General features: G+C 40.1%; 2 protein-coding genes across 9 annotated transcripts; one reads left to right on the forward strand and one right to left on the reverse strand.

The window, feature by feature from the left end:
* The first annotated feature begins 19,793 nt into the window (after window positions 1-19,793).
* Window positions 19,794-21,363, forward strand: LOC104613056 (NAD(P)-binding Rossmann-fold superfamily protein). Its single transcript, XM_010280745.3, has one exon. The coding sequence runs from the start codon at window positions 20,012-20,014 to the stop codon at window positions 21,047-21,049; it is 1,038 nt and encodes a 345-aa protein (XP_010279047.1). The 5' UTR covers window positions 19,794-20,011; the 3' UTR covers window positions 21,050-21,363.
* Window positions 21,364-22,579: 1,216 nt separating this feature from the next.
* Window positions 22,580-47,538, reverse strand: LOC104613057 (uncharacterized protein At3g49140-like). 8 transcript variants are annotated; one of them, XR_016077347.1, is made up of 14 exons: window positions 47,412-47,538; window positions 47,228-47,318; window positions 46,928-47,156; window positions 46,665-46,767; window positions 46,490-46,545; window positions 46,203-46,370; window positions 45,930-46,055; window positions 45,562-45,672; window positions 44,360-44,701; window positions 39,977-40,054; window positions 26,553-26,705; window positions 24,012-24,114; window positions 23,588-23,683; window positions 22,580-22,818 (listed from the first exon to the last, which is right to left on the reverse strand). XR_016077347.1 is itself a non-coding variant. In XM_088889707.1 (13 exons), exons 1-13 carry the CDS (start codon window positions 47,485-47,487, stop codon window positions 22,714-22,716), a joined length of 1,734 nt encoding a protein of 577 aa, XP_088745833.1. In that variant the 5' UTR covers window positions 47,488-47,538; the 3' UTR covers window positions 22,580-22,713. The 8 variants fall into 8 exon arrangements, 6 of the variants coding, with proteins under 6 accessions (XP_088745833.1, XP_088745834.1, XP_010279048.1 ...); XM_088889707.1 differs by lacking the exon at window positions 24,012-24,114; XR_016077348.1 differs by lacking the exons at window positions 39,977-40,054; window positions 45,562-45,672.
* Between the last annotated feature and the right edge of the window lie 24,551 nt (window positions 47,539-72,089).

Below are 72,089 nucleotides of genomic sequence, written 5' to 3' on the forward strand. Positions count from 1 at the left end.
CTCGGCCTAACCATTGGGCCTATAGCTTGGGCTTGAGCCCAATCCTCCTAAAAAGCCCGAAGCTCGGGCCTAGTAATAACTTTAGACTCTAGAGGCAATTTATCCTAACTAATAATTCTCCCGCTTTGATTGGTATTTACTATTTATTTGATAAATCTATTTTGGGTTTTTTATGTGTTTTTTTTTTTTGATAAATAGCCATGTTTGTATCACTTCAAAGTGGATTGAATGTATTTGAATAAACGACTTCTAAGGTAGTTAAACAAAATGTAATATTTACTTAATTATTTAATTAAAGATTATTATTTCTTTTAATTAGTAATGGTGATGATTATTTTCTTATGTTCTTATTAATAATCAGTATTTAATTATTGAGTATTATTTTTTTTTCGATAAGTGTAATTACTAAGTATTATTGTTCTAATAAATTTTATAATTATACTAAATTTTGATAATTTGCATAACTTTAATGCACACTTAGTTTTTGAACTGTAGGGCTCTTATTTAAGATTAAAATTCAAATTTGTTTGTGACTAAAATAACCACTTTGACCGTTTTTTAGGAGTGGACGAGCCCACTTCTAGATGCTATTTAATTAAATTTTAGGAAGCCACATGTTTGAAGGGAGGGGATTGTTACATAACTTTAATGCACAATCAATTTTCGAACCTTAGGGCTCTTAATTAAGATTAAAATTCAAATTTGTTTGTGAATGAAAATAACCACAGTTTTTTAGGAGTGGATGAACCCACTTCTAGGATGTTGTTTAATTAAATTTTAGGATGCCACATGTTTAAAGGGAGGGGATTGTTGCCTGACGACCTTCCTTTAATGCATAAATAATGGATTTGACCTTCATTTAACAAAAGATACAGAAATGTCCAAAATACCCATACAATTATTATTGAAGCTGATTTCTATGGTCAAAATAATACAAACTTTATGAGCAATAACAAAAGAAAAGAGAGTTTAAAATTGTAGGTTGATATGAAGGATAAATTTAGAAAATAAATCAATTTTAGAAAAGAGATGAGAAGACTTCGGGTAGAGATTGATATGAAGAAAAATTTTAGAAAAATAAGCATTTTGGTAACATAACTATATGGATATTGTGCCTCGGTTAGAGGACTCTAATAGGAAGGTCTATTTGCAACTTTATCAAAAGGTTTAGGAGATAATTGCAATTACCAAACTTTAGGAAAATTTTCAAAAATGGTTCAAAACTTTAGGGGGAGATTTTAACAATTTACCCTGTTACTTATTAATGGATAAGTTCATAAGTAGGGATGAGCATTATTTAGTTAAAATCGAAAAAAGTAAATAAAAAATTTCGGTTTCGATTTTTTTTTTTATTTCAGTTTTTTGGTTTTTAAAAATTTTGGTTTTGGTTTTGGTTTTAAGAATTAAAATTTCGGTTAACTGAAAAAATTGAATTAACCAAAATTCATTATATAATATATAATATATAACATATAATATATAATATGCTATATATTTATATTAATATATTATATTATATATAGTATATTATAATGAAGCTCAGTTTCATAATATATATTATACGTTATAATATACAATATCTTATATATGTTAATAAATTTCGATTTTAACTGAAATAACTGAAAATTTTGGTTTCGGTTATTTTAATTTTCTTATAATTTAATTTCAATTTAATTTTTAATTTTAATTTTTAAAACTTTAATTTATTCAATTTAATTTTTAACCGAATAAACCGAATACTCACCTCTATCATCAACCCACTGATAATATAAATATAATGCCGGTAGCTTTTGTTAAATCTCTGATTTGAAGGCAGGAGTGGGACCCTCTTTTAAATGTACTTACTGATCCTTTGGCATTGCTGGTGCGGGATACCTTACGTTGCGCATTGCCCGAAGGTGCCCCGAGTAGTGCTTCTGTCTGACTGGTGGTGGGTGAGGAAAATGGGGTTTTTGTCGGCTCCCGAGGTCCAACTGTAACCCATTAACAAAATCCAACTCATGTGAAAAGTTTCGAAGGTTCATTGGTCGTGTCAATTTTGGAATTTCACTGTTCTAATAGAGGTGGAGCCAAGCATCTTGCTGGCTGATGCGGTTACTAAGCGGAGGTTGGGCGTGGATGTATAGAGTTTGGGTATTAGTCCATTTGAATGTTTATAGCTTGTAAATCAGAAATCTGCATTGGGTAAATCCATACTTTTCCGAACATCAAATTACTCTTTATCACTTCCCCAATTCTCAAAATGATGTAAGCGCTTGTGGTCCGACCCAATAGGAGGCCACCACGCGTTAGGCCACGACATTCAGGGTGGAACCTATCAGCGTGTGGGTGCAGTAGTGCTCGATGGGCTCCCTGGGACCAATGGCACAAGGTCATGTGGTGGCCTCAAATGGCTGTCCTTCCCACGTACGGACTGCATCTGGACCGTCTGAGCTCACTTATCTCCAGGCGACTTCAAGTATAAATAGGAGGTGACTCCCTCAAGGTAAGGAATCGAAACTTAAGCTCTCTAGCTAGTACTTGAGATCTCCTATTTTTTCTTATGGCCTCGTTTGGGTGTTCACACCTCAGACCTCGTTCACTTTGCACCTCCTAGTACTAATTTGACCGTCAGAGTCTCTGCCTCGGGTTTCTACCTAGGGCCTCTAACGTTTTCCTCTTTACATGATTGACCTACTAGTCCTCGGCTCGGATACTTTGACCTTCTTGGACCTTAGGTACCTCGGACTTCGAACACCTTGGACACCTTGGATACCTTAGTGTCACTTTGGTTTAGAAGTGAATTGACAGTATTGTCCTTGACCATCCCGAGCATCAACACACACACACATACACACACATATATTTTGAGTGTTCACACCTCAAACCTCATCCACTTTGTACCTCCTAATACTAATTTGACCGTTGGAGTCTCTGCCTCGAATTTCTACCTAGGGCCTCTAACGTTCTCCTCTTTGCATGATCGACCTACTAGTCCTCGGCCCGAATACCTCAACCTCCTTGGACCTTAGGTACCTCGGACCTCGAACACCTTGGACACCTCGGATACTTTGGTGTCACTTTGGCTTAAAAGCGAATTGAGAGTATTGTCCTTGATGGCATTAAGAAATATTAGTTAACACTTGTCATTCCCTCTGATATTTGGTTCCTATTCGATGACATTTTGCAGCTGGCTGTTGATTCTATTACTGCTACCAGATGGAATTATGTTAGCGATGCTTAATTGTGTGACCCACCTTCTTAAGTGCTCGATGGGTGCTAGGTTGAATCCCCCGAGTTGGCTCAAGGATGTTTTAAGTCGTTTTGATTCTGATAAATTTTAAATCAAATGTATGAACTATCCTTCTCTTTTATCTTCTAATGCATATATAATTCTGATTATTACCAAAAAAAAGTTATTGTAAACTTTGATGGCATTAAGAAATTTTAGACAATAATAATTATAATAATAATATTGGAGATATGTTTAGATTTTTTTAACTTCTTTTATATTCTTTTATAATTTTATCTAATTTTAAAGTTTTATTATTTAGTTATGATATCATGATATGTCCCATTTGATATAATACAAAACATGGATTTCTTTATATGTATAAAAGTTTTACTCCATTTTTATCATCAATAAAAATATTTTTTTATATAATGTGATGAATGTGTATAATATCAAAGATGTCACTTAATTTTTCTATAATATTTTTTGCTTTTTATAACTTTTAGTATTTCCATTTATTTTAAATTGTTATTATTTAATTATAACGCCTTAGATTAACCTAGACTATTGAATTGCTAAATCATTCCTTGAATGGAAAACATTTTCTGTTTCAAAACAATTTTACTTTTTGTATTCCATTTCCTCCATCAATAAAAATAGAGATATGTCAAAATTTCTACTATTTTTTGTATTTCTATATTTTTTTAAATTTTATTATTCAATTATAATATCATGGGTTGGGCCATTTGACTTGGACAATTGATCCATTTGGTTTTAAATTTTGTATGTCATTACACAATTAATAAAAGTAATTCTTGTTTATCACATTTATGTTTTTTAATATGAATTAATATATAATGTAAGAGATGTATCTAGTTTTTTTTTATGTATTTTCTATAATTTTTGTATCTTTTTTTATTTTTTAAATATTATTTTACTATGACATCATGGGTTGATCCATTGATCTAAATGGTTTAACCATTGACCCACCACTGAAAAAAGAACCATTGACTCACCACTCAAAGAGGAAAGTAGTCTTATTTATGGATCGTATTTAAATATTGCATTCAATTTCCATCATTAATATTCTATTTATGTATTTTTATTTATTTCTAAATTTCTAGTATTTAATTATAGTGTTTTTTGTATTTCTATACTTTTAAATTTTACTCTTGACTTATAACATCATGGTTTGACCTATTTGGTTTTAAATTTTGTATTTCATTACATCACTAATAAAAGTAGTTCTTGTTTATCACAATTATCTTTTTTAATATGAATTAATATATAATGTTAGAGATGCGTCTAAATTTTTCTATGGGAAAATTCGTGATTAATAACATGTACTTTGGGCCTAGTGCCACTTTGGTCCCCGAACTTTAAAACGCAATAATTCAGTACCCGAACTTTCAAAATGTGTCAATCTAGTTCCGGTCATTAACCAATCCGTTAACTAGCCATTAGGTGATATTTGAAAAGACACAAATGCCCTTTGAGTGCCATCTAATTTTCTTTATCAACCATCCACATGTTGATAAAATATGAATAGTCTCAAATCCATGCCTCTTCTATTAAAAAAAGTTGGGGTTATGTCTCAATGGGCATTTTGGTGACCCCAACTTTCTTGAACATAAGAGGTTAGGATTTGGGACTATTCATTTGTGTCAATGTTTGGATGGTTAATAAAGAGAATTAGATGACACTTGAAGGGTATTTGTGTATTTTCAAATGGCACTTATTGATTGACTGGTTAACGGGCTGGTTAATGGAAAGTACTGGATTGGCACATTTTGAAAGTTCGAGTACTAAATTGTCGCGTTTTAAAGTTCGGGGATCAAAGTGGCACTAGACCCAAAGTATAGGGTACTAATATGGAATTTTTCTTTTTTTCTATTTTATGTAATTTCTGTATTTTTTTGTATTTTCTATTTAAGAAAACATTATTTTCCTATTACATCATTGGTTGATCCATTGATCTGAATAGTTGAACCATTGACCCACCAGTCAAGAAGGAAAATGGTCTCATTTATGGATCAATTTTTAAATATTATATTTCATTTTCATCATTAATAAAAATGCTTTTTATTTATCATACCTGTTTTTGTTAAATAATTTTCTAATTTTTATTCATGTATTTTTATCTATTTCTAAATTGCAGTCATTCACCCAAGTCATTCAGCAGTCATTGGATTGCAGTCATTCAGTAAGAACTGCAATCCAACGACTTGGATTAAGGGATGTGGGCACGATGAAAATCTGATTTTTCTTGCAAAAATTAGAAACCACGACTGATCACGATCAATCACCAGATAGAAAACGAACTAGGGTTTGGGTGGCAAGAGCAAAGGGAGAAAAACGAGAGCAGAAAGGTGATCTCTGGAGCAATTCGCCCTCCTCTATTTATAAGCCTTAAAGTTCAACTTCTCCTAATCCAAATCTTTATTTGGATCTAGATTCTCTAAGTGGATAAAAGTTATCCTCTTATCCATACCCATAATCACCCAAGTCAAATGACTGCTTTAAGCTATCCTGTGACACCCTGATCAATCCAATTAATCATGGGCCTTAGGCCCATTAAGCAAGTGGCTCCCGTCCCCCTTCAGTTGCTAGCCTATTTGGCTCTCTTTGTATGGCGTGGGACCCCAATAATGACCTCACATAAGCCCATATGGGTTCAACACAACTTTTGTGACAAAGTCTGGCCGAATTCACTACTAAGCATAGTGAACCCTTGAGTCCATCAGTATGGGCTTTTAATGTGCCAAACACTTACACTAAATGGTCATTGAGTTCAGCCATCCTATGAAGGCCCAAGAACAATGGACTTAAGTGAGATATAGCCTATCAGGTATAACAACCCTAAATGGTCTTACACTTAACCTCTCAGCCCTTAATGATCAAGCACTGCCCGACAAGGGAGGACCTCTCCCTTAGCTACAAGGAGTAGTGTTGCACTCTCTGCTCGAATGGATCTTGGGGATTAAAACCTTTTTGCAAAGCTTTTCTTAAAACATATATATATATATATATATATATATATATATATATATATATATATATATATATATTGCAAAACAAGTTTGAAAATGATTGGTTTCCATCAGAGAGAGTGCAATCCCGATCATTCACTTTGTCTGACAAAGGGGTTGATTCTGTCATTTTGATCACCCACTCGAGTGAATTCTCAGACTGCCCCAACATACCTAGGTTTTGACCCCCAAAGGATCTCACTGATTGGAATATCAAAGATAGCCCAATCCGGCACCTAGTGTAGTACCATAATCGAGTGTAGGGGTTAGGTGTAACTTTCTAGTTTTGCCCACCATTCTCCAAGGTTCAGGGCATAACTGGAAAATAGTCCGGGTTGAGTGCTTCAAACAAACACACACTAAATGTGCTTCGGGTCTAACCCTGGCAGCCGAGACAAGTTACCCCAACCGACTTGGCAGCACATTAGTGTCAGCCTTGGTAGGATAAATTTCCCCAAGTCTATCCAACGACTGAGAACATTCTAAACTAACACGAGTCTCATAAGTGTCCATTTTAAGGAAAATTACACAGAAACATACCAAATATAACACAAATCAATTATGTACTTTTATTCATTTACAATAAATGTATATGTACATCAATCTGATTTGGAGCTAAGGGCATACACTGTCTAACAGCTCCCACTTGCACTTAGGTCCAATCGGGTACAAGGCAGAGTCTCATACTTTCCATGTGTTTCTCAAACACTTTTTGTGTCAGTGGCTTAGTCAATGGGTCTACCACATTCTCCGCCGATGCTACCTTCTAAATCTAGGCGTCTCCTCTACCGACAATCTCCCGTAGTACATGGTACTTCCTCTCGATGTGCTTCGACTTCGGATGGACTCTTGGCTCCTTAGCCTGAGCAATGGCTCCAATGTTGTCGCACAACAATGGAATGGGTGATGTGCTGGATGGAACAACTCCTAATTTATGAATGAACTTCTTCATCCATACTGCTTCCTTGGCAGCTTCACTTGTGGCAATGTACTCGGCCTCGGTCGTGGAATCTTCTGTGGACCCTTGTTTGCTGCTTTTCTAGCTAATTGCATAGGACCCCATCGTGAAGATGTACCCAAATGTAGACTTTCTATGAACTGGGTCTGACTGGAAATCGGCATCGGTATACCCAAGGATCTGTAGTGAATTACCATCGAATACCAGACAAAACTCTTTTGTCCTTCGAAGGTATTTGAGTATGTTCTTTACAACAATCCAATTCTCCTGTCTTGAGTTTGATTGGTATCTACTTACTACACTCACGACGTGAGCAATGTCTGACCGAGTGCACAACATGGCATACATGATGCTCCCTACGGCTGAGGCATAGGGAACCTCTCTCATGCCCTCAATCTCCTCAGGAGTCTTGGGAAACATACCCTTGGAGAAAGTGACTCTGTGTCTAAAAGGGATAAATCCCTTATTGGAGCTCTCCATATTGTATCTGTTGACAATCTTGTCAATGTAAGTAGATTGGGATAATCCTATTATCATTTTCGATCTATCTCTATAGAGTTGAAGTCCCAAGATATAGGAGGATTCTCCAAGATCTTTCATGAAGAATTGTTGTGAAAGCCATATCTTCACCATAGTCAACATTCTTACATCATTCCCAATGAATAGAATGTCGTCCATATACAAAACTAGGAACGTAACCTTGTCTCCCACTGATTTCCTGTAAACATGGGGTTCATCCGAATTCTGGTCAAAGTCAAACTGTTTGACAGTAGAGTCGAATCGGATGTTCCAACTTCTTAAATCTTGTTTAAGTTCATAAATGGATCAATTAAGTTTACACACCATGTGTTTCTGACTAATAGCAAGAAAACCTTGCAGTTGCTGCATATAGATATCTTCAGTAAGATCTTCGTTCAGGAATGCGGTTTTGACATCCATTTGCCAAATCTCATAATCATAGTGTGCCGCTACATTTAGCAGGATCCGTATGGATTTAAGAATGTCCACTGGTGAAAAGGTTTCCTCATAATTGATTCCCTCTTTCTGAGTGTACCCCTTCGCTACAAGACAAGCTTTGTAGGTCTCAACCTTCCCACCGGGGCCCTTCTTCCTCTTGTAGATCCATTTGCAACAAATTGCTTTCACCTTAGGGGGCGGGTCTATGAGAGTCCAGACACCATTGGTTTCCATTGAGTCCATCTCAGCTCTCATGGCATCTACCCACTTCAAGGAATCTATGTCCAACATAGCTTCCATATAAGTCAGGGGATCTTCCTCACTGCTCATGGCTTCCATTAAGTAATTGTCTTGATTATACCCATAACTAACTAGAGGTCTAGAAACCCAGGTAGATCTTCTAAGTTGGGTATTGTTTGGAACCTGTGGGACATCTCCCACTACCCCTGAGCTCTCTTCATCAAGAACAATTTCCTGACGATGATTATGTAGGATGTAATCTTCTTCCAAGAAATAGGCATTTCGACTACAAAACACTTTTTGTTCTCTTGGGTCATAGAAAAGGTATCCTATAGAGCCTTTGGGGTAGCCTACAAATAAGCAACGACTGATTTTGGATTCCAATTTGTCAGCACTTGTTCTTTTAACATGTGCTAGACAACCCCAAATCTTCAAGTGTCTTACACTTGGTTTTTTACCGGTCCATAGCTCATACGAAGTCTTAGGAATAGATTTGGTTGGAACCTGGTTCAGCACGTATATTGCAGTAAACAATGTGTATCCCCAAAAGGATATAGGTAGTTCTGAGTGGACGAGAAGTGATCAGACCTTATCTAATAGAGTCAGGTTTCTCCTCTCCAACACACCGTTTAATTGTGGTGTAGCAGGAGAAGACAATTGTGATACAATACCATTGTCCTTTAGGTAGTCCCTGAATTCGTTAGAGAGATATTCGCCTCCTTGATCTAATCGAAGGGCCTTGATCTGTCTCCCCAACTGTTTCTCGACTTCTTGTCTGAATTCCTTGAACTTTTCAAAAGATTCAGACTTATGTCTCATTAGGTACACATAACCATACCGAGAGTAATTATCAGTGAAAGTTATGAATTAACAGTGTTGGTTGTGTGTCCTAACATTCATGGGACCACATACATCAGTATGTATCAGGTCAAGTGTGCCCGTAGATCTTTTAGGCTTACCCACAAATGGTCGTTTCGTCATCTTACCCTAAAGGCAAGGTTCACAAGTTGAAAGATCTTCTAGAGTTAGAAAATCCAAAGGACCATCCTTTACCAATCTTGTGATACGGTCTACATTAATATGGCCAAGTCGGTAATGCCACAAGCACGTGGGATTAACCGTATCACGTGTTCTTTTCTTGGGATAATTTCTGACATAGTTTTGGTTATATTTGTTTCCAGAGAAGGACAGAGGACATAGAGACCATTCTCAAGTTCTTCGTGAGTAAGGAATTTGTTATTCAATTTAATAGTAATCGTATCATAAATATAATAGAATAACAATCCTTGCACATTTTTGAAACAGAAACCAAATTTCTTCTCAAAGTAGGTACATATAGACAATCTTTAAGTCTCACAATTCATTCTCTGAAAACTAAGTCTACAGTTTTGAAACAGAAACCAAATTTCTTCTCAAAGTGGGTACATATAGACAATCTTTAAGTCTCACAATTCATTCTCTAAAAACTAAGTCTACAGTTCCTATAGCTGTAGCCATAACAGTTGCAAAAGTCCCCAAGTAAAGGATCACCTTGTCATCAATCAGCCTTATGCTTTCTTTGAACCCCTGCAATGTCTTACATGCATGGGTAGAAGCCCCAGAGTCAATACACCAGGATGAAGAAGTGACCAACATATTGGTCTCTACGATAAGAGATTCAAAATGACCTTCTTTGTTCTTAGTTTCCAAATATTGAGGATAGTTCCTCTTCTAGTGCCCGGTCTGTTTGCAAAAGTGACATGCATCCGATGCTTTGTCCTTCTTCTGCTTTTTCGGCTTGCTTGCTTTCTTCTGAGGCCTCTTCTTGTCCTTCCTCTTTTTCTTGCCCGATTTTTCACCTTCAACAAGCATGGCTATTGTCTTGTCATTCTTAATCAGCTCTTTGGCCCTCTGCCACATATTGCTGAGTTCTTGAAGGCTAACCTTTAGCTTGTTCATGTTGTAGTTTATGAATATATATATATATATATATATATATATATATATATGATTCTATCACTACGATCACCCACTCGAGTAATTCTCAGACTGCCTCAACATACCCAGGATTTGACCCCCAAAGGATCTCACTGATTGGCATATCAAAGACAGTCGAATCCGACACCCAGTGTAGTACCAAAATCGAGTCTAGGGGTTAAGCGTAAGTTTTCAGTTTTGCCCACCAATCTTTAAGGTCTAGGGCATAACTGGAAAATGGTCTGGGTTCAATGTTTCAAACAAACACACACTACATGTGTTTCGGGTCTAACCCTGGCAGGTAAGACAAGCTACCCTAACCTACTTGGCCGCACATTAGTGTTAGCCTTGGTAGGATAAACTTCCCCAAGTCTATCCAACGACTGAGAATATTCTAAACTAACACGAGTCTCATAAGTGTCCAGTTTAAGGGTAATTACATAGAAAAACACCAAATATAACATGAATCAATTATGTACTTTTATTCATTTACAATAAATGTATATGTACATCAATCTGATTGGAATTAAGGGCATACACTGTCTAACAGTTGTTACTAATCCAATCAAGTAATCAATTACCAAGTTAGCGCCAGCATGAAATTTCTATCTTAGTTTGAATTTACCAAGTTAGTGTCAATGCAAGACTTCTATTCTAGTTTAAAATTACAAAGTTAGTATTAGATCATGATTTCCAAATTTTTGTTCAATTTGGACTTTCTTTTTGAATAGTTTTAGTACGATTCTATTATGGAGTGTTTTCATAGATTATGAAACTTTCTTGTAGGAGCCATACGGGTATAAAGAGTAGCTAGGGGAACGCCTATGAGAGTTTTTTTATATTGATCTTCTTTTAATTATTCAGTGAAGAATTCTTCTTCTTGATAATTCAACTTCTGCTCTTTTCTTTGAAGCTTTTCTCTACATGGTTTGTTTCCATACTGTGTCGGACTCCTTATGAGATTTGGATTGGCAAGAAACCAAGTGTTAAATACTTGAAGATATGGGATTGTCCAACACACGTCAAAAAGACAAGTGCAGACAAATTAAAATCAAAGACCAGTTGTTGCCTATTTGTAGGCTACCCCAAGGACTCTGTTGGGTATCTCTTCTTTGACACACGGGAACAAAAGGTTTTTGTTAGTCGAAATTCCCACTTATTAGAGGAAAACTCATCCTAAATAATCATCATCAAGAAGTTGTTCTTGATGAGGAGAGCTCAAGAGTAGTGGGAGATAATTTACAAATTCCAGATAGCAACACCCAGCTTAGAAGATCTACCCGGGTTTCTAAACCTCTTGTACATTTTGGCTATGATCAAAAAAGTTACTTGATGGAAGCTATGGACAGTGAAGAAGATCCCATGACTTATACAAAAGCTATGTTAGATATAAACTCCCTGAAGTGGGTAGATGCCATGAAAGTCGAGATGGACTCAAGAAAATCCAACGGAGTCTAGACTCTTGTAAACCTACTCCCTAGGTTGAAAGCAATTGGTTGCAAATGGATCTACAAAAGGAAGAAGGGCCCTGATGAAAAGGTTGAGACCTATAAAGGTCGGCTTGTAGTGAAAGGTTACACTCAGAAGGAAGGAGTCGATTATGAGGAGACCTTCTTGCCTGTAGCCATGCTTAAATCCATTAGGATACTATTGGCTATAGCTACACACTACGATTATGAGATTTGGAAATTGATGTCAAAACCACGTTCCTGATTGGAGATATTACTAAAAACACTTATATGCTGCAGTTGGAAGGATTTGTTGCCAAGGGTCAGAAACACATGGTGTGTAAGCTGAATAAATGCATATGTGGATTAAAGTAAGCTTCCAGAAGCTGGAACATTTGGTTTGACTCAATAGTCAAACAATTTGATTTTGAGCAAAATCTGGATGAACCCTGTGTTTATAGAAAGATAGAGGGAGATAAGGTTATATTCTTGGTTCTATATGTAGAGGACATTCTGCTCATTGGGAATGATGCAAGAATGTTAACCACAGTGAAGGTATGACTTTCACAACAATTCTCCATAAAAGATCTTGGAGAAGCCTCTTACATCTTGGGACTTCGACTTTATAGAGATATATCGAAGAAGTTAATTAGATTGTCTCAATCTACTTATGTTGACAAGATCGTCAAGAGATTCAACATGTAGGATTCCAAGAAGGGATTCGTTCCTTTCAGATATGGAATCAATCTCTCCAAAGGAATGTCACCTAAGATCCTTGAGGAGATAGAGGACATGAGAAAATTTCACTAGGCCTCTGTCGTAGGGAGCATCATGTATGCTATGTTGTGCACTCGTCTTGACATTGCTCAGGCCATGAGTTTTGTAAGTAGATATCAATACAACTCAGGACAAGAGCACTAGTTGTCTTTGATGGTACTGCACTAGTTGTTGGACTAGGTTGTCTTTGATGTGCCAATCAGTGAGATCCATCAAGGGTCAACACTTGGGCATGTTGGGGTAGTTTGGGAATTCACAGGAGTGGGTGATCATAATGATAAGATCGGCCCCTTTGTCGAACAAAGTTTATATCAGGGTTTATACTCTCTTTGATGAAAACCTAAAATGTCGGTAGTGTTAGACAATGTATGCCCTTAACTCCAATCAGACTGATGTACTTATTGTCATTTATTGTAAATTAATAAAGTGCATAATCAATTCATGTTATTATGGTGTGTTTCTGTGTAATACCCTTAAACTGGACACTTATGAGACTCGTGTTAGTTTAGAATCTTCACAGCCGTTGGATAGATCTGGGGAGATTTATTCTACCAAGTCTGACACTAATGTGCCGCCAAGTTGGTTGGGGTGGTTTGTCTCAACTGCCAGGGTGAGACTTGAGGTACATGTAGTGTGGGTTTTCTTGAAACCCTAAACTAGACCAAATTCCAGTATTGCCCTGAACCTTGGAGATAGATGGGCAAAACTGGAATGTTACACATGACCCCTAGACTCGATTATGGTACTGCACTAGGTATCAGATTAGGCTGTCTTTGATATATCAATCAGTGAGATTCTTAGAGGGGGTCAAAACCTAGGTATATTGGGACAGTCCGAGAATTCACTTGAGTGGGTGATCATAGTGATAAGATCAATCCCTTTGTCGGACAAAATGAATGATCGGGGAATGCACTCTCTTTGATGGAAACCTAAACTGCTGGCAGTGGATTTCAAATGTGTTTGAAATTTGTTTTGCAAAATATATTTATATAGAGATATACATATATATTATGTTTTCAAATTGTTCGCAAAAGATTTTAATTTCCGGGATCCATGTGAGTAGAGAATGCAACACTATACCTTGCAGCTGAGGGAGAGGTCATCTCTTGTCGAGCAGTGTTTGATCATTAAGGGCTGAAAGGTTAAGTGTAAGACTATTTAGGGATAATAAACCTGATGGGATAATCTCACATAAGTCCATAGTTTCTAAGCCTTTATAAGGTGGCTAGACTCAGGGACCATCTAGTGTAGATGTTGGGCCCATTAAGAGCCCATATTGATGGGTTCAGGGGTTTATTCGGTCAGGCCTTGTAATAGAGGTTGGGCTGAAGCCATATGGCTTTTGTGGAAATCAATGCTAGGGTCCTACACCATACAAAGAGAACCAAATTAGCCAGTAGTTAAAGGAAGTGAGCCTGAAAGCTTAATGGGCCTTAAAATCCCACATCGAATTAGGTATTTAATTAGACTAAATAAGAAGGTGGCGAATTGGGTTTATAATCAGAGTAGGATTAGCTAATGGATAAGATACGTCGTATCCATTTAAGAATCCATATTCAAATATAGATTTAAATCAAAGGAATTCTTTCCTAATTAGATTAGGAAGCTGATCCAAAAGAAGATTATAAATAGGAGGGAAAATTCTCTTCAATAGACAACATTCTCTTTCTGCTTTTTCTCCCTCTGTTCTTGTCGCCACCTACCCTATTCGATCTCCATCTTGAACTGATCAAGATTTGATCTTGATATTATTTCTTGCTAAAAGAAATAATCTTGAAGCTGTGCTCACATCCTTGGCATTATTCTTGCTGAAGAATTGGGGTTCTTGTTGAAGAACCTCCCTGTTGATCCTGCCTCATCCTAAGCTGTGTCACCTTCAGTGGAGGAAAGATTTGGCACTCTCTTTGGGCGTGAACACCTACATTGGGAGGAGCATTTGCGTGGATTCCGTATCAGGTACCTCTCTCCCTAATCTTTGGTTCAGATCTGGTCCGGTTTATTTCAAGAAGGATCCTTGAAAAATGCAGTTTTTCTAAAACTGGGAATAGGATTCCCGGAAGGGAGAAAGAAATCTTTGAAATTTCGCCCAGCCTTCCTGCATGGTTCGGCCATCCATATGATGGATCTCCCTTCCCTTCAGGTAGTGGATTTCAAGTGTATTTGAAATCTATTTTTGCAAAGTGTATTTATATGTTATATACTACTATTTTATGAAAAAGGTTTGTAAAAGGTTTTAATCCCGGAATCCGTCTGAGCAGAGAGTGGGGCATTGCACCTTGCAGCTGGGGGAAAGGTCCTTCCCTGCCAGGTAGTGTTGTGATCATTATGGACCGATATGTTAAGTGTAAGAGATTTTTACAAGTCTGATTACCTGATGAGCTTTATCTCACTTAAGTACACTATCCTTGGGTCTTCATAGGGTGGCAGGATCCAATGATCATTTAAGTGTAACTATTGGGCCCAAACTGAGCCCATGCTGATTGGCTCAGGGGTTCACTACTCTAAATAGTGAATTCGGCCTAGCCTCTTACAGAGGTGGGGCTGGATCCTTATTCACATGAAAGAAACCTTTGTGGGGTCCCACACCATACAATATCAAGCCTAAAGTAGCCATACAACACCTAGTGTCGTGAGCCTTTGAAGAAAATGGGCCAAAGGCCCAATTTTAATAAGATTTAATTAAGTTGTTACATGAAAATTTAAGTTGTCATGTGAATAAAATTTAATTGTTAAAAGAGTCCAGATCCAATTCAGATTTGAATAATCTCCTAGTTAGATTAGAAGAGTGCTCCATTAAGAGATAAAAGAAGAAGAGGGCAAACTAGACTTGAACACTTCTCTTTCTTGTTCTCTCGTCTCCCAATAAACCCTAGACCGACATAGGATTTCAAGAACTAATTTTGATCAATTTTCTTCTTTGTAAGCAAGAAATACTCAGAAGAATCTAAGGCTCAATTTTCCTACTCGATCCAAATAAGTTGGATAGCAAATTTGCTGAAATCAAGTGTTGTTGAATCAATTCTTTGTACACTGCATCATCTTTAGTTAGAGGCCGGTTTTAGGACTGATATTGGGCGTGAACTACCACCTTGGAAGCTGTGATTTGTGGTCTCTATATCAGGTATAATCTCCCTTCTCTTTGGTTTCAAATCTGATCCGGTTTAGGGCTGTTCACGGGTCGGGTTGGGTCGGTTTACTGGGGTTTTCCCAACCGACCCGACCTGGTCGGGTTACCTGAGGTGGAAACCAAAACCGACCCACTGATAGGCAAAACTGACCTAGTCGGTTTGAGTCGGGCTGGGTCGGTTTCGGTTGGTTTCGGTTTTGCTCCTGTACAAAAAGGACAGAGAAGCCTAGAACTAGAAGGAAATTTATTTGAGAAAATGGGAGAGTTGGGAGAGCCAAGTTCAAAAATCAAATGATGTCTTGAGTTGAGGATTTGAGGGGGGCGGACCAAATTAGAGAATAGAAGAGAAGACAAAAGTTATCAATAAAATAGAAAGTCAAACTGCTTTATAGAAAGAAGGCTGAAATATTTATATTTCAAGAAACTTTCTAAATTCTAATCTAGGTAAAAAATGACACCTAATTCTAATTGTAATTGCCTAATGGGTTTTGCCTATTTGGTGTAAAAGACTATAGAAACTAGGATAAATACAATTTAGGTAAAAAATGACACCTAATTCTAATAGAAGACAAAAGTTATCAATAAAATAGAAAGTCAAACTATTTTATAGAAAGAATGCTGAAATATTTATATTTCAAGAAACTTTCTAAATTCTAATCTAGGTAAAAAAGGACACCTAATTCTAATTGTAATTGCCTAATGGGTTGCCTATTTGGTGTAAAAGACTATAGAAACTAGGATAGATACAATTTAGTTAAGTAGGAATTAGAAGACTAATTGGTTCGGTTCGGGTCGGTTTCGGTTTTCTTGTGTAAAAACTGAAACCGACCCAATATATCGGTTTATGAATTTGCCCAATCTGAAACCGACCGGTGCTGATGAAAACCTGGCCGGCTCGGGTTGGGTCGGTCCGGGTTGGTCGGTTTGGTCGGGTTGGGCTTTCTTATGAACAACCCTAGTCCGGTTCAATGTAAGAACAATCCTAAAATTTCATATTTCAAATTTTACTAGGAAATCTGTTCCCAAAAGGGTTGAAAATTTTTTGAATTTTAGCCAAAACATTTAGCATGGTTCGGCCATCCATCTAACAAATTCTAACTCTACTCCAATAGTTTTGAGGTACGATGAGCAAGTGCTGAGGTGCAATGAGCAAGTGGTAAGGTGTGATGAGCAAGTTTTGAGGTGTGGTGAGCAAGTTTTGAGGTGTAATGATCAAGCTTTGAAGTGCGATTTTGAACTTCTAGGTTGCAGTTGAGATGAAGGAAGGTGCAATTTAGATGAAAGGAGGTGCAATTTTGATGTTTTGGGCTACGGTGGAGCTGAAGGGGCGATTTTGATGTTCTAGGTTGCGACAAAGCTGAAGGAAAATGTGATTTTGAAGTTCTAGGCTTACGATGGGTGTCAGCACCCAATTTTTGCTCGGTCCCTTCTTTGACCCATCTCCTACATTCCAGATTCTCGATTGGACCACACCAATCTCTTTAAAACTTGCCAAAACTCTAAAAAACCAAATTTCAGCCTAAATGCTCATAAATCCACTACTAAATCTGGACGGTTCCCTCCTGATAGTCGTGATTATGCAACATCATCATACCTAATCCCTAATTAGACCCCATCACATGAAACCAAATCTTTAAACAAACAATCACCCCGAATGATATCATTGATGCAATTCACACCCACTTACATTTCCCCTTTGCCCATGAAACCATTGATGTAGTTCACATGGTGAATAAACTTGTTCTGCTTCACGAGCTTCACCATGGTTGAAAAGAAAGAGGGAACTTTGTCTATAAGGTAAAAGAAGGATAAATGATAATAAGGGTAAATTTGTCTAGAAAATATCATAAGGGTAATTTGGGGATTAAAAATTATGATAGTGAAAATAAAACATTTTTCAAATATAACTGATGGAACGCTAAGATAGGGGAGTCTTTGTCTAATGGCCAAAGTTTGGGGGGTCTTTGTCGCACAAAAAGTATAGGGAAGACTTTGTCACAAACCCCATAGTATGGGGTCTTTGTAATTTACTTTTTTGAGAAAATTTCTTAAACTATCCTTATTGTTTAGCTAATTGACAAATTATACCCTTACTGTTTAACTATTATTTTAAACCATCCTACCATTTCTAACAATTGACCAGCTCCACCTCTATCATTAACATCTATTAATATACCATCAAAACCCGTATACACGCGACACCAAGTAATATATTTTTTTAAAATCCAATTTTACCCTTCGTCCTTTTCCCTCTCCCTCCTATTCCTCCTTCACCCTCCTCTCCTTTCAGCAGCCACAAACCGAGCTCTTCACACCTTTTTCAGTAGTTGTCGCCAACAACACCGGGATGAAGACGAATCCATCCCTAAGAAATGAGGGTGAAGGAGGAATAGGAGGGAGAGGGTATAATCTCCAATATTTTAAAAAAGAGAAAAGAGAAGTATTTTAAAAATACACGTGGAAAATTTTAAAAAGGGATGATCTCCAATATTTTGGTTGAAGAAACAGGGAGGTAGAAAAGAGAAGTGTTGCTGCAGACGACGGAGAAGCAAAATATAGCACTGAGGGAAGCAATCTTGAGGAACTAACGACGAGAGGCGATGTGCTGAAAGGGGACAAAGCTGTAAAGAATGGTGAGGAAGATGGGGTAGCAGTATCCCTAGTAGCTGAGGAGGTACTTATTCAGGACTCCGATGTTGGAGAAGTACTAGAAAGCGATGATTAGGGCCGTGAAGAGATTAGGAGAATGTTGTTGTTTCGCACATTGCCTGTTGGTGTGGTAGGGATGTCGACCACTTGTCTCTGTCTCTCTTGACCACCTGCTCGCTGTGCCTGAAGCGAGACGATCGTCGTGCCGGAAACAACAGAGACGAAGTGATCGTCGTATCGAAAGCGAAGACCATTCAGAATTGTATTTGGGGCAATGAGAGCTCGACTGCGAGGTGGCAGATGGCTAGAGTATCTAACTCTGCACTACTCATTGAAGAGTTCAATAATTGGTTGCGTGAAGTGGAGCATCATGGGGTGGATGATGGTCCTGTTTACACCATTCCGCGCTATGGGGGGCGGATGTGAACTCAAAAGAAATAGGACCAAATACTTTTGTATACACGGCTACTATTGTGAAGCAGATGTTGCAAGAGAAGAAAATTGCCTCATAGAGATCACTCCCTCTCTGTCGACCACCTGCTCAACCTCTAGTCTTGGGTTGCTCATCAACCTCGTCATCCACGGCAGTGAACGCAGTGAGGAGCTGTGAGACTGATGATGTCGGTGAGGTTATTTCGGGAAATATTGAAGACCAGGAGAGAGGACTGGTTGAGCGGAGAGATGGTGCCACCTAAACAAGGAGGAACTGTTAGTACTGTTGTCTAGTGTCTACTATGATTCACCCATTCATCCTCTGCGTCATAACCATTCCTCTTGCCACCGCCAAGCAAGTAGGCAAGCAAAATCCAAATATGGAGTTCCTATTGCCACCATTATACACCTTTCGAGCCCCATAGTCTCCACATTTGAGGGATAGGCCCGCCATTATTAGAGAGATTCAAACGATGATTCTCCATAAAACCGAATAGAACCCTAAACCCCTTTCGATTCGATGATTGTTTCTTTGTCCCCTCAGCAGGTCTGGGGCGTATCATTGACTTGATCAATGGTAATAGCCTTAAGTTGGGGGAGGTTCAATATTTGGTCCTTGATGAAACAGACCATATGCTTGTTCTTGGATTTGAGGAAGATGTGGAAATAATATTAGAAGCTCTTGGATTTGAGCAAATGTGGAAATAATATTAGAAAAGCTTTCATCCGAGAGGTGGAGTTCATAGTCAGAGTGAGAGGAAGAAGACGGTGAATCCACAACAGAGATGATGGTTTAACAGGTGATTGAATTCTGGGTTAGCATGAAACTGAGAAGGAAGTGCCGACGTTTGAAGAAAGATGGACGGAATTTAATGAAAGGGTAAAACTGACTTTCTATCCTTTTTTATATTTTAAAAGCGATGACAATTATCAAAAATAATAGAGGTGATGTAAATTAACTGATAGTTTAAGAAATTTACCATTTTTTCGATAAAACTGAAATTTATTAAACAGAACAAGAAAACAGACCAAAAGAACTAGCCATACCAAACTTTGGAAGAATCTACCCACAGACCAGACTGAGGGGTGAGGCTTTGGATTCCCGAGTCTTGACGAAAATATCATCGTTGACGATCGAACGACGGCTTTTGGATTTTCTTGACCTACAAAAAAGTTTTCGACTCCGTGGTCTGTTGTGCTTTCCTCCGTTTGCAGACCGAAGTTTCAATGGCAGCTACGGTTAGAGAAGAAGAAAATCAAAAATTTGTTAAGAGATCAAAGAATAGCGGTGCAGGCCCAATCTTCCTTGACAATGGTGCTATGCGATCTCTGCTCTCTTATCAATCTCTCCTCCAACACTTGCAATATTCTTTCCCCTCGGTTTCCACAGCGATTCAATCACCTATTCGACAAAACTATTCTATCGATTCTTCGTCATCTCTGCTTTTGATGCCATCTTGGTCTCTCTCTCCTTTTTTGCCTTACATCGGTGTCAAGCTCGTAACTTCTTACCCCCAGAACTCGGCTCGAAACTTGCCCGGAATCCATGCGAGTTACCTCCTCTTTGATTCGACTACGGGCCAGCCTGTAGCTGTGATGGACGGAACCGAATTGACTCTTTGGAGAACTGCATGTGTTTCTGCTTTAGCTTCGAAATTCCTATCTAGAGAAGACTCGGAGGTTCTCGTGATGATCGGGGCGGGGTCATTAGCTCCTTACCTAGTAAAAGCTCATGCTTCAGTGAGGCCCAATTTGAAGAAAGTAATCATATGGAACAGAAGGGTAGAGAGAGCTAGTGATTTGGCTAAGAAATTGCAAGAAGAAGAAGATTTGAATGGTGTTTGTTTTGAGCATACAGAGTGTTTGAATGAGATTATTGGATTAGGCGATATCGTGAGCTGTGCGACGAGTTCTGAGAGTCCGATTGTGATGGGTGGGGCGTTAAAAGCCGGTGCCCATTTGGATTTGGTAGGTTCCTTTACGCCATCGATGAGGGAATGCGATGATGAGGCGATTAAGAGAGGGAGAGTGTTTGTTGACTGTGAGGCTGCATTGATCGAAGCTGGAGAGTTGGTGGGAGCTTTTCAGAGGGGAGTTCTTTCCCATGAAGAGATTGGTGGGAGCTTGGTGGATTTGATCAAAGGAGATAAGGTTGGAAGGAATAGCTCTGAGGAGATAACTCTGTTCAAATCTGTTGGTTCGGCAGTTGTAGATATACTGAGCGCCCAATTGGTATATGAGAGTTACTTGGATGCTAACCTCTGAGCCCGGCTTCTACTCTCATAGCTGCCATTTTTAATCTGTTCTATAAGTGGCTTATAACCCTGTTCTCACTTACTGTTTGTCCACACCGCCATTGCAGCAGTTTGATTACATTCAACTATATTTTTACTGCCTGCTTTGTATTGATGTACGAGAATAGACTACCTTAAAGGATTCTTGTTTTGTAATTTCTTTAGTCTTGTCTACTTGTTTTTCTTGGTTCTGCTATTATGGAGGTTACTCCTTTATCTAGGCTTCCTTATTATTTGAAGTATATTGTATTAAATAACTTGTTATGAAGGGAATTTCTTCTTCTATTTTGAGTTTTTAATCTCAATTTCTGAATCTATCTGGATTACAAGAACCGATCTACCTCCCAACTCCCTGATAAGATCCTTGGTTGGTTTCTTCCTTTTTCAACTCGATATCACACAAAGGAGTTGGCCTTCTAGTTCCCTGGGTGTCTCCAACTGCAGAAGAATCTTGCCTGATTTGATAGCATGGTTGCTGGAATTTCAGATAAAATCACTGATTATTCAGTCTACCACCAGGCGAAACTATATAAACCTCTATTGCTAGAGAATATATTTGATGATACGCGAGAAAGGAATACAATTTCACAGATGACTGAGGAATGTTATCGTGTTAAACCCTCAACTAGTTGGGACCGCTTGCAGGCGGCAGCTTTTGGCTTTGTGAGGTAGGTGCAATTAAAGCAGCTTAATCAAAGATTCAGGCCTCAATTGGGCTCCTAGTCATCGCACAAGGGCAGCATTTGTACAAGCACTGGCTCGACATTCCGGTGGCCTGGATTGATCATACCTATCAGAATTAGAGTCAGCATACGCCTTCCTTGTTAAAGGAAAAATGTGGGGGGGGGGGGGGGGGGGATATGGAAATTTGTTTAAATTGCAACCATATTGTGAATACACAACTCATAATTTGGCCATGGGAATGAAAGCTTCTCGAGTTGAAATGTAAAATAGATTGTTTTTCCATAATCCAAATGAAATGGTTGTCCTAATTTATCAGCTGCAATCAGTCCCTTGCACAGGAATTTTCTGGTTATTAGATATTTGACTTCTGATAGATGTATGTATTGATCTATACAGCAAACATTAATGAACCAACGTATTGATATATAATATTTGGGCCCTCCAGAATTCAACTAGGGGATATTTGACAACAATATACCATTAAGATAAAGAATACAAGATTTGATTCAAGGAGCGAAACCCAGTAAGAAAGAGGAGGTTGAGGAAGAAGGTGGTGGAAGCAGGCCTCCAATGCTGCCCGCTTCATTGCCCCCCTTACCTCCCCACACAAGTCAATGCTCAGTTCGTAACCTGTTTTCTAATATTGCCAACAATTTCACTGTTTTGTTTTCCTATTAACATTTATATTTGCATGAGACCACCATCTTCACTTAAAACAGCATCTGACTTTGATTAATCGCCTGGGATCTACTTGCCAAAAATTGGTGAAAGCAAAGAACAGAGCAAGAAGTAAAACCAAATAACGGTGCGAAAAATAGAAAGAAAAGGACACCCAAGGCCTACCATATATTTCACATAAAATACATAAGCTGCAGGTGTACAACAAACTGCTGACCTGACAGTTTTAATTATCAGTGGCAATAAAATACAATAACCGATACACAATTCCAGTTAGGATTCCTTCTTATGAACATGTTGCCGCTTTGGTAGTTTGTGGTGGATCCTTGGGAACAATAGGTCATGAAGTTGTCTCTCAGCACTATACTCCGAAGTTGCCTGCAAATATAATTCAAAGAAAAGTTTTAGAGAGGAAATTTCTCATGGGCACTGATTGCATTTTGAAATTCTGTCCCCATATATATTTCAGATATATAGGATTACGGTTCATAAGATTCTAGGAAACTTGAATAAAAAAGGATTCTAGGAAACCCTTGCTAGATAATAACAAAAGTCACGAAATGAACTTCAGATCCATGATGACAAATAAATAGGATTATGATGCAATCTATTGGTCATCATCATCATCATCATCCAAGCCTTATCCCAACTATGTGGGGTTGGCTATGATGCAATCTATTGGTCCTGACTCCTGACTTTATATTCCAGTCATGGATGTGGACATGGTTTCAGGTTGAACTATAGAGGCCCAGGTCATAAAGCACCTTGTATAAAGTTCAGAGAACTCAGATGAGTCTCGACCAACAAGTTAGAGGACTCTTCCAAGTTAGTTGCAAGGTTGGTTGTCATTAACATAAAGTGCAACTTGTATATATCCCATGTTAATGAACACCAGCAGCTTTAGCATTTGGCTAGAGGACTCTTTGATGATTTTATCAGCATATCAGGGACCTCAAGTGAGAAAAAAAAACATTTCAATTATATTTTGGATATTTCATGATTTTATCAGCATATCAGGGACCTCAAGTGAACAAAAAAAACTTCAATTATATTTTGGATATTTCATGATTTTAACAGCATATCAGGGACTTCAAGTGAAGAAAAACTTCAATTACATTTTAGATAAAAGTTGATTGCCAAAACATACCCTTGACTTAAACGCAAACCGCAATGTTTGGACTTGTGTTCCTGAGCAAACCCTCAAATCAAAACCAAGACTATCTACACCAACAAGCATTGCCTCCTGTATCAAGTTGTGGAAAAATTTAATATCTGAGCTATCTATTCAGAAATTTCATGCATCTAGATTCTACATAGTAACCCTGGGAAATTTTTTGAAGGCATAGATGCAATTTCCCCATGATACATGCTATTATATGACCCAAAGCCAAAGGTTGATATGTATACCATAATCATTATTTGTGGTTCAAAATATAATATTTTTTATGAGTGGTTCAAAATATAATATATTTACAGAAATTAATCTCATCCTGAAATATAAAAGGGCAGACCAGTGCATGGGGCTCCCACCAATGCGGGGTTTGGGGAGGGACAGATGTACGCAGCCTTACCCCTGCACATACAGAGAGGCTGTTTCCAAGATTTGAACCCTGGTCACCCAGGTTGCAAAGGAGCAACCGAACCGTTGCACCAAGGCCCACCCTCAATCTCGTCCTGAAATACACAAATGATAAAATCCTATTTTACACATTTCAGTCTGTCAATCCTCTGTAAAAAAAAAAAAAAGTGATGGATCCACATTAATCATTTGAACATCTTAACTGCCTCATAGAATCAATTGAACCATGCCTTGCAGCCAATATGTTGCTCATTATCGAAGTTCCCACAAAGCAGCTAAAAGTACAACATCATGGAGTTATGATTAGGAGCTTATACCTTGTTACAAGGACAAAAATCTCCAGTAACATAAGTTTGATACAAAAGAGATCTTGAAGAATGGGCGAATGGTCTTAATTGGGTCTGAACAGGTAAAACCAATCCTGACCACTTTATAGTCAGGACTTAGGCAGATCCAGAGCTATATAATAAGGTTTGATCGGCCAGGGCCTGTTGGGTTTTCCCAGATCTTTGTTAGACCTACATAGAGTTGCTTAAAGGCCAAAAAGATACTTTCAAGGGAGTATCATGTTATCAGTTGTTTTGATTTCTGGGGACATGCTACCCCCCATTCTGTGTAGCCCCATTTCCTGGTTTATAAAAAAAAAGGGAGTATTTCCCATATAGACAGAGAAATGAGAGAATAAATAAATTGGCAGATACTGGAGTTAGCTATAACTCTGAAACTTTTGTTTTATGTGGTATGGGTTTCAGTTCAGAATAAGATTCTTGTTATGCAACTTCTCAGTTCAGAAGGATATGGGATAAATTGGTAGACCTGTTAATGATTGGGTATGACTAGAGGTAAAACTGTAAAAGCACACAATTTACATGATTAAACTTTACAGTCTAATTTGCGGGCTGGAAGGGGGAGCTATCATGACTCATGAGTTAAATTGGAAGGCCCAAATCAAATGCCATATGGTTCTCTTGTGGTCCCAAAGGGACTCACCAAAACCATGTGGCCACTGCATGGACACCATTTGTACCCTTTCCTGCATGAGATAAGAATTTTCCACAGTTTCTGTTTTCAAAGGTTATATTTAACTTAACCTTAATAAAGTTATATTTAACTCCTTTTTTTATTTTTTTTTTAATTTAAGTTGTGATAAGATTTTGTGATCTTGTATATATTAAATATTTTGTCAAGTAATAGGGAACCTGCAATACTGGCATGTAGTGGATATTTTATCCCCCTAGTGCACTGTTGTAATTAACAACAAATTATTCTATTCAGATCTAAAATATATTTAACTAAGTAAAGGTTTCAGAAAGCATGAAGTACAGATACATGGGTTCTTTGGAAATAGCATCAAGTAGACTCAAATAGGGGGACAGAGCTCCCTGAATCCTATCATTCAGGCATTAATTAGGAAACTTGTTGCATGGCCCAGTTCCACTCTAAATTTCTGCTCAAGACCAACAATCTTAAAAAGATGTCCATGTTACATTCAGTTTCTAAATTGAATTGGTTGTGGGTGAACTTAAATAGCCCCATACTTAATTATTTTTAAAAATTCAAAAAAAAAACACAAAATTCTAAAGGGGTTAAAGAAGCAAGAGAGAGTAGGCTGAGGTGGACAACTGCATTTAGAGTATAGTATAGATAGCAATAACCCCCCAAACTTCTTACCAACCAAAAACTGCCCCATCCATCAACCCAGGAGTTTTCACACACACCCACGCTCAACTTGTGCTGCACTTCTTCACCTACCCTAGAAACAGGGAAATTGATATCCTAGAAAACTACCTTTAACTGGATAAGGACTACAAATGGGTTGGCAGATGTTTTGGCAAAGCAATGGGTTGACAGGCCTAGTTTATTTTGGACAAAGCTGTAATCTGATGTATTTTGGTGCTTCTATGCAACTTGGATGTGAAATTTGGGGATGACATTCTGGTCAGCAAGTTGTATTAACTACTTCTTTAATTAAATTTAATGTAATTTATTTTTGGCTGATCAAAGAAAAAAGAAAAAAGAACAGAGGTTGAACCCAAGCACTCCTCTATCTTCTTCCAATACTCTCTTTGTTATACTCCCTTAAATTACTCTTCCTAGCTTTTACATCTCCATACTGGACCTCTAATCCCATTTCATTGCAGTCACATTCTGATTCCTCCAATCTATAAAAAAAGGTTCCTCAGCTTGACCATCCCCATCCATAAATAGTCATTACTAAATACCTTATATTATAGATAATTGGGACTGTAATACTAAGTGGGTAAAGAATTTATAGACACTAGATAGAATTTCCTGGTTTTTGTTGAAATCCCCCTCCCCCTAGAGTCCAAGGTGATACAATTTAAAGCTCACCATGTATCAACACCCCAAAACAAATGAAATAGCTGAAAGATTGGTTTTAACATCCAAATAATGTAGTAACATCCGCCTCCAACTCCCAGGGGGCACAAGCAAATGGTACTTCTGCATAGATTCATTCCAATGATTTCTACATGATATATATAAACTTACTCCAAAGCATGAAAAGTGGTACCTCTACTTGAATATTCTTCCTTCTCCAGCAGAGAGATTTGAGGGCTTTTGTGACCTTTTCCCCACCAGCTTTCAGGCTAGAAATAATTTTGGTGGCATAATGAGCAATAGCATCTGGCTTAGCTTTCTGAAAATCTTTTACGTCCACTGCAGTCTATCGAGAAGTACAACAATAAAATCTTTAGATCATTTGAAGATTGCATCCATGACATAGAAAGGCATGCCTTTAAGTTACAAGTTTGTCCAGAACTAAAAAACATATATGATGAATTAAAAACAATAATGGAACATCTGGAATCATCATAGGTACAAAGGAAACAAAATAACTGTTCCAAAAAGTAGGAATTGCAACAACCAAGAACGAGATCTTTCCATAATAGGATAATATAGAAAGCAAAAGGTAGACTCTAAAATATCAGTTTACTGAATGATTGTTCTGAGCCAAAAGCACAATAATTCAGGGAAGTGACATAACAAAAACCTTTTCTTGGAGGCTAGCTAGAACTCAATACTGATGGAACTATAGTTCTTTGATCTGGGGGTAGGAGTAGGGCTGCACATGAATCGGATTCAGCAAAATCTGAATCCAATCTGATAATTGAAATTAGAATCCTAACGAACTCGGATTGGATTCGGATTTAATCTGACTCCACTTTAATTTTGTAAAATACAAAAAAAAATAAAAAGATAGTTATTTTGTATTAATAAATTAATGTAATTATTTAAATATAACATACTGAAATTATTATATATATAAATTCATATAAAATATAATTTATAAAAATATATTTTTTATAATTTTTGTAGAGAACACTGATGTGGTCCCCACTGTGTTCGTATGACAGTAATACTTAGTTATGTTAGTTACTTCAGTTTGTTAGTTAGCAGTTATTTCAGACTTATGTGATATGTCCCGAAAATTTGACACGCAGTTCACAGACTTACAGCAGCATTCACACACTCGAACATCAGCAAAAGAGACTAGTATTCATTCAGCAGAAAACATTAACAGTTGGTCGGTTCTTCGAGAGACCGCCGGCTCTCCCAAACACTCACAATATTCTTTACTCAAAGAAAAACATACCACCCCCTACCCCTATCCCCCAAAGCCCCTTCTTATACTCTTCTGATAGCATAACTGACTCCCTCTATAAATGCCCAGCTGGCCTAGTTATAAATGCCCAAAAACTCTTCTTTTTTCATAACAGACATAGCTATAAATGCCCCAAGACTCTCCTTATTCCCTCCAGCTATAATTGCCCTCATGTGATTAATTGTTCAATTATTTCCCCCCCTTAGCTGATTGTTGACCTTTCCTCTTCCTGGCATACGTAAGGTTAATTGGGGCCTATCATTATGTTATTAGTTTTTCTTTTATTTTGCCATGTAAGCAATAAGGCTAATTCATCCCTTTTACAGTTATTTGAATATGAATATAAATATAAGAGTGGGGCGGCTATTGCTAGTTACTCTTACTCTCTTTTTCTGAATTCTCTCTTCGAGTTCTTCTTCTCCTCTCCTCTTCTTCTCTTCTCTTCTTCTCTTCAATCTTTATTTGTTTTCTCATTAAAACTTAAAACAGATTGTAGTCTTGTTCAACTACTTGGTATTAGAGCACGATCTAGGGTTTTCATGTGAGTCTAATCCAGCCGACCACATGAGAATTATCTAGGGCTGGAAGTTTAGAAATATCATTCTTTTCAGCTGATTCTTGGAGGTTACTAGAAGTCTTTAGCAGCTGTCCAAAGATTGGAGAGTGTTCTTGGTAATCAGGAAGAATTAGAGAAGAATAAAGGGATCAAAATTAGTTTTTTGATCAAGATTGAAGGTGCTGATCAGAATTTTCTGCTTAAGTTAGAATCTCTTCTTGAAACCGGCAGCAGTAAGAGATAAGTTGGAATTCATCTTTTCATGAAGTAAGTTTTTTTCTTGAGATCGATATTAAAAAAAAAATCATCTTTTTTTATTCTGAGAGGTGCGGCTGGAAAATCTCTTCTTTTTCACCTGTTTTTTAAGAGGAAAACCTAAAATTCAGGTCTGTTATTGATTGTGGCAGCAGTAGTTGGACTTGCTTCTTTCAATCTGAGTTTTTTTTTGCTCTTTGGAAGATCCAGTAGAGCTGCTCATTGTTTCTGGGTAACTGCTGAATCTAAATCATCCTCCTAGGTCGGCTGTTATCAGTTTGGGTACAGTTTCTCCTATTACAATGATTAAAAAAAGTGTTTTTTAATTAACTCCTAACCAGGATGGAGTTTAAGAACCAAGGGGAAGGTGTTTTTGGGGCTGGTGGTTCAGGTAAAATGTTTGAGAACACCTTTCAGATTACAACTATTAAGTTTGATGGATCAAACTACTTAGAATAGGCCCAATCAGCCATGATGGCCATTGGGGGTAGGGGAAAACTGAACTATTTGTTAGGGGATGTGAAAGAACCAACTAAGGAGGACCCAACTTATGCCAAATGGGTTCAAGAGAACTATTTGGTGATGACATGGCTGTGCAACTCTATGCAGCCACATATCAGCCAAAACTATTTGTAGGCAAAAACAACCAAGGAAATAATGGGATGTCATAAAAGAGACTGATGAGAATAAAATTTGTCATATCTTTATCCCTCAATATTCAGTATTTTACACTTAATTGGTACCTAATTGGACTCATTACTCTTGTATTTTGATTCAGGGCAAGCAAGAAGGAGATTGGAAGAAAACAAGGCTAATCGGATGATTTTGCACAGTTTCGGCACCGATCCGTGATCTGGGGATAACTCTCAATTCCAGACTCCGATTTGGACAATTCAAGAAGCACTGGAAAGATAAGGAAAAAGCCCACAACTTTTATGTTTTGGGTTTTGGCAGAATCGGTCCGCATCGAAGACGAATTCGGGCCCAAAGTCAGAGTAATTTCGCAACAAAGCCCATTTCATAAGCTCAAGCCCATTTCGCAAAAGAGTCTTGAAGCAAGCCTGAATTGTTAAAGAAGCCCAGTTCGAATTCAAAATCCAAGAGTCCCATTATAATAGAAGTTGAATGTAATCTCAATAAAAGAGTTTTATCAGATTTAAATTCTCAAATTGTAATCCTAGAAAGATAAAAGATAAGAGTTAGATAGGATAAGTTCAAATTAGATTAGGACTTTCCAGTTTGAGGATAATCTCCTTAAGGGAGTTGGAGAGCAGCCCTCTCCCCAAACCTATATAAAGGGGGGCAGACCAGCACCCAAGGCATGAATTCCTCGAAGAGAGCTTCAGTCTTCAGAGAGGGAAATCAGCAACCAAGGAGGAAGAAGCAAGAGTTCGCCCCCCTTTCTCATCTAGAAGCTGCGTTTTCATCATGAAGTGTCTGTAAGTTTTTATTTCTGGATTAAGGGTTAGGGAAGCCTTGATTCTGTAATATTGTGAGATCTAATTGATTTTTATTTTAGTTCATTGTTTATGAGTATTCATATGTTTTTTGCTAATTAACTGTGAGGATTATTTTTGTTGATTAAGCAAGAAGGGCCCCTTGCTCATTCAATGGAAATAATCTATGGCCGATTGAACCTCCAGTTTCGTATATGATTGGTAGGTTCGATCATGGTGGCAACTAACATAAATTGATTGCAAAAAAGTTTCCGATCTATGTTAGGAAAATATATGATCTGGTTTAAATGATCCGAGCTTGTGAGATCGCTGACCAGAATTGGGTCTCTCCCCTCTTAATGCTATTAATAGGTTAAATCCTAAGAGCTTGTTTAGGACTGCCTATTAATAAGGGAAGCAATCAAAGAGCTTGTTTTGGTTGTCGAATAATAAGAGTAGAGGTTGACTGTTAGAGCTTGTTAATAGCTATAACCAATTTATTCATAAACATATGAATCTATCTTTGCATCAAGGATCAATGCTACGAATCAAAGCTAAACTTATCCCTTCGATCGGAAGTTTTCTCCCATCGATTTAATCTTTGGTTTCTGTTATTTTCTGCTATTTTCTCATTTTCCTTAGCTTTACAACCCCCCTTAATCCATCTACTTGGAAATAAATCCACCCAATCCCTGTGGAGAACGACCTTGCTCATCACTATCTGCAAATTATTAACCCAGAGCAAGAATATTTATCTTTGGTTGGGTTCGGCACCCACCAGAGACCTACTCCCAACCCCTTAATGTTGCTAGAGCTTATGAGCTGAAATGTAAGGTTAATAATCTTAAGCAAGGAGAGAAACAGGTCTCGGTTTACTTCTCAAACTTGAAATCCTTGTGGCATGAAATTGACCATCTGGAAACAATTGAGTGGGAAAGTCAAAAGGATGCATAGACTTATAGAAAGCAGGTTGAAACTAATAGGGTTTTTGAGTTCCTCGCTGGTCTGAATTTTGAATATGATATTGTGAAACAACAACTACTGACAAGAGACAGTGTGACCCTATCACAAGCCTATTCCTTAGTGCACAGTGAAGAGACTAGGAGAAAGGTTATATTGCAACATCAGCCCTTCGAATCAGCCTTGGCAGCAGTTAAACCTAAGTCTGTGGATGATAAGGAGAGGGATATGAGGAAGGAAGACAAGAGGGACCTAGTATGTGAACATTGCAAGAAACCTAAACATACTAAAGACACTTGTTGGAAGTTGCATCCTCATCTAGTTCCAACAAAACTCAGGAACAAAAAGGGTAATGCTAACATGGCTGTTAATACTGATTGTGCAACCTCATCGGGCACAAGAGGCACACCACTAGACACCCTAGCTGTTGTTCGGGCTGTTCTAACTCAGTTGGAAAGTGAAGTTGGTAATTCAGCTCCATCACCTCAGCCACCATCAGCTCCTCCCACCTCAGCCTTTGCTCATTCAGGTACTCGAGCCTCAGCTTATCATGCTTCAGCTCCAGGTAACACTGAACTTTGTTGGATAATAGACTCAGGAGCATCTGACCATATGGCTGGCTTGCCCTCACTGTTTACTACCTACCACTTAATCACTTATCTCCTGGCAGAGACAAAGTGTCCATTGTTGATGGTTCCCTTGTTCCCATTTCTGGCAAGGGAGACATCAAGTTGTCTAATGCCATTTCCTTGTCTTCAGTTTTGCATGTTCCTAAACTTAGTACTAATTTACTTTTAGTTAGTAGCATTACTAAAAACCAGAATTGTTCAGTGACTTTTTTCCTTGATCGATGTGTTTTTCAGGATTTGGAGACAAGGAAGTTGATTGGGACTGGCCGTGAGACGAATAGAACCTATCTGCTTGGAGGGAGCTCTCATTGGGAAGATAGTGAAGCTAGGTCTTGTGTTTCTTAGTTTGTTGGTCAGGCTATGCTTTGGCATAATCAGTTGGGTCATTTATCATTTCGGGCTTTGAAGAGTTTGTTTCCTAGTTTGTTTGAGTCTATCTAGATGTCTAGTTTGAGATGTGAAAGTTGTGAGCTTGCAAAGCATTGTAGAACAACTTATTCATTGAGTAATAAAAGAAGATATTCCTTTTGAAATTGTGCATACCGATGTCTAGGGACCTTATCATATCACTGCTATGGGGGCGGGGTATAGATATTTCTTGCTGTTTGTTGATGATTATACCCGTTTTTCTTGGGTTTACCTTATGCGTTCTCGAGATGAGGTTCCAGCATTGACCCGGATCTTTCATCAAATGATTTTAACCCAGTTTGGGGTCAAAATCAAAATTTTTAGATCCGATAATGCGAAAGAATACTTTGCGAAACCATTAGCCTCTTATTTCCTTGACCATGGAATTATCCATCAGAGTACTTGTCCTCATACACCACAGCAGAATAGGGTTGTTGAGAGAAAGAATAGACACATATTAGAGGTGACTAGAAGCATTATGTTTAACTCCAATGTGCCTATACGTTTCTAGGGGATGCTATTCTTACAGCAGTATATCTCATCAATCGGATTCCTTCACGGGTTCTTGATATGAAACCTCCATTTACCCTTTTATATCCTGATAAAGAGTTGTTTACCGTTCCCCTTAAAACCTTTGGTTGTACTTGCTTTGTTCAGATTCTTGGCCCTCATCATTCCAAATTTGATCCTAAGGCCTCAAAATGTATTTTCCTTAGTTACGCACAAACTCAAAAAGGATATTGCTGCTATGAACCTACTTCTAGGAGGAGATTTGTCTCTATGGATGTCACTTTCTATGAGGATGTACCCTATTATCCTAGAGTTTCTCCTTAGGGGGAGAGTAGTGAGGTTGGGATTAACTCATCAGAAGTTCATTTACCTGTCCCATTGAGTGAAGAGGGATGTAATGGGGAGGGTTGTCAGAGGTGTCAGGATTTGAGAGTCTATCACAGACGGTGGAGGCAGGTTGATTTTGGACATTAGCAATCCAGGCCAGCTCCAGTTCCTTCTGCGGATCCAGATCCAGGTACCACAGTTCCTTTATCAGATATTACAGATGAGATACCTTCCACTGTTGAGCCCTCACCTTCATTGGAAGACCTTGACCTCCCCATTGTTGTCCGTAAAGGCAAACGCCGTTGCACCACATCCATAGCGCACTGCATTTTCCAGTTCTTGTCCTATGATCATCTGTCCCCCTCTTACAAGTCCTTTCTTGCATCCATTGCTGATATTCCCATTCCCAGAATAGTGCAGGAAGCCTTGTCAATTCCTAAGTGGAAGGATGCAATGAAGGTAGAAATGGATGTCCTTATCAAAAACCATACCTGGGAGATAGTTGATTAGCCCAAAAAGAAGAAATCGGTTGGATGTAGATGGGTGTTTACTGTGAAACATAATGTTGATGGTTCCATTGAAAGGTATAAGGCCTAATTAGTTGCAAAGGGATTTACTCAAACATATGGTATTAACTACTTGAAGACTTTTGCACCAGTAGCAAAGATGACCACTATCAGAGTTTTATTATCTCTTGCAGCTAGTTACTCTTGGTCTTTGTTTCAGATGGATGTTAAAAATGCCTTCCTTAACGGAGACTTGCAGGAAGAGGTTTACATGTAGTTGCCTCCTGGATTTTATGGTGTAGAAACAGGAAAGAAGGTTTGCCGGCTGAACAAAGCCTTATATGGACTAAAGCAGTCCCCCAAAGCTTGGCTTGATAGATTCAGACAAGCCCTTAGTTCGGTTATGTGCAGGCCCAGTCAGACCACACCTTGTTTATTAAGAAAATGGATTCTTCCTTAACCTTGCTTGTTGTATATGTAGATGACAGGGAGTGATAACAGTGAGATTGAGTCTCTTAAGTGACTCCATCAAGAGTTTGAGGTAAAAGATCTGGGAGAGCTACGATACTTCTTGGGTATTGAGGTGCTAGGTCCAAGCATGGGATTTTTGTTTCTCAAAGAAAGTATGTTTTTGACTTGTTGGAAGAAACTGGAAAGTTGGGTGTTAAGCCTGCTAACACACCTATTGAACAGAACCACAAGATCAGTGTAGAGGGTGGAGAGCCTCTTGAAGATGAAGCTATGTTCCAATTGTTAGATGGAAAACTTCTCTATCTTTGTCTCACACGACCGGACATCATTTATGCAGTCAGTGTTGTTATTCAGTATATGCACTCTCTTAGAACTACTCACCTACTTGCAGTTGAAAGGATATTGGCATATTTGAAGAGGTGCCCTGGCAAAGGTGTTTTATTCAAGAATAATGATCACATGAAGATATAAGTTTACACAAATGCTGATTGGGCAAGGTGTGTTGATGATAGAAGATCTACCTCTAAATATTGTGCTTTTGTAGGAGGTAATCTTGTCTCCTGGAGGAGTAAGAAACAAAATGTTGTTTCTCGTTCAAGTGCTGAAACTGAATATAGGTCCATGGCTAATGGTGTGTTTGAAATTCTATGGTTGAGATCACTATTTGAGGAGTTGGGTATTGCTTATGAGAAGCCCTTAATGTTGTACGGTGATAATCAGGCTGCTATTAATATAGCCCATAATCCGGTATAGTACGATAGAACTAAGCATATTGAAGTGGACCGGCATTTTACCAGAGAAAGGGTTGCATCTCAAGAAGTATGTCTTCCGTATATCACCTCCGACATGCAGCTTGCAGATCTTCTCACCAATGTTGCTTCAAGGAAGAAGTTAGAGGCAGACCTATGCAAGTTGGGAATGACAAATATATATTCCCAACTTGAGGGGGAGTGTAGAGAACACTGATGTGGACTCCACTGATGTGGTCCCCACTATGTTCGTATGACAGTAATAGTTAGTTATGTTAGTTACTTCAGTTTGTTAGTTAGTAGTTATTTCAGACTTATGTTATTAGTTTTTCTTTTACTTTGCCATGTAAGCAATAAGGCTAATTCAGCCATTTTACAATTATTTGAATATGAATATAAATATAAGAGTGGGGCAACTATTGCTAGTTACTCTCTTTTTCTGAATTCTCTCTTCGAGTTCTTCTTCTCCTCTCCTCTTCTTCTCTTCTCTTCTTCTCTTCAATCTTTATTTGTTTTCTCATTAAAACTTAAAACAGATTGTAGTCTTGTTCGACTACTAAATATTGAATTTTATATATTAAAATCAATAATTATTATAATATAATTGGATTTGGATTTTAATCGGATTGGATGGAGTCAAATCCGAATCTGATCTGATTATTAATCAGATGCAGGTTGCAAAATTCCAAATCCAATCCAATTACATAAACTCATCATCTGAATCCAAGATAATCAGATCAGATGTCAAATTGAATTGTGGATTTTCGAGTATCATTGACAGGCCTAGTGAGGAGTGCAAAGGTGGAGCATGCCCTAATGAAAATCACAAATTCTTTTGGTATCTTAAGTTGATTTTTTGTTCTTTTAGTGTTCATTAAATTGATTTACTTTCCAAATAAAAATTGGTTCTTTTAGTGGTTTTACTTCCTATGTGTGTTCATTGAATTGATTTATTTAGGTTATAGTCTATATAAGAGTTTAATCTTACTTCATGATTTTGTTTGTAGAGCTTTAGCATTGTTGAAGCCCTTCCTATTCTTTTATTTTTTTCTAACTTTTAGGCTTTATTAAAGCAAATGGTGTCACAACATGAGAAAAAGAGAGAGGTCTTGTATAGAAGAAAGCAAAAAGAGAGAAATAAGAGGTTTTGAGGAAGAATTATGAACCAGCCTCTTCTCTTCCATTGACCTGAACTGTTATTCACTGTTTAGAAATTGTAAAGTTTCAAAAATGCCCCTCATGGGCATACATTTCAACATCCCCCCTCAAGATGGAGCATATATATATAATTATTTATATATAAAGCTCCAGCTTGTTACAAATATAATGCATTCTAGTACGGCACAAGCTCTTGGTAAGCAAATTTGCTAGCTGATCTTCTGACTTGACATAAGGAGTAACAATCTCACCATTTGTCACCTTTTGTCTAAAATCAACTTCTATATACTTGGTCTTCTCATGAAAAACTGGATTATAAGCAATATGAGTGGCAGCTTGATTATCACAAAACAACTTGATAGGTTCCCCTATAGGAATGCCTATCTCTTGGAGTAGATGTTTCAGCCACATCAACTCACAAGTGGTAATGGACCATTACTCTATACTCAGCCTCAACATTACTCCTAACAACTACACTTTGCCTTTTACTTTTCCAAGTAATGAGATTTCCACACAAGAAGGTAGTACCCTGTAGTAGACCTCCTATTCATTGAAGAACCAGCCCAGTCTGCATTGGAATATCCTTCTAAGGTTAGCTCTCCCCCTTTCTTGTATAGTAATCCCCGGCCTGGAACACCTTTCAGATATCTCGACACTCTTACAACACCTTCCTGGTGGGTGATTGCAAGATTCTACATGAATTGACTCACAACTCCAACACTAAAGGAAATATCAAGACGGATGATTATGAGAGAGATCAAATTTCCAACTAATCTTTTGTACCTTCCAGGATCATTGAATTGCCCACCCTAAATTTCTAGTGGGCAGCAAATAAGTGAACAAGAGAGCAATAACGAAAGATGGGGTGGTTAGTACAATCACACTTACCCTTACGTGCAATGGAAAGATCAAGTTGACGGAGGGTGATCAGCCACCGGTTCAGATGCTAGTGGAAGGTCGTAAGTTAAAGTCTGAGCTGGCATATAATCTGATACAACCTCCCAAGCACGTCTAATGTACACTGCGAATTGATGGTCAAATAAGCTCCTCAAGAGTGGGAAGAGGAGTAAACACATCACCAGGCAAACGGGAGAAGAATAGAGGGAGAGGCTTCCCATTCAGAAAAATAAGACTCTCAGAGAAGGTGACATCAGAAGCAACAAACAATTTACAGAGGATAGGATCATAACATTTGTACCCCTTTTGGGTGCAAGAGTAGCCAAGAACGACACAACGGATTGCTTCCGAAAACATGAGGGAGAGAAAAGGGGGATCCTGAAGAGAACATGATAGAAAAGGGAGAATCACCAGCAAAGACAGACGTGAGCATGCGATTGATCAAGAAGCATGAAGTGAAAACAGCATCACTCCAATAGGTTTTAGATACATACATTTGGAGCAACGATGCACGAGCCATCTCAATAATGTGTTGATACTTTCGTTCAGCTACACCATTTTGCTATGGAGTACGGGAATAGGAAGATTGATGTATAATATCATGAGTGTGAAAATAAGCTTGAAAGAAACTACGAAAATACTCTTCATTATCAGAATGAAACACTTTAATATAAACATAAAATTGATTGTGAATTTCAGCGTGAAAGAAAAGGAAATTAGAGAACAATTCTGAATGTTCTTTCATTAAATATATCCATGTCATTCATGAATGATCATCAATAAAGGTTACAAAATATCGAAATCCATTGTACGATGGCACACGACTAGGACCCCAAACATACAAGTGAACAAGATCAAAAGGTCATGGCTATTATCTTCCCAAGGAACAAAAGTAACTATATGATACTTGTTGAGTTGGCATGATTCACAATCTAATTGAGATACTGACACCAAACTAGGAACTAACTTCTTCAAAATACGAAGTGAAAGATGACCCAAATGGCAATGCCACTAGTGAGGAGGAGTAAGGGATGAATGAAGAGCTCTCAGTGGATCATCAACATCCAGGTAGTACAGTCCTCCAACTTCACAACCTCCACCAATCATCTTCCCCGTCGTAAGATCCTGAAAAACACAATAGAAAGGAAAGAAAGTGGTTGAACAGTTTAAATGACTTTGTGAGTTTACTTACAAATAAAAGACTAAAAGGAAACCTCGGATATAAAAGATGAAGTTGAGACTAATATCAGATCCAAGGGGAACACTACTAGTACCATTAATAAGAGAGGAAGCGCCATCAGTTAAGGTAACTGTTTGGGTAATGGAAGGAGACAAAGACTCGAAAAGATCTAAAGATCCAATCATATGATCTGAATCTCCAGAATCAATTACCCATGGTGAATGGCTAGAACTAGAAATTAAACAAGTTGTACCTGACTTAGCAAGAGTGGCAATGGACTTAGAAGACACGAAAGAAGCCTAATGAAATCTTTTCATATTCCTCGCAAGTGATGGAGACCAACTCATTACTCCTAACAACTCCTGTGGCAAGCAACTTACTAGTAGAGTCGTTAATTCCATAATCATCCTCAACTATATAGCATAATTGTCCCATGAAGATGGAGAACCATGCAAGTCATAACAAAAGGCAACAATGTGTCCCTCACAACCACAATGTGTGCACTCTCTAACTGTATCACGACCACCAATGTTTCTTCCACCACCTCTTCCCTATTTCCACCACAACCACCCCTAAAATTGTGGCTAGCACCTCTAACTACACTTCTTCCCCTAACCTCTCTACCACTATCACATCTAGTTGCTACTAAAGCTGACTTCTCTAAAGTAGTGGAATGATCATTATGGGGTTAACATATCCTCTGGATACAAGAACACACCTCAGATAGGGAAGGGAGATCATTACTTCCCAAGATTTGAGCCCTCACAAGTTCAAGCTCAGACCTCAGTCTTAACAAGAATTTTTCATCTAAATGCTCCCATTGAGCTTGTTGTACCTTCAGATCAAGGGAAAGAGGTTGGTAAACATTCAACTCATTCCATAGACCTTTTTAGGTAGCATAATATTCTTCGGCACTTTTATCACCCTGTTGAAGAAAGAAATAATCCTAGTAAAGTTGGTAAATCCTTGTTACATTGTCCTGTCCCAAAATACAACTGTTGGGCATGCTCCCAAATTTCCTTAGCGGTGTCCAAAAACATAAGATTAACACTAATATTATTTTCCATACTGTTCCATAAGGCAGACATAATCTGAGCATTTTCTTGCACCCATTCACTGTACTCTCCAAGCCCACTCTTGGGTTGATCTTCCTTAACATATTTCAAATTCCCTCTTGCAATTAAAGAAATTTCCACAGATTTAGCCCATGATACATAATTAGTACCATTGAGCTTAACAATAGTTAACTGGGTGTTCATAAGGTCTGATTGCACTACTACAACAGACTTGGAGTTACTATTGGAAGCAGTCATAAGTAGAACGAGACACCTACCAGCAAGGAAAAACAACATCATTTACCAACCACAAGACGAAACACTCACTACAGCTATTTCAAGCCCAACAAGATTACTACAGTACCTTGCTACAGTGATTTTCAGCCCTAGAATCCAACTAAAAGCTCACACAAATACTTGTAAGGTCCCAAAAAAGCTTCACACACCATAGACAATAAATTCCCACACCACAACACACTACAAACTGTCAAAAAATAGCTGCACTTAGTACACATACTTATACTCATATCTAGGGCTGCAGCAAGGAATGGCTTAGTACACCAGCACCAGCACCTTAAACTGGCCAGCTTAAGGAATTAAAGCCTCTTTTCCTAAGGGGCAACCAGTCCTTTTAGGTCCTTTTAACTCCTTGTCTCTAAGTGAGCGAGTTCTCAACTTCTAGGGCACAAAAACAAAGGTGTGAACAGTGACAGTAGAGTTTAGAGCTCTGATACCATGTACAGAAGAAAGCAAAAAGATATATCAAAAAGAAAGAGAAATCCTCCCCCCCCCATCGACCTGAATTGTAATTCACTATTTAGAAATTGTGAAGTTACAAAAATGCCCCTGTCAAGTGATTCTTAACAGGGGAAATACAAAGATATATCAAAAGACAAAAATACCCCTCATGGGCATATATTTCAACAAATGGAACAAGTCAGATTTAATAGTTCTTACTAATTCTAGTATAAATAACTAATGATAAGATATTCTCTAGTTCATTTAGCAATCAAAACTTAGAGCCATTTGTAGCTCAATACCAGCAGCATGAGCTGAAGGGATGGAAGATCCATCATATGGATGGCCGAACCCTGCAGGAAGGTTGGGCGAAATTTCAAAAATTTCTTTACTCCCATCCGGGAATCCTATTCCCAATTTAGAAAACTGCATTTTCAAGTTTCATTCTTGTAACCAAACCGGACCAAATCTTAAACCAAAATGAGGGAGGGACATACCTGATATGGAATCCACGTAAGAATGCTCCTCCCAACGTAGGTGTTCACGCCCAAAGAGAGTACCAAATCCTCCCTCCACTGAAGATGACACAGCTTAGGGTGAGGCAGGATCAACAGGTAGTTCTTCACCAAGAACTAGTGATTCTTCAGCAAGAATCGAATAGGACAGTGAGCACAGCTTCTAGATTGTTTCTTCTGGCAAGAAACAATATCAAGATCCAATCCAAGAACTGGAGATCGAACAGGGTGGGGCTGTTAGGCAGTTTTATGCCCTTAGCTCCAATTAGAATGATGTACATTATGAATTTATTGTAAATGAATAAAGTACATATTTGATTCATGTTCATGTGGTGTGTTTCTGTGTAATAACCTTAAACTGGACACTTATGAGACTTGTGTTAGTTTAGAATGTTCACAGCTGTTGGATAAGTCTGGGGAGATTTATCCTGCCAAGGCTGACACTAGTGTGCTGCCAAATGTTGGGGTGGCCTCTCTCAGCCGCCAGGGTGAGACCCAAGGCACATGCAGTGTAGGATTAATTGAATCTTTAAACTGGACCAGATTTCCAGTATTGCCCTGGACCTTGGAGATTGATGGGCAAAACTGGAAAGTTACACCTGACCCCTAGACTCGATTATGATACTGCACTAGGTGTCGGATTGGATTGTCTTTGATATGCCAATCAGTGAGATCCTTAGCGGGGGTCAAAACCTGGGTATGTTGGGACAGTCTAAGAATTCATCTGAGTGGGTGATCATAGTGAAAGGATCAGCCCCTTTGTCGGACAAAGGTAATGATCGGGGATGCACTCTCTCTGATGGAAACCAAGACTGCCAGTAGCCGATTTCAATCGTTGATATTTGTTTTGCAAAATATATTTTATATGAGATATAAAAGTATATATATTATGGTTTTCAAACGTTTGCAAAAGGTTTTAATTCCCGGGATCCATATGAGAAGAGAGTGCAGCACTGTTCCTTGCAGCCGAGGGAGAGGTCCTCTCTTGTCGGGCAGTGTTTGATCATTATGGGCTGAGAGGTTAAGTGTAAGACCATTGAGGGTAATACCTGATGGGCTAATCTTGCATCTGCCCACAGTCCCTGAGTGTTACAAGGTGGCTTGGCCCAGGGACCACTTAGGGTAAGTGTTGAGCCCATAGAGCCCATATGATGGGTTTCAGGGGGTGCACTGTCCATAACAGTGTATTCAGCCAGGCCTTGTAACAAAGGCTGGGCAGAACCCATGTGGTTGATGTGTAGATCAATGTTTGCGTCCCACGCCATACAAGGAAGCCCAACTGGGAAGCAGTTTGGAAGGCTAAGTGACCACATAACTTATTGGGCCTAAAGCCCATTTCGAACTGGGCTGATTTGATCAGTTAAATAAGGGGCAAATTCTGAGATTGGATTAGCAGATAGGATTGGGTCTTAACCCTATCTACTCAGAGAGTCCAGATCTAAATATGATTTAAATCTGGAAACCTCCTAAAGAGATTAGGAAAAGGCTGATCTAATCTGCAGATAAGATAAGGGCTTACCCTTATCACTTAAAGGGAATTCTGATCCAAATATGATTTGGATCAGCAACTCCTAATGGGATTAGGAGTTGATCCCTTTAAGGTTATAAAAGGAGGAGGGGGTGGCAGCCTTTTGACACACTTCACACCCTGTCTTCAGAGCTGAAATCACAGAAGAGAGAATTCAGCATTACTGCGCTAAGTCTCTCTTGCCGCCTCCTTCCTGCCGCCGCCATATCTGCCAATTCGATCTCCTGTTCTCAGTGGGAGTGATCAAGATAAGATCTTGATATCAGTTCTTTGTGGAAGGACTGATTGGAAGTAGTGCTCACGTGCCATCCAGCTGATTTTTGCAAAGGATCTGGTTCTTGTGAAGAACGCTGCTAATTCTGCTCCATCCTGCACTGCGTCATCTTCAGTGGGAGTAGCCTTTGGTTTCTTCCTTGGGCGTGAACACCTCCATTGGGAGATATTATTTCTCCGTATCAAGTATATATCCCTCTCCTACTGTTTTTGTTCAGATCTGGTTCGGTTCTTGGTTCAAGATTGATCCTTGAAAAATATGATTTTTCTAAAATAGGGAATACGATTCCCAGTAAGATGAAGAGAAATTTTTGAAATTCGCTCATTCTATTCTGCAAGATTCGGGCGTCCATACGATGGATATCTCATCCCTTCAGGGGCGGCAAGTGCAGGAAAAAATAAAGCAGAAGGCAAGAACAGTCTAACCGTGTTGTCTTCTCTCTGTATTCAGCGAATGTCTCTTTGGAGGTTCGCCTGCTCTCTTATTTACCTTAAAGAGAAAATTTCCTAATCACATTAGGAGTTTCCTAATCCAAATCTTTTATTTGGATCTGGACTCTTTAAGTGATAAGGATAAACTCTTATCTTATCTACAGATAAAGATTAGCCTTCCTAATCAAACTAGAAGTTCATTTGATCCAAATCTTTATTTGGATCTGAACTCTTTAAGTGGATAAGGATAATCTCTTATCTTATTTGTTGATCCAAATCCCAAATCTGCCCCTATTTAATTAATCTAATTAACCAAGTTCGAAATGGGTTTTTAGGCCCATTAAGCTTTCAGGCTCACTTCCACTTTAATGCTAGCTAACTTGGCTCTCTTTGTATGGTGTGGGTCCCTATCATTGATCTACACATCAGCCACATATGTTCAGCCTAGCCTCTGTTACAAGGCCTGGCCGAATTCACTGCTGAATATAGTGAACCCCTGAGTCCATCACTATGGGCTCTTAATGGGCCCAACATTTACACTAAATGGTTCTTGGATCCAACCATTTTATGAAGGCCCAAGGACTGCGGGCAAATGCAAGATTAGCCCATCAGGTATAACCCTCAATGGTCTTACACTTAATCTCTCAGCCCATAATGATCAAACACTGATCGACAAGAGAAGACCTCCCCCTCGGCTGCAAGGTGCAGTGTTGCACTACTCACATGGATCCCGGGAATTAAAACCTTTTGCAAACATTTGAATCCATAATATATATATATATATGTATATTTCTATATAAATATATTTTGCAAAACAAATTTCAATGGTTGAAATCAACTACCGGCAGTTTAGGTTTCCATCAGAGAGAGTGCATCCCCGATCATTCACTTTGTCCGACAAAGGAGCTGATCCTGTCACTATGATCACCCACTCAGATGAATTCTCGAACTGTCCCAACATACCCAGGTTTTGACCCCCTCTAAGGATCTCACTGATTGGCATATCAAAGACGGCCAAATCCGACACCTAGTGCAGCATCATAATCGAGTGTAGGGGTCATGTGTAACATTCCAGTTTTGCCCATCTATCTCCAAGGTCTAGGGTAATACTGGAATTTTGGTCTGGTTCAAGGTTTCAAGAAAATCCACACTGCATGTACCTCAGGTCTCACCCTAGCAGCTGAGACAAGCTACCCCAACCAACTTGGCGGTACATCAATGTCAGCCTTGGTAGGATAAATCTCCCCAGATCTATCCAACAGCTGTGAATATTCTAAACTAACACGAGTCTCATATGTGTCCACTTTAAGGGTATTACACAGAAACACACCATAATAACATGAATCAAATATGTACTTTATTCATTTACAATAAATGTCATAATGTACATCATGTTGATTGGAACTAAGAGCATAAACTGTCTAACATGAGCCAATAAAATAAGGGTTATTGCTTTTTTTATCAGTTATAGTGTATTGGATTTATAAATTGAAGAAAAAGAAGTTCCTGACTACTTTAAGGATCTTAAAATGGGGCCAAACAAGTAGAAATGTTATGAGAAACATAATGTTGTTAGCCTGTCATACTGAGAAGGATAAATTACTCTGCATACAAGTTCCCCCCCAATTCAATCTCTCTCAAAATAAGATTAATTTTTAATTAACCATAAGATGCTCTAATGAACAAACAAATCTATTTGAAGCTTATATGCTTAGGTTCTCTAGTGTGATGCCTAGTTGGAGTTATTTGCTTAAATTTGAAGCCTTATCCCCTATAAATGCTTTTTGTTATTTGAGCATGTCCTTTACCAAACTTTGTTTGTGATTCACTGAACCTACTCCGAGTGTAAGCCGACAGCACCTTCTTGAATTCATTTACACTCTGGTGGACTTTCCTATTTTTTAACCATTAAAATCCCTTGATTATCACTCTATTTCAATTCCAGTTGCTGAACTTTGGAATTCAGAAAATGGGGAACCTTAAATTGGAATATCCTATATTAGATATAGAATATGATGCCTATTTTCCATTTCACTGCCATGCATGTTTTACAGAAAGATAGCCTAATGTGAGAAGTAGTTGAAAGAAGCAATTGTCTACTTTCAAAAGCAACTAGAAAGCTTAGAACATGCCTGGTTTCCATGTGCTGAAATCATCTGAATCTTAACCATCTCTAATTTGTAAAATGAAACCCCAGTTCTTAAGCTTTCATCTATCTCCAATTGTTCTGCCCATATTGAATTACCTTCAGATGAGGCTAACTCATGCTGATGACCATAAACCATGCCAATATCTTCTAGTTTGTCTTCCACATATTCCCCCACCTGATTTTTTGAGTTACCATTACTGTATTCATGGTCTGGTATATGCTCTTGGATGACAGCCTCTTCAACAAAAACAGGCGTCAGAAGGCCTTGGATGGCAAGACCAACTGAAGGTTGTTCCATCCAATCAATAGGAAGGTCTGACGCAGCCTGAACAAACAGAAACAAATTAAAGGAAAGAGTAAGAACAATGGTAATAACATCATTTAATTCTTCAAATTGGTAAATGAAGCTTGACACTATACATGCAGTAATTGAAAGGAGAATATAATAAACTCACAATGGTGAGCAGGATTTTAATCTTAAGGGTAAAAGACTAAAGCATACCCACCCTGAGTTTTCAGAAATTGACTTCAATATACCCTGAGTTTTTCAAATAGACTTAAATATACCTTGAGGATTGGCCCCACAGGACTTAAACATACCCTTATTTGATAAAATGTTATATGCTTTTCTATAAACTTCTTATTCAAAAATTCCTATTTTACCCTCCATAAACAATAGACCTCTTTTGAAAGAATATACCTTGTTTCTTGCTCTGTTTCTACAACTGCAACAGAACTTGATACCCCTTTTTAGTTAAATTGATTCCTGTGATATAAGATAGCTGAGATGTGCAGGGTGCTGGGTTTGTATTTACTGTGATTTTGAAGATTTGGTTCATTAATCAGATCATATTAGGGACACTTGATTGATTTTATGGCTTTGCTTGTGGATCAGTCTTGGTTTGCTATCAAATTTTAGTATTATTTCAATGTTGTTTGGAATAATTGTTTCTGGGCATTGGGAGTTTTTATATATAGATATAGATCTGTAAGAAGTAAAAACATGAGATTGAAAAGGATCTTGCCTTGATGTTATAGTGGTTTCAGTCATGATAGAACTTCTGTTTTTTTTTTTTTTCTTTTTGAGGTTCAGGCGATTGTTTACATTTCACATCAGCAGCAAACAAATAGAGCTTGAGGATTGAACAACTTCAGAGTAAATTGCAACTAATGAAAACTACCAACCAATTCACGGATTTCATGCTGATGATCAAGGAATAGGAATGGTGACCAGAGTTTAAGCCATTCCATCCTTATGTAAGATAAAACAGGCCTATAGTAAAATCTGCACAAACACTTCAAATGAAAATGGATATGTGAGATTTTTTATTTCTTTCTGATTTTCATTGAAAATTTGAAGAATAATGAAGGATAAAAAAAGCCTTTTAGTTAATTCCATAAAATCTAACATCCATAAGATATATTTAAAGTCTATGTGAAAAACTCAGGGTATGTTTAAGTCAATTTAAGAAAACTGAAGGTATATTTAAGTCTTTTACCCTAATCTTAAAAATAAGGTGAGAGAATGAAACACCCTTATTGCAATCAGTTACCTCAGCCAGCTTTTTAGCAAAATACATTGGGTGAGAAGAACGCATTGTCTCTAATTTCGCCCAGTCACCAAGTGTCTCATCAGAATCCAACTCATCTTCCTCATCTTCAAGAATTGCAACCCAGTCCTATAAAATCAAAAAAGAAAAAGAAAGAGAGAAAAAAAGAGAAAGGAAGACTATGCTTACAAGGACTAGGTCAAATAGCAAAAACTATCCCATATATCCGAGAGGTGAAATGATGAAACAAAATCACATAATATAACCACACCACACCTTTTCATAATCACCATCCTCATCTTCATCCCTATCCTCATCGTCATTGTCATCAATATCATCACCATCTTCTTCAGTGATTTCTTCAATGCCAAAATCAATATCAGATGGTCCAGACAACTCCATCTCCCTGAGCATTTCTATGGTATCCAATCCTATGATTACTTGCTGCATTCCAAAGTTTATACCATACAGTGTAATAATCGTAGCAAGACATTTTGAGGAAAAAAAAAAGCCCACAGAAAATAGTAAAATATATGCCAACTAGCAAATCGAAATATTTATACCACATAGTTATTCTCCTGAAGAATGCCTTGTTCTTCATTCACCTTGAAATAAACATCTGGAACACGCCGAATCATTTAACACTTAAAAAAATGCAACCAAGAATATCTGTTCCAAAAGGCCAAAACGCACGATAATGAAGTATTTTCATTGATAAACATGATTTCTCCAACTCACCTCCGTGTTCATCAGTTACATAAGGCAATTGAGGCCAGAAAATGCTCTCGTGAACTTCATCGTTTATCAGCCCAGAAAAAATGAGCGCTGCTTTGCTGTTTACCTATACAACGAGGCACCGACGTGATAGAGTAAGAACCATATTATCCAATCAAATGTATGTTCAAGAATGAATTGATGAGTACAATGTACAATGTAGTAGAACTTTCTACGCAATTCCAAGTTTCTTCATTTCTTCCTAGATTGGATACAGAGAGATTTACCTCAATTATGGTTCTAGCAGTTTCAGCAGCTGTGAGAATCGCGTCTTCACCATTGTCCTGTGGTGTAGATTCGGCTATCTCCTCAAGTGGGTGGTAATACGGCTTCCGATTCCGGTACAGAGGATTGGACGTCGGGCCTGAGTGGTTTTCTGTAGCCCGAACTCTGGTTTTGAGGACATTGTTTCTTGTTGAAAAAGAACAACCATCAATGAGTCTTGGAACTCTGTTCCTGTAAATCAATTCCATAGCTTGTAAGTTCCAACTAAAGTATGGCTGCCGTAAACAGTTCTAGAAAACTACCAACGCAAATCGAGACTGCTGCCGTGGGACAGACGACCGGAAGAAATGTGGAGACCGATGGGGTCGTCCGTGCTCCACAAGGGGCGGTAATCTGTGAAAGTGATAAAGAGAGGTTAAAAAAAAAGGACTAGATATATACAGAAAAAACTATATGAGTTAAGCAATAAAAGCAATGAAGTCTCACTTGCTATACTGCCGGAGGAGCAAAATCTGCCGGCGGTTCGGAACCCAACCGCCAGAGCTGATTCGATCACCACCATTTCTCTTCGCGCTGTGTGACTGCTGGTCGCGCTATGAGGTACCAAGACTTTCCTTCCAAGGAAGTAGGCTGTTTTATCCAGTGTTTTTAAAAACCGAACCGGAGGTCAACCCGTTTTTTCCTCCGGGTCACGGGTCACCAGTTCGACCGTCCGGGTTGAACGGTTCAACCCGTGACATCATAATTAAAAATATGAAAAAAATGTATTATATATATACACATGAATAAAACATATATAAATATTCAAAAAATTATATAAAACTATAAATAGACAAAAAATGTCTGAAATCTCTCAAAATTTATAAAATAAAATGTCTAATATTTACAAACAATATATAAAACTAGTGGGGACCCGTGCGATGCACGGGAAAATCTAAAAGATTTAATAATTTTATTTACTATTAATTAATATTAAATTAATAATCAAAATTTATTGTTAATTAACTAAAAGTATTCAAAGTTATTGTTAATATCTAAAATTTTAATAATTGTATTTTCATTTAATGTTGATTTACAGAAAATAATTATTGTTAATTTAACATGAATAAATATTTTTTAATAAATTTAGTTTTATTAATAATTTTTAGTAATTTTAATAATTGTTATTACTTTTATCATTTTAAATGAAATTTTGATTAACTTTAAATAAATAAAAATAATTACAAAAGCTAACATTTTTATTAATTTCACTAACAATTAACAATTATATAGGAATGACAACGGGGTGGGTTCAAGGTGGGGCACCCCATCCCTATCCTTGCCCCATAGTCAAGACACTCTACCCCATCCTCGCTCCGTCCCTAATGTCAGGCAGGTTCAAGGCAAGGCAACCACTCCCCAATGTCGGGTGAGTTTAAGGGTAAGGCCCTTCTCATCAAGGATGGGGAATCCTCGAATTTCCCCACCCCATCCCCAACATTGGGCGGGTTCAAGTAGAGGTGTAAATTGGGTCATGCTAGGCCAGCATGGCATGACTCACATGCAGCCCGCACAAAGTGCGGGCCAAGTCATGCTGGCCTATGGGGCGTCTCGAGCCATGCCTCCCTCCCCTAAGATAATGTAGGGGTCGATTCGGCACGGCCCAAGGCCCGAGCCCACACGGGCCCATGCCATGCCATGGGTCGAGCTGGTCCATGGGCTGAGCCTTGGGCCAAGCCAGGCCACGGACCAAGCCAAGCTATGAGAGGTCCATTTAAAAAAAAATGAAAAAGATGTTTAAATTTTTATTTTATATGATTTTTGATGTATACAATTAGACCTATTCATGGGTCGGGTAGCCCGACAGCCCGGCCCAACCTAACCCATTATTTTTCAGGCCTGGACAAATTTTTAGGCCCGTGGGCTTAGAGCTCTGGTTTTCTTAAATAAGCCTGGCTCGAGCCCGAGTAGCCCGATACTATTACATATATAAAAAAGTACTTATGTTATATATAATAAATAAATAAATAAATATATGCTTCTAAAATTATTAATAAATATCAATTTACTAATTAGGAAATATAAATTAGTTTAATAAATTATTACTAAATTAATATAATATTAATTTATAAAAGTATACTAAAAATAAGACATTTTGTGAACAAGTCAGGCTTCGGGCTCAGGCTCAGGCTCGAGCTTCGGGCTCTATATAAGGGTTGGGCTTGGGCTCAAGGTCTAGGCCCGATGGTTGGGCTAGGCTCGAACTTGGGCTTGCACATTTTCTGTTGATAAAGAGGCACGTGTTAATTATAAAACTATGTTTTTTTACAAATTAAATTTTTTATTTAATTCTAATCTAGTATAAAAAATATATAACATTTCTATATAAATTAATATAAATTTTATTATTTAAATATTATAATAATTTTTACCATATATGCATATAGCTTCCCAGTTGAGTTTATTAGGGGTTGTTTAGCTTGGGCCCTATCCGCTAAAGCCATCATTGGACTCCAAAAGTTTGATACCCAATTAGACTTCAAATCTAATTATCCTTGATAATGTGTGGGCATGGTGCATATCTCAGCTAGACCAAACTCAAAAGAAAATAGTTGCTTGTGCTTGCAAATTTATAGATCTAATTGGGTTAGGTTAAGTTATAAACGATTTGTTACTTTTTATTACTAATTATTAAAATACTGTATTTATTTAAAATACAGTAATTTCTATAAATTATTATATTTTTAGAAATATTGCTAATTTCCTGGTTGAAACTAATTAAATGTAATTTTCTGGTAATTAAATATAACTTTTTGGTAATTAAATGTAATTTTCTACTATTTATAACTTAAATTATAATTACTATTAATTATAGTTTAAAAATAATTATTGTTAATTATATTACTATTAATAATTAAAATACATTATTTTTTTCATTATTATTCAATATTTTTTGCAATAAAATACAATTAATTAATTTTTTTAATTGTTTTTAGTATTTTAATTAAGCTTTAGGTTTTTCAGAATTTTTGGATTTTTAATTAATTTTTGGTGTTGTTTTCATTATTATTCAATAATTTTTGCATATGAGTATTTTTAAATAATTTTTAGTGTTTTCAGCATTTATTTTTCATATTAGTCACTACAAAATTAATTTGCATTTGCTTTCATTAAAAATAAATTAAATAACTAAATAAATACCATAGTCAATAAAAAATACTACTAATTTTAAGTATTTTTCAAGAATTTCTGGCTTGGGTATTTTTTAATAATAAACTATTTATTGTACTTTTTAATTATTTTTAGTAAGTACCCTTATTAATATAAAATATTGTTAAATTTCAATATTTTTAATTATTTTTAGTATTTTAATAATGTTTACGATGGAGGTAGATTTGGCCTGACCCCTTGGCTGTGCGACACGTGGAAGCAACCGGGTATGATCTGGCAGGAGCGTCAGCTCGGCACAGCGACATAGCCATATCCCAAGAAGGGGCCCGAGCTCACCAAAAGGAACCCACACCCCGGCACCTCGGGTCAGTCCGGGCCACACTCCTATCCGAACTCAAGACTTCACCTCGTGCACCACTCCGGCACATCGACTCCAGGTCGCGTGACTGAATAAACGTACCTGACAAAGAAGTCCGTACTCTGAGGCAGCGCGCCTGACTGATTAGGGATTTGACACATGACAACCGCACTCCAACAGCCACCTGCTACCGCCATCTCAGTTGTTGCAAAGACGGCCCTGACAGAGAAGACAGTGGCGGTTATGCCTGCCCCCCACAGAGGCGGTTACACCTGATCTGGCAGAGGCTTGGGAGTGAGTGCACCAGGCTGGTTATAAAAGGCCCTCTTCCCCCAGAGTAAAGGTAGGTGATATTTTTGCGCCTTTTGGTCTCAGAATCTCTCATCCTCCTTGCCCTCTCAAAAGTACTAACTTGAGCATCGGAGCATTCCCACCGGGTTCCTCCCCTGGGAATCTCTTGTTTCCTCCCTGTTTCAGGCATCTCCTGCTCCATCAGAGGCAAGGCTACCGACAGCTAGGACCGACCGAATCGTACATCATCATTTGGCGTCGTCTGTGGGAACGCTTCGAAAAGCCTCCTCCAACCTCTAGCTCTTTTCTAAAGAAAGAAAACTTAGCATTCATGGCTTCCTCCAGTAGCGATAGACGTAATACCGACCTGAATGCCGTCGGGGAACACCCTCAGCCCCCCACTGTCTGCATCAGGCAATTCACCATCCCCCTCTCGGTGGACGGAATCCCTAGCCTGAATGTGCCACGAACAGTGGCACCTGTGAATGTTCCCCTTCCCCCCTCTGTTGAGACAACCTTCGCTGAACCAACCATTGTCCCCCTGGCGACCAACCACAACCAACTTGATGATTTGATGCAATTCATGCGGGCCATGCAAGCCCAAATGCAGCAGCTTCAGCAACACCAACTCTACCAGCAGCAGGTACTACATCACGTCTCTTAGTACCACTACCAACAATAGTGAAGGGATGAGAGATCCATCCTAGAAAATTAAAAAAAAATTATTTACAGACCAAATGTAATAAATAAATCAAGAAACTGCAAATCTTGCAGGTTCCCTGCGCAAACCAAGATTTCGATCTCCTCTTGTACGAACAACCCATTAATCAAGAAAATCATAAAGAACAATTCTAAATAATAATCAGATTATTCGCCCATTAATTTTGGGAACAAATTTCCCAAAACCCATATCTGCGCAAATTGGGTAGAACACCTTCTGCCCAATTGTGTAGGTTCAGATCTGAAACAAACTGGTTCAAGATTTGAACCATGGCTCTGAAACCACTAAAGGGATGAGAGATCCATCCTATGGACGCCCAAAGATTGTGGAAAAAGGGGCGAATTTCAAAAATTTTTCTCTCCCTTCAACTGGAAATCGTATTCCCTATTTAGAAAATCATATTTTCAAGGATCAATCTTGAACCATAAACTGAACCAGATCTGAACCAAAAGGAGTGGGAGAGGATTATACCTGATACGGAGAAATACTATCTCCCAATGGAGGTGTTCACGCCCAAGAAAAGATCCAAAGACTACTCCCACTGAAGATGGCGCAGTGCAGGATGGAGCAGAATCAGCAACGTTCTTCAAAAGAACTTGACCCTTCACAAGAATCAACTGGACGGCTTGTGAGTACAGCTCCAACCAATCTTTTCCCAAAAGATTGAAATCAAGATCCAATCTTGATTGCTCCCAAGAATTGGAGATCGAACTGAAGGAATGGCAATGGCAGGAAGGTGGCGGCAGAAGAGAATTCTCAGTATGCAGGAAATCTCTCAATCTCTCTTTCTTTAAAGAGAAAAATGCTATTGATGTTGTAGTGTTTTCAAGGCTGCCGCCCCCTTCCCCTTTTATAATCTTAAAGGGATCAACTCCTAATCAGATTAGGAGTTGCTAATCCAAATCATATTTGGGTTAGAAGTCCCTTAGTGATAAGGGATAATCCTTATCTTATCTGCAGATCAGATCAGCTGTCTCCTAATCTAATTAGGAGGTTTCCAGATCTAAATCTTATTTAGGTCTTGGACTCTCTGAGTGGATAGGGTCTAAGCACAATCCTTTTACCTGACCCACTTCAGAATTCGCCCCCTTTAAATGACTGATCAAATCAGCCCAGTTCGAAATGGGCTTAAGGCCCATTTAAGGTTATGTACTCAAAAACCTTCCAAATTGCTGCCCAGTTGGGCTTCCTTGTATGGCGTGGGACCCAAGCATTGATCTACACATCAGCCACATGGGTTCAGCCCAGCCTTTGTTACAAGGCCTGGCCGAATGCACTGCTGAAGACAGTGTAACCCCTGAAACCCATCAAATGGGCTCTATGGGCCCAACACTTACACTAAGTGGTCCCTGGGCCAAGCCACCTTGTAACACCCAGGGACTGTGGGCAGATGCAAGATTAGCCCATCAGGTGTTATCCTCAATGGTATTACACTTAACCTCTCGGCCCATAATGATCATACACTGCTCGACAAGAGAGGACCTCTCCCTCGGCTGCAAGGAACAGTGTTGCACTCTCCACTTATATGGATCCCGGGAATTAAAACCTTTTGCAAACATTTTAGAAACCATAATATATATATACTTTTATATCCTATATAAAATATATTTGCAAAACAAATCTCAACGGTTGAAATCGGCTGCCGGTAGTCTTGGTTTCCATCAGTGAGAGTGCATCCCCGATCATTACCTTTGTTCGACAAAGGGGCTGATCCTGTCACTATGATCACCCACTCAGATGAATTCTCGAACTGTCCCAACATACCCAAGTTTTGACCCCCGCTAAGGATCTCACTGATTGGTACATCAAAGATAGCCCAATCCGATACCTAGTGCAGTATCATAATCGAGTCTAGGGGTCGGGTGTAACTTTTCAGTTTTGCCCATCAATCTCCAAGGTCCAGGGCAATACTGGAAATCTGGTCCAGTTCAAAGATTCAATTAATCCTACACTGTATGTGCCTAGGGTCTCACCCTGGCAGCTGAGACAGGCCACCCCAACTGACTTGGTGGCACCACAATGTCAGCCTTGTCAAGATAGGTCTCCCCAGACCGACCCACCGGCTGTGAACATTCTAAACTAACACGAGTTTCATTAAGTGTCCAGTTTAAGGGTATTACACAGAAACATACCAAGGGAACATGAATCAAATATGTATCTTTATTCATTTACAATAAACTCATAAAGTATATCATTCTGATTGAAGCTAAGGGCATACAAAACTGTCTAACAGCTCCCACTTGCACTTAGGTCCAATCAGGTACTAGCCGGAGTCTCATGCTTTCCACGTGTTTCTCAAACACTTTCTGTGATAGTGGCTTAGTCAATGGGTCTACCACATTCTCCGCTGATGCTACCTCTTTACACTATCCTCCCGTAGGTCCAGCGTTGTCATACAACAGTGGAATGGGTGATGTGCTGAATTCCAAATTCAGGAATGAACACCTTCATTCATAAGGCAGCCTCACTTACGGCAATGCTTTCGGCTTGGGTTGTGGACTATTAATTTGCTACTTAGGACCTCTGTTTGCTGACATTCAGGAAACAACACACGATCCTATCGTGAAAACATATCCAGATGTAGACTTTCTATCATCTGGGTCTGACTGGAAATCGGCATCTGTAAACCCCTAGATCTGTAGTGAGCTACTGTCGAACACCAGACAAAACTCTTTTGTCCTTCGAAGGTACTTAAGTATGTTTTTCACAGCAGTCCAATGCTCCTGCCCTGGGTTGGCCTGAAATCTGCTTACTACACTCACTGCCTGAGCAATGTCAGGACGAGTGCACAGCATGGCATACATGATGCTCCCTACGGCAGAGGCATAGGGAACGTCTTTCATGCCATCAATCTCCTCAGAAGTCTTGGGAGACATCTTCTAGGAGAGAGTGACTCCGTGCCTGAAAGGAACATTTCCTTTCTTGGAGTTTTCCATGCTATATCTTTTGACTATTTTGTCAATATAAGCAGATTGGGATAATCCAATTATCCGCTTCGATCTATCTTTATAGAGTCGAAGACCCAGTATATAGGAGGCTTCTCCAAGATCTTTCATGGAGAATTGCTGCGAAAGCCATACTTTCACTGTAGTTAACATTCTTACATCATTCCCAATGAGTAGAATGTCATCTACATATAGAACCAAGAAGGTAACCTTATCTCCACTGAACTTCCTGTAGACACAGGGTTCATCCGGATTCTACTCGAAGTCAAACGATTTGACAGCAGAGTCAAAACGGATGTTCCAACTTCTAAAAGCTTGCTTAAGTCCATAAATGGATCTATTAAGTTTACATACCATGTTTTCCTGACCTGCAGCAATGAAGCCTTGCGGCTGCTGCATATAGATATCTTCAGTAAGATCTCCATTCAGGAATGTAGTTTTGACATCCATCTGCCAAATCTCATAATCATGGTATGCTGCTACAACTAGCAGGATCCTAATGGATTTAAGCATGGCCACAGGCGAAAAGGTTTCCTCATAATCGATGCCTTCTTTCTGAGTGTACCCTTTCGCCACTAGACGAGCCTTGAAGGTCTCAATCCTGCCATCGGGGCCCTTCTTCCTCTTGTAAATCCATTTGCAACCGATTGCTTTTACCCCGGAGGGTGGATCTACTAGAGTCCAGACTCCATTGGCCTCCATTGAGTCCATCTCTGCTCTCATGGCCTCCACCCACTTCTGGGAATCTATGTCCAACATAGCTTCCACGTAAGTTACGGGATCCTCCTCACTAGTCAAGGTTTCCACCAGGTAACTATCCTGATCATAACCATAATGGACTGGTGGCCTGGATGCCCGAGTGGATCTTCTAAGTTGGTCACTACCTGGAACTTGTGGGACATCTCCCACTGCTCCTGAGTTCTCCTCATCAAGAACAACTTCTTGACAATGGGTGTCCAGGATATAGTCGGTTTCCAAGAATTGCGCATTTCGACTGCAGAACACTTTCTGCTCATTTGGGTCATAGAAAAGGTAACCTACAGAGCCTTTTGGGTAGCCTACAAATAGGCAACGGCTGGTCTTAGATTCCAACTTGTCTGCACTCGTTCTTTTAACGTGTGCTGGACAACCCCAAATCTTCAAGTGTCTGACACTTGGTTTCTTTCTGGTCCAAAGTTCATATGGAGTATTCGGAACCGATTTGGTTGGACCCCGATTTAGCACGTAAATCGCAGTCTCTAATGCGTAACCCCAAAAGGATGTGGGTAACTCTGAGTGTATGAGAAGCGACCGGACCATATCTAATAAGGTCCTATTCCTCCTCTCTGAAACACCGTTAAGTTGTGGTGTAGCAGGAGGAGCTAATTGTGACACTATCCCATTGACCTTTAAGTAGTCCCTGAATTCGTCACAGAGATATTCGCCACCTCGATCTGATCGAAGGGCTTTAATTTCTCTCCCTAACTGTTTCTCAACTTCTTATCTAAACTCTTTGAACTTTTCACAGGATTCAGACGTGTGTCTCATTAGGTACACGTAACCATATCGTGAAAAATCATCTGTGAAGGTGATGAAATACACGTGTTGATTTTGTGTCCTAACACTTAGGGGACCACATACATCAGTATGTATTAGGTCAAGTGTGCCCGTACATCTTTCAGGCTTACCGTTAAATGGCCGTTTTGTCATCTTGCCTTGTAGGCAAGGCTCACAGGTGGGAAGATCTTCTACAGTTAGAAAATCCAAAGGACCATCCTTTACCAACCTTGTGATTCGGTCAACACCGATGTGGCCAAGTCGGTAATGCCACAGACACGTGGGATTAACTGTATCACGGGCTCTCTTCTTGGGGATTTCAGCCGACGTAGTTTCGGTTATGTTAGTTTCTAGAGAAGGATGCAGAACATAGAGACCGTTCTCCAGTTCCCCGTATGCGATGAATCTGTTGTTTCTTTTAATAGTAATCGCATTACTAAAGAAGACAGAATAACCATCTGCACACAGTTTTGAGACAGAAATCAAATTTCTTCTTAAATTTTGTACATAAAGACAATCTTTCAGTACAATTATTCCTTCTCTAAAATATAATTCCACGGTTCCTATGGCCATGGCTGCAACAGTTGCAGTAGTCCCCAAGTAGAGTGTGACTTCTCCTTCACTCAGCCTTCTGCTTACCTTGAACCCCTGTAGTGAGTTACACGCATGAGTTGAAGCCCCGGAGTCAATACACCAGGATGCAGAAACTACCAACAAATTGGTTTCTATAACACAAGTTTCGAAGTTACCTTTCTTGGATTCCAGGTAGGCAGGACAATTCCTTTTCCAATGGTCGGTCTTCTTGTAGAAATGACAGGCATCCGATGCTTTGTCTTTCTTCTGCTTCTTGCTTTTAGTGGCTTTCTTCTGAGGCTTCTTTGCCTTCCTCTTTCTCTTGCCTGTCTTGCCAGCTTCAACAAGCATGGCTACAGGCTCATCCTTTTTAATCAGTACGAAGCATTGATAGCCGGGCTAGCCCTGGCCCTAGAGGTAAGAGCAAAACACATCGTCATCTATAGCGATTCCCAGCTCGTGGTCAATCAGGTTACAGGCGAATACGAAGCCCGCGAATTGACTATGATCGCCACTTAGCCAAAGTAAAGGAGGCTCTACTTGACTTCCAGTCACACTTCATCGGGCAAATCCCGAGGTCAGAGAATGTTGAGGCCAATGCATTGTCCCGGTTAGCCAACACCAGTGATAACACCATGAGGACCGTGTTACCTCGGCCTAGCATTCTTGGGGGGGCAGAGGAGGTAGCTCCTGTCGTCCAAGCAGAGTCAAGCTGGATCGATCCACTCGCGAGCTTCTTGCTACATGGGACCCTCCCCACAGACCGCAATGCCGCCAGGCAGCCAAATACGTCATAATAGACGGACGGTTGTATCGAAGATCCTACACGCTCCCCTACCTGCGCTACTTGCGACCTCCCAAAGCCGAGCTTGCACTCCACGACATTCATGAAGGCCTGTGCGGCGAACACCTGGGGGGCAGGGCCCCCGCTCAAAAAGCACTACGATAAGGGTACTATTGGCCAACAATGAAAGCATACGCCGTTGAGTTAGTCAGAAAATGCGATAAGTGCCAGAAGCATGCCAATATCCACCATCAGCCCGTCGCTGACCTCAAGTATCTCACCAGCATGGCCCTTTGCGCAATGGGGCATCGACCTACTTGGGCCATTCCCGCCAGCAACAGGTGGAAGGAAGTTCCTAGTAGTGGCGGTAGATTACTTCACAAAGTGGGTAGAAGCTGAACCTCTCGTGACAATCACAGCTCGAAACGTCCAGAACTTCTTCTGGAAGAACATAGTGTGCTGCTTCGGGTTACCTCGGGTATTGATTTCCGACAATGGCAAGCAGTTCGAGGATATCAAATTCCAAGAATGGTGCCAAGACATGGGGATCCGGCAGAACTTCACGTTGGTCACGCACCCGCAAGCAAACGGTCAGGCAGAAGTCACGAACAGAGCTATCCTCCGCAGACTAAAGGCCAGGCTAGACCGAGCTAAAGAACTATGGGCGGACGAGCTACCCAGCGTCCTATGGGCCTACCGAACTATAGAGAAGACCGCCACCAGAGAAACTCCCTTCAACCTCACCTACGGCACAGAGGCGGTCATCCCAGCCGAAATTGAAATCCCCTCATTACGACTGGAAGCGTACGGCAACAAGACCAATGACGATGAGCTACGTACTAACCTCGACCTACTCGACGAGGTGAGGGACCTCGCCTACATCAGGACCGCAACGTATTAGCAAAGGGTAGCTTGGTACTACAATGCTAGAGTCAAGAAGCGAAACTTCCGCGTCGGCGACCTGGTTCTCCACAAGGTCATGGTACCTGAGCCCGACGTTGGCAAACTCAACCGAACTGGGAAGGACCCTACCGAGTAAAGAGAGCACTCGGAGGAGCGTACGAGCTCGAAACCCTGGAGGGTAGACAAACACCTCGAGCAAGGAACATCGTCAACCTAAGGCGATATTACCTGTAAATTAATAAAACACCTCATGCTCGCTTGCTTCTTCTTAAGCATGAGGGTAGACAAACACCTCATGCTCGCTTGCTTCTTAAGCATGAGGAGGGTGGAGAAAATTTCTAAGTCTAAAGGAAGGACATATTCACAACAGAGGGAGATGGTCCCAACAACATTGCGGATGGAGTTTGGGTGGAGCTGACCAATGGTGACGCCGAAGTGATTCAAAACCTCGACGATTAAGGGATGAAAAGGAAGGCGCAGTTCGGCGATGAGCTGCTCCCGGAAAATCACGATCTCATCTGGACCGTGCTCCCAAGGGAAGTCACCCATAGGTAAGCTATAAGTGTACTTCCCAGGCAGGTTAAACTGACGAACAAGAGACCGAAGTCTCTCAGACGTCCGAACTTGTCTGGCATCTGAACTCGACGAGAAGTGGATTCCAGGCTGCCAGAGGTGACCCGGACTGAAGGCCCTACCTCCGACTCATCTAAAAGGCTGTCGAAAGAGGCAGCCCGACCCGAGGTCTCCGCCTCAGGCCCTCCTAAAAGACTATCTAAGCTACCCGAGCTATCTGAACTAGACATTGAAAGGAAAGGAAATTGAAAGAAGCTAAGGAGACTCACCAAGGAAAAGCTACCGAACTAGGAAAAGTGACGCGAGCTGAAGACCTTGGACGCGAGCTCAAGAAACAAGTGCTGAAGATTGGCAAAGGAAAAATGACTAGGACCCCCACTATTTATAGCCGCTATACCCGCGCATCAATGGTCAAGATCAAAGCCATCCAACGGCTCTCAGGAAAACCGGCTGCATGACCCCCGAGGTGAAATCAGTTTAGCACGAATTTTTGACGTCCGAAATCTAATGATCGTTTGATGTCCGAAATCTGATAATCGTTTGACATCCGCGCGTGAGCTGTACGTGACCTGGGTTGACCTTTGGTTGAGCCGAGCCGACCCTGGTCGAGTCAAGAGCATAGGCGGGTCAGACCGGAGGATCTCTGAGCTAGACGAAGCACGCCACGGGGCAAATCCACCCATCAGTCCGTGAACTCCCCACGCCGGGTCAAGACCCCGAGCACGGGGAGTGGGGGGCAATTGATGGAGGTAGATTTGGCCCGGCCCCTTGGCTGTGCGACATGTGGAAGCAACCGGGTATGACCTGGCAGGAGCGTTAGCTCGGCACAGTGACATAGCCATATCCCAAGAAGAGGCCCGAGCTCCCCAAGGAGAGGCCCTGAGCTCACCAAAAGGAACCTACGCTTCCCAGGAGGTAGAATTCGAGCTTTCCCTAGAAATCTCGAGCCTTACAAGGAACCCCGCAAAGGGTGAAGCCCAGACTGACCCACCTCGGGTCAGCCCGGGCCACACCCCGGCACCTCGGGTCAGTCCGGGCCACACTCCTATCTGAACTCAAGACTTCACCTCGTGCACCACTCCAACACCTCGGCTTCAGGTTGCGTGACTGAATAAACGTACCTGACAAAGAAGTTCGTACTCTAAGGCGGCACGCCTGACTGATCATGGATTTGATACATGACAACCGCACTCCAACGGCCACCTGCTACCGCCATCTTAGTTGTTGCAAAGACGGCCCTGACAGAGAAGACAGTGGCGGTTATGCCTACCCCCCACAGAGGCGGTTACACCTGATCTGGCAGAGGCTTGGGAGTGAGTGCACCAGGGTGGTTATAAAAGGCCCTCTTCCCCCAGAGTAAAGGTAGGTGATATTTTTGCGCCTTCTGGTCTCAGAATCTCTCATTCTCCTTGCCTTCTCAAAAGTACTAACTTGAGCATCGGAGCATTCCCACCGGGTTCCTCCCCCGTGAATCTCTTGTTTCCTCCCTGTTTCAGAAATCTCCTGCTCTGTCAGAGGCAAGGCTACCGGCAGCTAGGACCGACCGGATCGTGCATCATCAGTTTAGGTTTCTCAAAATTTTCTAGATTTTTAATTAATTGTTGGTATTTTGTAATTATTATTCACTAATTTTTGTATACGAGTCATTTTTACAATAAAATATTGTTCATAAAACAGGTTCTACATTTTAAATTTTCATTAATTTTTATCATTTTAATGAGTTCATTATGCACAATAAAGGTCTCAACTCATAAAAAATATTAATTAATTTAAAATACATTAATACAAAGTTATATAATAATATTATTAAAACTATCAATTCATATTTTATATTTAAATTTCTTATTTTTAATTAATTGTTGGTATTTTTTCATTATTATTCATTAAAATTTTCAATAAAATACTATTAATAAAATGGGTTCTGCATTTTAAACATTCATTAATTTTTATCATTTTTAATGAGTTCATTATGCACAATAAAGGTCTAAACTCATAAGTTATCTAATAATATTATTAAAACTATCAATTAATCTTTATATTTAAATTTCTTACTTTTATTAGCATTTATTAAGTTTGATTTTTAAGTGTAATTGAAACATACTTTTAATATTTACTAAGTTTTGTTAATATTTATTTTTAGTGGAAGTTTAGTGGAATTTTAAATTAATAATTCTTTGATTGTTTAACCTCAACCTATTTCTATTATTTGACTTATATTATTACTATTCTCTCTCTCTCTTAAATGTAATAATAGATAAGCAATGATTATTGTTTTATATTTTTAAAACAAAAGAAAATAAGAAAGAATGCCAAAAAATGGAAAAATAGATAAATAGTTTCTCTCAAAGGAGAGACATCCTGACATGGACTGTCCAGTTTTATTATTTATATATATATATATATATATATATATATATATATAGCTAAAAATAAATAAAATGCAAAATCATGGTCACAGTCAGAAGTCCTTGCCAACAAGGCGGAGCCGAGGTGAAGGATGAATCCGCACTCCAAGATCTGTGATCAAGAAAGATGTTAGAGGCCCAAGGAGTTGTCCCTGGGTAGGCACTCCGACGCTCAAGTCGGTAGAAAGTAGTGGGCGGTTGGGCCGAGCAGTTAGAGAATAGTGCTGGTCCGAGAAAAGTGACAATATGGGTTCTAGAAGTTGGAATCCCTTACCTTGAGCCGGAGATACCTTTTTATAGCCGAAGGTCTATGTCCTGATTGGATTAGGTTTCCGGGGTTTCTGGGATGAGGTTAACTGCCGAGGTCTTCAGGATGAGTCCTAATCCCCAGTGGAATTGTCCCCATCCATTCCAGTTCTTGGTCATGCTTATCCGCATGACGTGGAATCGACATGGCTAGGAGGATAAGGTGGGCACCACGGAAGTAGCACAGCACGGTCATGGCCGCAGAGTCAGTGTATGCTGCGGAGATGGACGAGCAGTGCCAACGTGGCCGAGGTGACTGGGCGGCCACGTGGCATCTAGAGCCAGCTTAACCATGACCTAAACACCAGTCCCTTAGTTTCAAAGTCAAGGAGTAAAGTGCTTGGCTGAAGTGTAGCATGGGAGAAAGCTTTAGTCCTTGGCTGAGGAACTCGAAGTTGAAGCCTGGTTGAGCATCTGGTCCCCTTGTCGAAATTTGGAATCCACGCACTGTGGGATGTAACTGAAGAGTTCTTCGATTATCGGCTGAGGAACTTTGGCTTCAGAATTCGGAATCCGAACACCACTCCCCTAGTTCCAAAGTTAAGGAGAGGAGTGATCGGCAAAGGTGTAGCACGGACTCCTCGGTCGCTGGCCGAGGCCTATGAAGCTGGTTCTTGTTGAGCATGTCGTGGTGGTCTATGGGATTGATTGGTCCGGTTTCCTTAGGGTGAACTGGCCGGGTCGATGTCTGCACCATCTCCGAAATGAGTCGTTAGAGGCATCGCTTCAATTCCCGAGGCCTTACGCGTGCGGTAGGTAGTTGCGATGATTGGTCTTCCCGAGCTTGTCAGAGCGGCATTTGATCTCCACCGTCGATCTTGCTTCGATCCACCCCTTTCGCTAGTCTTTAAATAGGGGGAAGAGCATTTCTCCTTTGCCATTTGCGAGGGAGATTTGCTTAGAGAGCTCGACGAGGGGTGGTGTGAAGTGCTCAGAGTCTGCTTTAGTTCCGCGGTTCTCAGTTCGATAAGATGTCTTCCTCGTCTTTCTGTTCTTCCTCTTCTTCCTCTTCTTCTATTTTTAGTTCTTCTTACTATGACTTTGAGCTGGGGTCCTTTATTGGGGCCGCGGACTTTGATGGGGTAGAGCCTAGGAGGGCCGCCGAGGCCAAGAAGGCTGAGGCTCTTCCGTCGAGTGTAGAGGTAGAGCTTCCTGCACAAGCTGGCCACTGATTTAGTACCACCCCCTGCTGTTTGACTCCCAGGGATATTGCTCGAATCCAAACTTTATACTGCATTCCCGTGGAGTATGAGTTGAGGTGTTCCCTGCCTAGTGAGAGGCCCATAGATTCTCGGCCTGGCGAGCTTTGTGTGTACGAGAGTAGTTTAGAGGCTAGGCTTAGGTTCCTTTTGCACAAGGGAATAGTCGAGGTATTCGATTGGTATCGGGTGCTGCCGGTGCAGTTGATGCCGAACTCTTTTAGGTTCTTTATCGGCCTCATGTCATATTGCTTCGTCCATGATCTCGAGCTTACCCTGGGGATGGTGAGCTATTTCCTTTAGTTGAAGCATCACCAGCAGGGTTACTTCTATTTCTTGGCCAGGCAACACATTAAGGTGTTGGTTGAGGCCCCGTTCTCGGTGAAGAACTAGAAGGGGGAATTTTTCTTTGTGTGTTGTCCTGGGGGCTTGGCCCTCCTTACCATGCTCCAGGCGCCATGGACTAAGGTGCCGCAGCCCAAGTTGAACAGAATGACCGAGGAGGAGAGAGTGGCCATAAGCGTGATCGAGGAGGTGATGCAGTACACCTCTTTCTTGATGTTGATCCGCACTAGGCTAATGCGCGGGGAAGCCGGTCTATCTTGTTGCTTTAGTTCATTTGTTGATCCCCCTTTGCGAGTCAAGAAGAGATTGTCCGCAGAATGATTGCCGGGCAAATGAAGCGCAACCGAGGTGGTTGTAGGGGAGCCCAATCCCATTCCGAGGCAAACCCGCCGAGGTTCTCCGAGAGGGTGTCCTGGCAGCAGAAGAGGGCTAGGCAATGGGGTGATGACGAGGATGTTGTGGTTGTTGACCCAAAGGAGGGCTACCATTCCATAGTTTCGCCCTCTCCGCGGGTGGATATGCCTGGGTGCAGCAACCTAACCTTCCATATGCTGAGGTGGACCGTCCGCCCTAAGGACGGGCCCAAGATAGAGGGCGTTACCAAGCAACTTCTTCACGGAATCATGACCATGGCCATTCAACAGGAGCCCGTGGGGACTACGAGTGGTACCTGGAGTGCTCGCTCATTCGCCAAGCTGCTTCGGTGAACGCATCTATTCTTGGGTTCCTATTTGGTCGAAGTTGGTCATACTGATGTCGTCTTTCTGCAGAATGCTTGTTCAGTGATTGCCATGGTTGATCATCTCTGGCAATTGCGGCAACTCTAAGACAAGGAGCACACTGAGCTCATGGCTTGAGGGCTCGGCTGGCTGAATTTGAGGTAGCGGGTGAGCGGACTACCGCGATAGAGGCTGAGATTGCCGAGCTAAAGCGCAAAATTGATGACCAATCTAACACCATTTCTAGCCTCAAGAGGCGTATCACTGATCAGAAAGCAGAGCGAGAGCAGTTGAAGGAGGCATATCATCATGCGATGGACGATTTTGCCACAAGCTCCTTCAAGGCTGGATTTGACCATTTCAGGAGCAGCGTGTTGCGCCATTATCCTAACTTTTCCAAGGTTGCACAGACCTGGGGCCCCTATGACACAATTTCCCTGCCTACCGAGGATGATCCTGCTGCGTACGTGCCTGTAGAGAACGTTGGGGTTGAAGAGAATGAAGAGGCCGTGGATCCTACTATCGAGGACTGAGTCGTCGCTTGCTGATGTTGGTCTATGCTTCTACCTTGATTTTGTTGTGCTGTTGTTGGCACTTTTAGTCTTCTTCCCTCTTTTTTTGAACGGCTCGGTATGTCGAGCTTACAATGATGTACGAACCTTAAGATATTTAATGGAAATGTTTATCTTTTTTTTTTGTTCTGAGCTTGTGTACTACCCTTTTTTCTCCTTTTTTTTTTGCTAAGTTGTAGGCCTCAGTCTTACCATAGCCGAGGTCAGAGGTGGCCGAGATCTTTGGTCTTCGGCTTACAAGGTTGGAGTGGGTTCCGAGCTCTCATATCTCGGGGAGCTCAGTTACCAGTCTCGGGAGCTTTTTGGCTCTTTAAGAGCTGGCCATTCTTCGGCTAGCTCTGGTTTGACTACGCGTTAGTGTGGTGTACAGAGTTCGACGACCACTCTCAGGGCTTGGAAGGCGGGAGCATTCTTCTCCGCTTCGGGCTCTGGCCGTCGATAGCCGAGTCACTTTACATGGTCGGCTATGCGCTGCCGATCTTTGCGTCATGGGCTTCGGCCATTGTGCGGTCAACCGAGTTAGTGTGCGTTGCGTGGTGCGTGTTGTGAAGTGTGTTGTGTGTGTGGTGTGCATTGTGTGGTGTGTGGTGTGGAGTGCGCGTGTATGCTGAGCAATCATCTTGTAGATGAAAAATGTCTTTTATTAATATTGAATCATTAATAATACATTCGGAGGTTCCCGGTATTCTAACTCCTCTATACGGGCCTGCCGTCGAAGTCTTCCAGCCTGTAGGTACTGGGGCCAAGGACTTTAGTGACTCTATATGGTAAGTTGGGCCCGAGCTTGCCTGCTCCTGGGGCGGGCACTATGACTTTGCGAAGGACAAGATCGCTGGTTTTGAACTCCCATTTTCGAACTTTGGAACTGTAGTACTTGGCCATCCTCTATTGTTGTGTTGCCATCCTGACATGTGCTCGGTCCTGCGCTTCTTCCACCAGGTCTAACTCTGTGCAGAGGTCTTCATAGTTCTACTCCTCGTCATAGAACTTGGTCCGAAGAGTCAACAAGCCTATCTCCACGAGTACCAAGGCTTCGGCCTCATAGGTTAGGCTGAAGAGTGTTTCTTCGGTAGTTGTCCGCGGAGTAGTCTTGAATTCCTAGAGAATGCTCGATTGCTCCTCAGCCCACCTTCCCTTGGCCTGGTCAAGTCTGGTTTTTAGGCCGTGCAATAGGATTCGGTTGGTCACTTCTGTTTTCCCATTGCTATAAGGTTGGTGCACAACGGTAGTTCAATGGTTGATCTTCAGGTCGGTGCAGAAGGCTTTGAACTTTCGGTCAGTGAACTATGTTCCATTGTCTATGATAAGAACCCATGGAATACCAAACTGACAAGCAATGCTTTGCCAAAAAAATTTATGGGTGTTATGTACGGTAATGCGTGCCAGGGCTTCATCTTCCACCCACTTAGTGAAGTAGTCCACTGCCACCAAAAGAAATTTCTTCTGTGCGACCATGGTGGGGAAAGGACCGAGGATGTCCATACCCCACTACGCGAATGGCCACGGGTTGGTGATCGGCTTTAGAGGAATTGCTGGTTGGTGGTGAAAATTGGAGTGCTGCTGACAGCTATCGCACTTCTGGACGAGCTAGGTTGCGTCCTACTTCATGGTTGGCCAAAAATATCCCTGCCGGAGTGCCTTGTGAGACAGGGTTCGAGCACCTGGGTGGTCTCCATAGATGCCTTCATATATCTCCCGGAGGACATAGTCGGCTTTGGAAGGGGGAGACACTTCAGATAGGGGAGATTATGTGAGCAGCGGTAGAGCTGTCCCTAGATAAGGTAGTACCGGGCTGATCTGTGCTAAAGCTTCTTAGCCTCTGCACGGTCTTCTGGGAGCGTGCCATCCTGGAAATACTGCACGATGGGATCCATCCAGGATGGACCTTGTTGGACAGGGAGGATGAGGAGGGCCATTGGTGCGATGCTCGGCTGGGCTAAGCTGTTAATCTGCATTGTTGAGTCGACTAACTTCGATAGTGCATCAACTCGAATGTTTTGGGCACAGGGAATCTATTGGATGTTGAACTGCTCGAGTCACTGAATGAGCTCTTGCACCTTCTGTAAGTAGCTCACCATGGTGGGGGTCCATGTCTGGAACTAGCTGTGGATCTGGTTGATCACTAGCTGGAAATTGCTGAAGGCTTCGATTCGTCGAGCTCTCAGCCCTCCTAATCTTCCATTTTCAAGGATCTGGACTCTCTTCAACCTTCATGTTTTTTGTTTACCCATTTACCCTTAAGGTTTAACAATTAAGAACAAGAGTCCAAGACCTATTGACAGGTAGCTTTTGGCTCTGTTTCGGATTTTTGGTTATTTGAAATTACAAACTTATTTGTTTACCCCTTCTCTTATGTTACTTAGTTCTATTTATCTTTTGACTTATACTATGTTGTTTTGCTCTTTTATATGGAAGGGTTCTATGTAATGTTGGTTCTTGTTTAATATTGTTGGTTGATAATAAACTTTGAAGAACATTTTTTATATACTTAATATTGAACCAATGACTTAAGTATTGGTATCAAATATTGTGTTGGAAAACTTGGATATGGATACAGATATAGATACACATGGATAATGACAAAAAATATGGAAATGCTTGGATACATTAGGAAAATGCATACAAATTTCATAAATACATTAATAACACTAAATTAAAGGTCAAGTATCCATAAATAATGCATATATATATTGATGATGTACATGGAAAAATATATTACAATTAATATAGCGGGATGCATAAATATCAAACGAAGCATATGAACCTATTATATTTATCCTAATTATTATATCAATTATTTTCTATTTTTTTATTTTTACTTTTTAACATTAACAAAAAGGTTAATCAAATATTAAATTCTCAAATATAAATTAAATTATCATTTAACAATTTATAAAAAATATATAATTTTTACTCAAAATAGATCAAATCTATTAAATTTTCTAAGATATATTATGCAACATAATTTTTAATTATTAAAATTTGAACTTCTATAAATTTTTTGAAACTAAAAATCATTTTTCCATATAAATGTAAATTAGTGTCTTTGATAGATCCAATTTAATATTATATTCTTGAATATTTTATTTGTATAAATTTGTTGGGATTAAAATCATCTTTCAATGTAAATTTGGATTTTATAGATTATTTATTCTATTTATTTATAAAATGATAATTATAAATATTATTTCTTTTAATTTTTAGTTAGAATTGTTAATCATAAACATGTATTGTTTGTTTAGATGAACACAAAAAAAAATTATTTTATTTCATTTAATCACACAAAAGGCAAGATGGCTTAGTGGCTTAAAGTAGTGTTAAGAGTTTCAACGCTATCATTAATTCATTTCCGTTCAAATCACACTTTAAGTGTTAATAAACCTGTTTTAGTAGAAAATGCTAATTAACTTTTCAAATCGGGTGGGACGGGTTTAACAGGTTTGGGACGAGATGACTTTGGAAAATTGAGAGGAAAAATTAGACGAATTTGAGATCAAAGGTACATAGGCAACTTTGGAAATGGATAGGGCAATTTGCACAAATACCCTACCCATTGATCAACTTTCCTAAGCTTTTTCTTTTAACCCCAAGCTTTTAATACCCTACCCATTGATCAAAGCCCCAGAAACCCCTGACACTCTATACCGCATGCTCCATGCGAAGGCCTTGGCAACCCCAGGCACAACTCAAAGCCCCGAAAACCTCGGGCACTCTATGTCGCATGCTCCATGCGAAAGCCCTGGCAACCGCAGGCATAGACAAAGCCCTGGAGACCCCAGGCACAAGCAAAGCCCTGGCAACCCCAGGCATAGATAAAGCCCTAGCAACCCTAGGCATAGACAAAGCCCTGGTAACCCCAGGCACAAACAAAGCCTTATCAAACCCTAGGCACAGTCAAAGCCCTGGCAACCCCAGGCACAGATAAAGCCCTGGAAACTCTAGGCACAGACAAAGCCCAAGCAAACCCCGGCACCGCCAAAGCCCTGGTAATCCCAGGTACAACCATACCTCCATGTAACCATTGGGAAGCTTCGTTGATAACAGGTATGACTCCTATCCAATTTATAAATATAGATACTCTGTCTAACTGTGATGAACAAAGGGAAGACAAACTTCACCTGCCCCTACATTGACAATAAAACTCCACTAAAGAACATCACTTCGCTTCCCCAAACATGGTTGCGATGAAACTCTAACCTATGCTACTTATTTATACTATGACTAAACCCAAACTGTATTGCCCATAAAGGGCCTCGCCTTCTTAAGGCACAACAACCATCGATCCTTGCGTGTGTAGAAAAACTGCATTCCCCTACAAAGTAAATCAAACTTCCCTTTCTATGAAAACATTAATTTATTATTTACATAATGTTATTTGGGATAACTCCTTCGCATCCGATACTATCTCAGAGCGACGAAATAACACTGTTTGATTTATCTAATGGTTTGTGATAAAGTTTACTGTTCGTGTGTTAATACTTGATTGCAATAAAGTCCAACAGGCACTCGACTCTTAAAATACTCGAATTCTATTATTGATGTTACCTAAACACCTGCAAAGTCACTTCCAATGTCAGTGGACACTTGCAACTTTCTTTTCAATGACGTTTAACACTTGCGCTGAGCCTCCGAACCAAGGGGCACACACGATTTCCTTTTCTATAGTAGTTCGCAGTTAAAGGCTAATTACACTCGCAATGGTGCTCGATTGCGATTAACTCCAAAATACTTATGAAAAGTACTTATTTGTGACGGGGTGCACAAAATGACCATCTTTACATGATTTGATTATGATTCGACATTTACGCTGATACAAGTTGCAATAAAAATTCACATGTGACTTCCAAGCCACATTACCTACAACTTTGATTCAAGCACTTTCTTACAAGTTAATATGTGATAAAGTTTTATTGCAAGATCAAAAATTTTGGGTGAGTGACAAAGTTCTCGAGGAAGTCATTATGACGGTTCTCTCTTCTAGAAGCTCTAATACAATGAGAAAGATTTCCTCTATGTTTAAACTTGCTATGTATCAGAAACCGAACATAATACGCTAAGGCCAATAGTCCACTGACACCATGATAAAAGCATTTGCGCAAAATCACTTAGAAACTGGCACATTTATGATGCAATGGTACGTATTTATGACAAAGAATTTGCATCCTTCTACAAAAAGTATCAAATACCCTTCCCTATGTGCATATTAAAATTGTTTACATCTATAGGATGTACAGCTCACCCAGACCCTCAAAGAACACTCAGACACCAAGAGTAACACCACAGAAGCACTTACGAGCAGCTTGCAATCAACTCCCACGCTGCGATGAACTTGTGGTACACCTCCACCTTTGCGATGAACCCGCAACACATTAAGCAAAACCGCGATAAACCCATGGTCCACCAAGTCCAATCAATGCTTGAACCTAAATAAACCTTAGAAAGACCCATCCAAGAGAACCAAGCACACATGAGCGTGGGATGAAGCCACATCTGCTATGACGTGCGATGAACTCACAACTTGCGAGCCCAATCTGTATGACAAGTTAGAAAGGATAGTAGGTCGAGCCCACTGTGAGGCCCGTGTGTGCCTGGACATACGTGAACCCATAACAACAAGGGACTTTGCGAACCACCACGTGGAATTGACAAGGTACCGACCGCCAAATAGTGACGTCACTGTTGCTGCATAGGATTATTTATGATGCACAAAAAGGTATTTATGATGCACCCTAGTAGTGCATCCAATAATTGACAACGAATTCCCTTTCCCAATACAGAGTGAATATCCTCATCTCCTACCTTTTAAGATCTTGGGACCTCTTCCATAAATAGAGATCCTCCTCACATTACAACTCATCTAATCCTAAGCATTTACCATCCAGTACTCCTGAGTTTGCCCTAACTCTCCTATCGTGTAACCCATACCTAAAAGCCTCGTTCTTCCTTTCTTACGGGTCTTCATTTGTCTTTCAAAGAGACCGCTCCCCAACCAAGCCTTGCTCCACCTATAGTAGAATCTGTGGTTCATCTTTGATCACAGAGAATGGCCTCAAGGAGAATCAACCTCACCACCATCCCTAAGGAGCAGAACACCAACCTCGGAGTTGAAAACCAGCCCAAAATGCAAACGCCCATCTAAGCGGATATTGAGATCTTGTCAAACAAGGTCTATGGATTTTAGGCGCTCTTCGAAGAATGGTTCAGAAAACTCGAAGAGAGCCAGGAGGAGACAAGGAGTGCTCTCCAGATCCTACTCAACTGTTCGGCCCTAGCCGAATAGACCCCTGCCGCTACTATTCTCAGTGTCCCGAATTCCATCCCCAACCCCAGTCGCCATGCCTCTAATCCTACACCCACCATTCCAAAATAGCCCAACAGAGCCAACCTGACTCCAACTCAAATAGGTCAGCAGACCGCCCACCAATTTCACACCTTCCCTCTAAGCCGGGATGAGCTAAGGGAATATGTTCAGGGGCTGGTAGTCAAAAGCCACAACCGGGTCTAGGATCGGCCGTCTTGCAGAAGCCCTACTTCGATTGCATCCTATACAATCCCTACCCTGTCAGTACACCCCTCCCCAGCAATGACCTCAGTACGATGGACAGATAGGTAGAATGCAGGAGCACATCAGCAAGTTTGAGGACATCCTCATATCCTTCATTCTTGATGGAGACCTCAAAGTGCAAGAGTTTTCGAAGTCGCTAACCGGCCCAGCATGCACAAGGTTCGTAAGTCTCACTCCTGGAGCATCGATTCATGGGGTGAATTAGCCAAGAAGTTCTTGTCAAAATGGTTCACCTTAGAAAGGAAACTGACAATGGCTGATCTATGGAACATAGAGCAAGGACTAGGAGAAGATCTCCTGGCCTACGTCATGAGATTCCAGAAACTTACCCATTCTGTCTTTAATGAGCATGCCACTGAAAGAAGTTTTGTGGAACAGTGCGTTCAAGGTATGCGCCCAACCTATAGAATCAACATCGAAAACATCAAAGTCAAAACCTTTAGCCAACTCTGGAGGTGTGCGGAGAGAACAACGTGAACTGTCAAAGACACCTCCCCCGTACAACAAAAATGAGGTGTATGTAGTCGACAAGAGACCCAGGAACAACGGAGGAGCTAGACAGGGGTCGTATCAGCGAGACAGTGCCCAAGGGAAGAGAAACCCACCGCCACCCCCTCTCTTCTCCTGCACAAGGGAGGAGGTGGTCATGATCATGAACAAGCTAGTAGAAGACAGGGTCATCAGCCTGCCGCTGCCACCGCCAGGAGTAGACCTAGAGAAAGACAAGTGTGGAGGAAGGTGGTGTAACTACCGTCAGACACCACACCAGGACTTAATGGATTGTTTCACCCTGAGGAGGATATTCACGCAGAATGTAAAGTTAGACCAATTCGTAAAAAAAGACCCAGCCTGCGTGGAAACTGATCCCCTCCCAGCCCATACCCAGGGAGGTAGCATCAACATGGTCGGGGCATTCGGACAGTACCAGGCTGACGCTCTGATAGAGAAACTAGAACAGAGTGTCGAACTACGACAATTCTTCACCAAATAGGGGGCCAACACAGCAACATAGAAGTTGGGCATCAAAGCATTGGCAGAGGTATTCTAGCACCCTCTATAACCCTACAGTCACGAACACAGCAGCGTAGAGTTCACAATGGAGGACATGTTGGCCGCCGACCCTCATCATAACAGACCCCTATACATCATGGCGAAGATAGGGGGTTTCTACATGAGAAGATCAATGGTCAACCCAGGTTGACCTCATTTCTATCCATAC

This window comes from Nelumbo nucifera, chromosome 6, assembly GCF_055504915.1.
Source record: "Nelumbo nucifera cultivar China Antique chromosome 6, China Antique-T2T, whole genome shotgun sequence".
NCBI lineage: Eukaryota > Viridiplantae > Streptophyta > Magnoliopsida > Proteales > Nelumbonaceae > Nelumbo > Nelumbo nucifera.

Coding starts and splice junctions, on each gene's coding strand:
- LOC104613056 (XM_010280745.3), top strand. CDS start 20,012: ATGGCAGCTACGGTTAGAGAAGAAGAAAATCAAAAATTTGTTAAGAGA.
- LOC104613057 (XM_088889707.1), bottom strand. CDS start 47,487: ATGGTGGTGATCGAATCAGCTCTGGCGGTTGGGTTCCGAACCGCCGGC. Junction 47,157..47,227: donor AGCAGTCTCGATTTGCGTTG/GTAGTTTTCTAG, acceptor ATTGATTTACAG/GAACAGAGTTCCAAGACTCA. Junction 23,684..26,552: donor GGAAGAATATTCAAGTAGAG/GTACCACTTTTC, acceptor AACTTGATACAG/GAGGCAATGCTTGTTGGTGT.